The 72,089-nt window shown below is 44.4% G+C and overlaps 2 protein-coding genes across 2 annotated transcripts in view; one reads left to right on the forward strand and one right to left on the reverse strand.

Annotated features, from left to right (window-relative positions):
* The window catches only part of LOC137310320 (probable G-protein coupled receptor 139), a 9,614-nt gene extending 6,187 nt beyond the window's left edge, over window positions 1–3,427 (reverse strand). Inside the window, exon 1 of the mRNA XM_067978178.1 lies at window positions 3,373–3,427. Within this exon, the coding sequence (XP_067834279.1) occupies window positions 3,373–3,427 (55 nt within the window). The remainder of the gene's footprint in view (window positions 1–3,372) is intronic.
* Window positions 3,428–36,142: 32,715 nt separating this feature from the next.
* LOC137310321 (probable G-protein coupled receptor 139) lies at window positions 36,143–51,563 on the forward strand. The gene is made up of 2 exons (XM_067978180.1): window positions 36,143–36,305; window positions 50,665–51,563. The coding sequence occupies exons 1-2, from the start codon at window positions 36,143–36,145 to the stop codon at window positions 51,561–51,563; spliced, it is 1,062 nt and encodes a 353-aa protein (XP_067834281.1).
* The last annotated feature ends 20,526 nt before the right edge of the window (window positions 51,564–72,089 follow it).

Here is a 72,089-nt window from a genome sequence, read left to right on the forward strand (position 1 = left end):
GAAAGGTAGGGCAACTAAAGCCAGAGCTCTCTGGATGAAAAAAAGAGATAGTGAGTAAGATGAAACGGAAAAAAGGGGCGTATGACAGATGTCAGGTTTATGATACAAGTGAAAACAAGGCTGAATATTGAAAGTTCAGAGGAGAAGTGAAAAAGGAAATAAGAGGGACAAAGAGAGAGTATGAAAATAGACTGGTGACCAACATAAAAGGGAATTCTAAAGACTTCTACAGATTCGTAAACAGTAATCGGGTAGTAAGAGGGTTGAGGCCGATTCGGGAACATAAAGGAGATCTACTCATGGAGGCACAGGGGATGGCTGAAGATTTAAATGAGTAATTTGCATCTGTCTTTAAAAATGAAACAGATGCTGCTGCAGTCTGAGTAAAGGAAGATATAGTTGAGATACTGGATGGGCTAAAAATTGATAAAGAAGAGGGACTTGAAAGGCTGGCAGTAATTAAAGTAGATAAGTCATCCACTCCGGGTGGGATGCATCCGAAGTTGATGAGGGCAATAAGGGTGAGAATTGAAGAGTCACTGGCCATAATTTTCCAAAAAAAATAAAATAAGGGATGGTGCCAGAGGACTGGAGAATTGCAAATATTGCACCCATGTTCAAAAAAGGGTGTAAGTCTAAATCCAGCAACTATAGGCCAGTCAAGTCAACCTCAGTGATGGGAAACCTTTTCGAAACGATAATTCGGGAGAGAATTAACAGCGACTTGGACGAGGGTACATTGATCAGAGAAAGCTAGCACGGATTTGTTAAAGGCAAATAATGTTTAACTAACCTGTTAGAGTTTTTTAATGAGGTAACAGAGAGGGTAGATGAGGACAATGCGGTTGATGTGGTGTATATGGAGTTTCAAAAGGCGTTTGATTCAGTGTCGCACAAGATTGCAACGTTGATACAGAATTGGCAAAGGAACAGGAAGCAGAGAATACCGGTGAACGGTTGTTTTTCGGACTGGAGGGATGTGTACAGTGGTGTTCCCCAGGGGTCGGTGCTGGGACCACTGCTTTTCTTGATATATATTAATGACTTGGAGGACTTGGGTGCAGAGGGCACAATTTCCTAATTTGCAAATGACACAAAACTTGGAAGAGTAGTGAACTGTGAGGAGGATAGTGTTAGGCTTCAAGAGGACATAGACAGGCTGGTGGCATTGATAGACATGTGGCAGATGAAATTTAAGCCATAAAAATGCGAACTGATTCATTTCCGTAGGAAGAACGAGAAGAGGCAATGTAAACTGGAGGGCACAACTCTAAAAGGGATACAGGAACAGAGAGATCTGACGATATATGTGCACAAATCGTTGAAGGTTGCAGGGCAGGTTAAGAAAGTTGTTAAAAAGCATACGGGATGCTGGACTTTATAAATGGAGGCATAGAGTACAAAAGTATAGAAGTCATGATAAACATTTAGAAAACACTAGTTCCGCCACAACTGGTGTATTGCGCCCAGTTCTGGGCATTGCACTTCAGGAAAGAAGTGAGGGCCTTATAGAGGCTGCAGAAGAGATTTAGTGGAATGATTCCAGAGATGAGAGACTTTAGTTACGTGGCTAGACTGGAGAAGCTGGGGTTGTTCACCTTCGAACAGAGACGGGTGCGAGGAGAATCGATAGAGGTATTCAAAATCATGAAGGATCTAGACAGAACAGATAGAGAGAAATTGTTCCCATTGGTGAAAGTGTCATGAACCAGTGGACATAGATTTAAGGTGATCAGCAAAAGAATCAAAGGAGACATGAGGAAAAACTTTCTGACGCAGCGAGTGGTTAGGACCTGGAATGCACTGCCGGAGGGGGTGGTGGAGGCAGATTCAAATATGGCCTTCAAAGGGGAAGTGGATAAATACTTGATAGGAAAAAAATGCAGGGCTACGGGGATAGGGCGGAGGTGTGGGACCAGCTGGATTGCTCTTGCATCGAGCCAGCGCAGACTCGGTGGGCCGAGTGTTCTCTTTCCGTGCTGTAACCTTTCAATAATTCTATGGTTTGACAATTGTGAGGCTGAGAATACAGGTGAGAACCAGGCTGAATATACAAAGTTCAGTGGGCATGTGAAAAGGGAAATAAGAGGGGCAAAGAGAGAGTATGAGAATAGACTGGTGGCCAACATAAGAGGGAATCCAGAGGCTTCAATATGCATGTAAACAGCAAACTGGAAGTAAGAGGAGGAGTAGGGCCTATTAGAGACCAAAAAGGAGATGTACTCATCGAGGCATAGTGCATGGCAGAGGTATTAAATGAGTACTTTGCATCTGTCTTTACAGAAGAAGATGCTGCCAAAGGCTCGGTAAAGGGATATTTAGTTGAGATACTGGATGGATTAAAAATTGGTAGAAAGAAGTACAAGAAAGGCGAGCGGTCCTTAAGGTCGATCAGTCACCCGGTCCGGATGGGTGCATCGCTGATTGCCGAGGGAAGTAATGGTGAAAATTGCGGAAGTTTAGGCCATAATCTACCAAACATCCCTAGAGACGGAGGTGGTGCCAGACGACTGGAGAACTGAATTTTTTACACCCTGTTCAAAAAAGGTTGTGAAGATAAACCCAGCAACTATAGGCCAGTCAGTTTAACCTCGGTGGTGGGGAAACATTTAGAAACAATAATCCGGGACAAAATTAACAGTCATTTGGAGTAGCGGGGATTGATAAGGTAAAGCCAGCACGGATTTTTTAAAGGCAAATCTTTTTCAACGAACTTGATCAAGTTTTATGACGAGGTAACGGAGAGTGTAGATGAGGGCAATGCCACTGATGGAGTGTATATGGAATTTCAAAAGGCGTTTGATAAAGTTCTGCATAATAGGCTTATCATCAAGATTCAAGCCCATAGAATACATGGGTCAGTAGCTGCATGGATAGAGAATTGGCGAAGTAATAGGACGCAGAGAGTACTGGTGAACGGCTGTTATTCGGACTGGAGGGAGGTGAACAGTGATGTTCCCCAGGGGTCGGTGCTGGGACCACTACTTTTCCTGATCTATATTAATGACATGGAGGACTTGGGTGGACAGGGCATAATTTCCTAATTTGCAAATGAAACAAAACCTGGAAGTGTATTGAACAGTGAGGAGGATAACGATAGACTTCAAGAGGACATAGACAGGTTGGTGGCATGGGCCCACCCGTGGAAGATGAAATTTAATGCAGAAAAATGCGAAGTGATACATTTTGATAGGAAGAATGAGGATATTCAATAAAACCGAAAGGGAACAACTATAACAGTGGTGCCGAAACAGTGAGACCTGAGGGTATAAGTGCATAAATCGTTGAAGGTAGCAGGGCAGCTTGAGAAAGCAATTAAGAAAAATCGTACGGGATCCTAGGCTTTGTAAATGGAGGCGAAGAGTACAAAAGCAAGGAGGACATGATGAACCTTTACAAAACTCTGGTTCGGCCACAACTGGTGCATTGTGTCCAGTTCTGGGCACCGCACTTTAGGAAAGAAGTGAAGGCCTGAGAAAAGGTGCAGAAGAAATTTAATAGAATGATTCCAGGGAGGAGGGACTTTAGACCCTGGATAGACTGGAGAAGCTGGGGTTGTTCTCCTTGAAACAGAGACGATTGATACGAGATTTGATAGTCGTATTCAAAATCATGAAGGGTCTAGACAGAATAGATAGAGAGAACTGTTCTCATTCGAGGAAGGGTCAATAACCAGAGGACGTGGATTTCAGGTGACTGGCAAAAGAACCAAAATTGACATGGGGACAAACTTTTTTACACATCCAGTGGTTCGGATCTGGAATGCACTCTCCGAGATGGTGGTGAAGGCAGTTTCAATCATGGCCTTCAAAGGGAAATGGATAAGTAATTGAAATCAAAAAGAAATGCAGGACTACGGGGATAGGGCGTGGGAGTGGGACCAGCTGGATTGCTTTTGCACTGAGCTGGCATGGATTTATGGGCCGAATGGCCTGCTTCCGTGCTGTCAGCTTTCTGTGGTTCTATGAATACACGTGATTTTTACCAAGGGACCATAAACTAATCTTTCAATTAAAAAATAAATAAATGTTAAATAAAAAATGCATAAAATTAAAAATTATTAATTAATCAATGACTATTTTGAAATTAAGCTAAATTCATTTACTAAATATCATCTAGATCTCAAGTGACTCTATTGGTCGTAAAAATAAACGACTGATTAAATAAATAAAAAACTCTATATTGCATTACAGGCTTTGTGTCGGCATTGTTATATGTGGGAGCTTGTGGACAGTGAGACTATCCCGGATTGCCACATCTGCAGTAAATGTCTCTGCCTTGAGACACTCCGGCTCAGAGCCTTTGAACTGGACTCTGAGGTAAAGATACTTTGTCACATAAGTGAGGGGGATGCAGGGGAGGAGGACACGCAGAAACTGATCCTATCCAACAGGTGCGAGGCACTTGATATCTGTGAGAATAAGGATGAAGGCCACAGGGACGACGCCCAGGCTGACCATGGAGCAATTGACCCTCCAAGCGGGGTTGGAGAGGCTCAGAATAGAAAGGTTCTAGTCATCGGGGGTTCAATAATCGGGGGCTAGATATTCGCAATTAAGACTACAGGGGGCTGTGTTGCCTACTTGGTGAAAAGGCAAAGGATATCTCGGAGCAACTGGAGAGCAACTTAGAAAGGGAAGGAGAGGGTCAAGTTTTCTTGGTCCACGTCAGCAACAATGACATAAGGAAAAACAAGGAGGATTTCGTGCTAGGAGAATATCAGACGCCAGGAACTAAATTAAAAAGGAGAACCTCACGGTTGTAATCTTAGGTTCACTATCCAAGCCACGTGCTAATTGGCATAGCGATAGGTAGATCAACCAGGTTAATGCGTAGCTGAAAGGCTGATGTCGGAGGGAAAGGGTTCCATTTCATGGGAAACTGACACCAGTGTTTGGAGAGGAAGGAGCTGTACCTTTGGAACGGGATCCATTTGAACCGGAATGGGACCAGTGTCCGAGTGGAATGGATAAATAGAGCGGTGGATAAGGCTTTGAACTAGCAAGATTGGGGGGAGGGATCTGGTAGCATAACACAGCCTAAGGATAACTGAAGCAGGAGATGAGTGTAATGGTCAGACCAGTGTTGGAATAAAGGTAACATAAACGGTCAAGTAACAAATACAATCAGAAAACAGAAATATAAAAAGACTGTTAATAATAAAGTAAAAGGAACAACTATTAACAATGAATTAAACTGCCTGGAGAGCACTTCAAACAGCGTCAAAAATAAAACTGGGAAACTGTAGGCAATAATCCATAGTAAGGATCCGGATGTAATAAATGAAACATGGCTAAATAAAGAGCAGGACTGGCAACTAAATATTGCAGGCTATAACATAACCAGAAAGAATAAGTGAGGGAAGAAGATGATGGGAGGTGGAGGGAGCTGTAACAGCTGTACCAATTAGGGATGACATAATTGCAAGGGAAAAACGGACATAACGAACAGAAGGACAGAAACAGAATCCGTCTGGATTGAATTAAAGATAAACATTTACATACAGCTAGATTTATACATAAATAGCAAACGCGTTGTCAAAGGAAGTGTGGGACCTGTTATGGACAGAAAAGATCTTCTTCTGGAGGCGGAGGGAATTGCTGAGGTTCTAAATGAATACTTTGCATCGAACTTCATTGAAGAACAGGATACTGTCTTTGTAGCAGTAAAGGAGGAGATAGTAGCGATATTGGACAGGATAGAAATGGATAAAGAGGATGTACTTAAAAGATTGGCAGTACTCAAAGTAGCAAAGTCACCCGGTCCAAATGGGATGCATCGTAGTTTACTGAGGGAAGTAAGGGTGGAAATTGCGAAAGCTCTGGACACAATCTTCCACTCCTCCTTAGATATGGGATGGTGCCGGAGGACTGGAGGATTGCAAAATGTTACACCCCTGTTCAAATAAAGGGGCGAGGGATAAACCCGGCAATTACAGGCCAGTCACCCGAACGTCAGTGGTGGGGAAACGTTTAGAGACAATAATCCGGGACAAAATTAATTGGTACTTGGAAAGTATGGGCTAATAAATGAAAGTCTGCATGGATTTGTTAAAGAAAAATCGTGTTTGACTAGCTTGATTGAGTTCGTTGATGAAGTAATGGAGAGGGTTGATGAGGGTAGTGTGGTTGATGTTGTGTATATGGACTTGAAAAAGACAAGTGATGAAGTTCTTCATAATAGAGTTGTTGGCAAAAATGAAGCCAATGAAATTAATGGGACAGTGTCAGCGTGCAAACCAAACTGGCTGAGGGACATATATATTAATGAACTGGACTTGGGTGGAGAAGGCATTATTTCAGAGTTTGCAGATGAGACGAAACTCAGAAATGTACTAAATAATGTGGAGGATAGTAACATACTTCAGGACGACATAGACAGACTGGTGAAATGGGCAGAGACATGGCAGATGAAATTTTACGCAGAGAAGTGTGAAGTGATGCATTTTGGTAGGAAGAATGAGGACAGACATTATAAACTAAATGGTACAATTTTAAAAGGGGTGGAGGAACAGAGAGACCTGGGCGTGCACTCAGACAAATCTTTGAAGGTGGCAGGACAAGTGGAGAAGGCTGTTAAAAAGCAAATGTGATCCTGGGTTTTATTAATACGGGCGAAGATTACAAAAACTTGGAAGTTATGCTAAACCTTTATAAAACAATGGTTAGGACCCAGCTAGAGTGTTGTGTTAAATTCTGGGCACCAAACTTTAGGAAGGATGTCAAGGCCTTAGAGAGGATGCAGAAAACATTTACGAGAATGGTGCCAGGGATGAGAGACATGATTTATGTGGAGACACTGGAGAAGCTGTGCTTGTTCGATATGGAACATAGAAGGTTAAGAGGAGATTTGAAAGAGCTGTTCAAAATCATGAACGGTTTCGACAGAGTAAGTAAGGAGAAACTGTTTTCAGTGGCAGAAGGGTCGGTAACCAAAGGACACAGATATACGGTGATGCGCAAAAGAGCCAGAGGCGACATAAGGAAACATTTATTTAACGCAGCGAATGTAATGATCTGGAATGCACTGCTTGACAGTGCGGTGGAAGCAGATTCAATGGTAACTTTCAAAGGGATTTATCTAAATACTTGAAGGGATAAAATACAGGTGTATGGGGAAAGAGTAGGGGACTGGGGCTCTTTGGATAGTTCTTTCAAAGAGCTGGCACAGTTATTTTGCGCCAAATCGCCTCAGATTTAAAAGAAACATTTCTACTAAGCTGAATTCTCCTTGGCTGCAGTAATGGCGGGGCGGGGGGGGGGGGGGGGTGCGGAGGGGGGTGGAATGTTCGTGACCCACACTCAGTACAATTCTTCAATGACTGATATACTCCTAGTAATACAGAGAACTATAGAATCATAGAATTGTTAAAGCACAGAAGGAGTTAATTCGGCCCATCGAGACCGTGCCCACTCTTTGTAAGAGCAATCCAGTTCGTTCCGTTCCCCAGCTTTTTCCCGGAAGAGCTGCAAAAATTTACTTACAAGCATTTATCCAATTTCTTTTTTGAATGCCACGATTGAATCTGCTTCCACAAGGCAGCGCCTTCCAGATCATAATCACTCGCTGCATAAAAAAAAACTTTCCCTGACGTTGTCTTTGGTTCTTTTGCCAATCACCTTAAATCTGTGCCCTCTGAATATCGACTCTTCCGCCGATGGGAATAGTTTCCCTTTATTTACTTTATCTGAACATTTCATGATTTTGAACACTTCTATCAAACTTCTCCACTCCAGTCTATCCACACAACTGACGTCTCTCATCCCTGGAACCATTCGAGTAAATCTTGTCCTCACCGGCTCTGAGGCCTTCACATCCTTCCTAAAGTGCGGTGCCTAGAATTGAACACAATACTCCAGTTGTGGCCGAAACAGTGTTTTATAAAGGTTCAACTTAACTTCCTTGCTTTCGTGCTCTGTGCCTCTATTTATAAAGCCCGGGATCCCGTATCCTTTTTAGTCGCTTTCTGAACTAATTCTGCCACCTTCAAAGATTTGTGCACATACTATCCCAGTTTTCTCTTTTCCTGCACCTCCTTTACAATTGTACCATTGAGTTCCTGTGGCCTCCCCTCGTTCTTCCTTCCAAAATGTATCACTTCGCACTTCTCTGCATTAAATTTCATCTCCCATGTGTCCGCACATTCCACCAGCCTGTCTATGTCCTCCTCAACTCTATCACTATCCTCCTCAACATTTAGTACACTTCCAAGTTTTGTGTCATCCGCAAATTTGGAAATTGTGCCCTGTATTCAAGAAAGACCAACTCATTAATATATATCAAAAAAGCAGCGGTTCTAGTACTGACCGCTGGGGAACATCACTCTCCACCTCCCTCCTGTCCGAAAAACAATCGTTCACCAAAACTCTCTCTTCCCTGCCACTTAGCCAGTTTCGTATCCATGCTGCCACTGCCCCTTTTAGTCCATGGTCTTCAATATTGCTGACAAGCCTATTATGGGGCACTTTATCAAAAGCCTTTTGAAAGTCCATATACGCAACATCAACCGCATTGCTCTCATCAACTGTCTGTTACTTCATTAAAAAAACTCAATCATGTTTGTTAAACGTGATTTGCCTTTAACAAATCAGTGCTGTCTTTCCTTTATTGATCCCTTTGTCTCTGTTGTCAGATGTGCCACTCCGGTCACAACCCACAGTCAGTACAATTCTACATTGACAGATAATTCTAGTAGTACCTGGTTTCTGTTGTCAGGCCTATCACTCCACTGAGTGACCTACACTCGAAACAATTCTACAATGATAAATACTTCCTGTAATGCACGGACACTGCTGCCAGGTGTTCTTCTCCGGTTAATGAACCACATTCAGTACAATTCTACATTGACACCTACTCCCAGCGATACGTGGCCTCGGGAGTCAGGTGATCGACTGTGGCTAATCACCACATTCAGTATAATTCCACAGTGACAGATATTCCCAGTAATCCATGAACACTGGGGTCAGGTGTTCCAATCCAGCTAGTGACCCACACTCTGTACAATTCTACAATGATAGTAATTCCCAGTAATATATGACCACTGGGATGAGGTTTTGTACTCCAGATAGTGATCCACACTCGGTACAATTCTACAGTGAAATACATTCCCAGTAATACATGACCACTGGGATGAGGTGTTATACTCCAGATAGTGATCCACACTCGGTACAATTCAACAGTGAAAGACATTCACAGTAATACATAACCACTGGGATGAGGTGTTATACTCTGGTTAGGGAAGCACACATGATAACATTATGCAATGACAGATCCTTCCAGTAATACATGGACAATGGATTTAGCTGTTCCGCTCCGGTTGATGACCTGCACTCAGTGCAGTTCTGCAGAGACAGATACAGTGGCGGAAGCGTCGATAACCAGAGGACACAGATTTAAAGTGATCGGCAAAAGAGCCGGGGAACACAAGAGGAAACATTTTTTTAATGCAGCGAGTTGCAATGATTTGAAATGCATTACCTCAAATGGTGGTAGAAGCAGATTGAATCTTAACATTCAAAAGGGAATTCGATAAAAAACTAGAAGGGAAAAATACAGGGACAATGGGAAAGAGCAGGGTAATGGGGTTTATTAGATTTTTTCTTTAAAAAAGCAGGCAGTGTCCTCCTTCTGTGCTGTCGCTGTCCTATGATTCTACGATTCTTTGAAAGAGCCGGCAGAGGCACGATGGGCCGAACGGCCTCCTCCTGTAACTACGTGGATATTATGATACTCCCAGTAAAAATGACCGCTGGAGTGAGGTGTTGCACTCCGATGAATGAACCACATTCATTATAATTCCACACTGACAGATACTCCCAGTTTGAAATACAACCGGACCGTTGTTAGCACTGAATGCAGGAGCAAGATTCCACAAGCTTCCGCTAAAGGTAATAATTTTATAACTTAACTTGGCCATGAGACTAAAACTGAAATATAGATTTAGATAAGACAAGGATCCTGAACTTTCATTCTTGATTGAAATTATCTCACTGATCCGTTGACGGTATAACTTTCACAACTCGATCAAGATATAACATTATCCGTCAAAGGGCAAAACCAGAAAGCAGCTCACACATGGTTTTACACAACTTAAATGGTTACAGTCACTTACCAGGAACACCAATGACGGCAAGGATAAGGTAGAATATTTTCTCGAAACTGTAATATGTCGCAAGCATTTTCTATGTTAAGCAAATTGTCACTTCGTGCTGCAGACAATCTCTCTGAATGCAAGTCTGAGGTGATACACATCCTTTAATTTATAGCTGTGGGATCTCCATGTAAACATTGAGAATGCGACATCGTTCAAATTAGTTTTGTATGTTTGAACAAGCAGATTACGACATTCAGTCTCTATTGTGATAGAATATATTTGGTGCTGAGATTGCATTTGAAAACCCCAAGGACTGGACAATTCGAATATCATTAATTAACGAATGAAAATTCGAAGATGTATTGTCCGAGCAATGATGTTGATCCTTCAAACACTATCAGAGCCACTTTTATTTTTTTTATTCGTTCATGGGATGTGGGCGTCGCTCGCCAAGCCAGCATCTGTTGACCATCCCTAATTGCCCTTGAAAAGGTGGTGGTGAGCCGCCTTCTTGAACCGCTGCAGTCCGTTTGGTGAAGGTTATCCCACATTTCTGTTAGGTAGGGTGTTCCAGGATTTTGTACTACCAGACCTATAGATCTCATATTGTTTTGTTGATATTCTTCACTCTGCTGTGTTCATTCAGTAAATACATTCCAAATGTTAGTCTCCCTCTCAGAGGTGGTCTACTGCACTCTGGGATGTGGCTGCCCTCTTTCACTGTGGCCATTCGGTTTTCCAATTATATCAACTTACATTGCGTTCCATTGAGTTAACTGCAAAGAAACAGACCATTCGGCCCAAGAGGTCCATGCTGGTGTTCATGCTCCACACGAGCCTTCTCTCTCCTTACGTCATCTAACCCTATTAGCATTCCTTCTTTTCATTTCTCCTTCATGTGCTTATCGAACTTCGCCTTCAATGCATCTATGCTACTTGCCCCAACTATTCCCTGTAGTAACATGTTCCACATTCTTACCACTCTCTGGGTAAAGAAGTTTCGCCTGAATTCCCTGTTAGATTTATGAGTGGCTATCTTATATTTATTGCCTCCAGTTTTGGACTACTCCGCAAGTGGAAACATTTTCTCTACGTTTACCCTATCAAAGCCATTCATAATCTTAAAGACCGCTATCAGGTCACCCCTCAGCCTTCTCTTTTCTTGAGAAAATAACCCCAAGCTGTTCAGCCTTTCCTGATAAGTAATCATTTCAGATCTGGTATCATACTTGTCAATCCAATTAATCTGGGCAATTTGTAACTATGGTTCGGAAAATTTGGACTTTTGCTTTTTGTCACACAATTGGGTAGCTTGAAGTTAGGGTATTATTTACCATACATTATTTTTGTATTAAGTCGGTTTGCTATTAAAATCTGCATGATGTCTTTTTAATATCAGCAATTGGCAAGGGAACATTGTTGCTGAATGAATTAATAGACATAAAAACGGTTTGAATGAAGCATCTCACACTAATATAAATACATGAAGGAATACTGAAGCATTAAACTAAACTAATCATTTCTGCAACCACCCTGCCGTGTTGCCTCCATGGTGCAAATGTAAAGGACATCACTGAGAGGGTGCAGAACATTCTGCGGAGTGAGGGGAACAGACAGAAGTTGTTGGGAGCGAATGATATAGGAAGGGACAGGGTCGAGGTCCTGCAGTCAGAGTTTCAGGTGGTAGGAAGGGAGTTAAAAAGTAAGACCTGAAAGGCAGAAATCTCTGGATTACTCCCAGTGCCACTCGCTATAGGAATAGTTGGATAAGAGAGGTTAATGCGTGGCTGGGGAAATGGTGCAGGAGGGAGGGCTTCAGAGTCCTGGTGCATTGGTTCCGGTTCTGGGGCAGGAGGGATCAGTTCAAGATGGGCGGGTTGCACCTCAACAGAGCTCGGACCAATGTCCTCGCGCTTAGTTTAAACAGTGCTGTGGGTGAGGGTATAAATTAATTTGGCAGGAGATGGGGATCAGGACGAAACAGAGGACTGGGAGGAACAGATAGCACGAGAGTAAAGGATAGTTCAGAAATAGGATTGATCAGACAGGGGGTAAATACGAGGCAGACGAAGATGGGATTGGAGTGCATGTGCTTAAACGCACGTAGCATGGTCAATATGGTTAGTGAGCTGCAGGCTCAATGATACAGAAGCAATAACCTAGACCTGGCTCAAAGAAGTGGACGATTGGATACATAATGTTCCTGGCTACAATGTATTCATGAAAACTAGGAAGGAAAGGACGGTGGAGGTGACAGTATGAATCAAAGAATCTATTATAGGATTGGGAAGGTATAATGCAGCTGAGGGGTCAAAGACAGAATCTATTTAGTTAGAATTAAGGAACAATAGAGGAGCTATTACACTGCTGGATGTATACTGTAGGTCACCAAATATTGGGAAGTAAACAGAGGAGCAGATGTTCAGGAAAATTACAGAAAGTTTCAAGAACTATAGTGCAGTAATAATGCACGACTTGGATTATCCCTAAAATAGACTGGTACAGTAAGAGTGTAAATGGCAAACAGGTGAGCAATCCTTTAAATTCATACAAGGGAACTTTCCAGAACAGTGTCTTTCTAGCCCAATCAGGAAGGAAACAATGCTTGATCTATTTCTGGAGAATGATGTGGTGCAGGTGGATCATGTTACAGTGGGGGAGCATTTGGGGAACTGTGATCATACTAACAATAGGTTTAGAATAGTTATAGTGAAGGACAAGGAAAAATCAAATGTGAAAATGCTTAACTGGATGAGAGTCAATTTCATTGATATAAAAATGGATCTTACCTGGTGGTTTGGAATCGAAAATTGGAGCCCTAGTAAAAATGAAGTCAATGGGAATCAGGGGGAAAACTCTCCAGGAGCTAGACTCATACCTAGCACAAAGGAAAATGGCAGTGGTTGTTGGAGGCCAATCACCTAAGCACAAGGACATTGCTGCGGTAGTTCCTCATGGCAGCATCCTAAGCCCCACTAACTTCAGCTGCTTCATCAATGACCTTCCCTCCATCATAAGGTCAGCAATGGTGATGTTCGCTGAACATTTCACAGTGTTCAGTTCCATTCGCAACCCCTCAGATAATGAAGCAGTCCGTGCCCGTATGCAGCAAGATCTGGACAACATCCAGGCTTGGGCCGATAAGGGACAAGTAACGTTCGCGCCAGACAAGTGCCAGGCAATCACCATCTCCAACAAGAAGGAGTCTAACTACTTCCTCCTGACATTCAACGGCATTGCCCTCGATGACTCGCCCACCATCAACATTCTGGAGGTCACCATTGACCAGAAACTTAACTGGACCAGCCACATAAATACTGTGGCTATAAGAGCACGTCAGAGCTTGAGTCTTGTGCGGTCAATGACACACCTCCTGAGTCCCCCACGGATTTCCACGACCTAAAAGGCACAAGTCAGGAGTGTGATAGAATGCACTCCACTTGCCTGGATGAATGCAGCTCCCACAACACTCAAGAAGCTTGACACCGTCCAACAGAAAGCAGCCCGCTTGATTGTCAGCCCATCCACCACCATAAACATTCACTCACTTCACCACCAGTGCACCGTGGCTGCAGTGTGTACGATCCATAGGATGCACTACAGCAACTCGCCAAAGCTTCTTCGACAGCACCTCCCAAACCAGTGACCTCTACCACTTAGAAAGACAAGAGCAGCAGGCACATGGTATCAACATTACCTGCACGTTCCCCTCCAAGTCACACACCATCAAGACTTGGAAATATATCGCTGTTCCTTCGTCGTCGCTGGGCCAAATGCCTGGAACTCCCCACCTAACAGCATTTTGGGAGAACCTTCACCACACAGACAACAGCGGTTCATGAACGCGGTTGATCACCACCTTCTCAAGGGCAATTAGGGATGGGCAACAAATGCTGGTTTCGGCAGCGACGCCCACATCCCATGAACGAATAAATAAAAAATTGCAGGGGCTCAGGCCACAATCTTCCAATCCTCCTTAGATATGTGGACGGTGCCGGTGGACTGAAGCTTTGCAAATGTTGCACAACTGTTCAAAACAGGGGAGAGGACCAAACCCTGCAATTTCAGGCCAATCAACTTATCATCGTTGGTGGGAAAACATTTGGAGACAATAATCCAGGACAAAATTAGTTTGCACTTTGAAAAGAATGGGCTAATAAATGAAAGTCAGCATGGATTTGTTGAAGGAAAATTGTGTTTGAACTTGATTGAGTTCTTTGATGAAGTAATGGAGGGGTTTTGAGAGGGTAGTACGGTTGATGTCTAATTGGACTTTCGAAAAGCATTGATGAAGTACCACAAAATAGGCTGTCGGAATATGGTTTAAAACAAGAATAGAAGAAAAGAGGGCAAAGGTCGGACAGAAAGAGCGCGGAGGCATTGTAACAGTGAAAACAGTAAGATTCAAGAGACAAGTTGACCTCACCTAGTTTAAACATACTAAGACCTGATAATGGGAAAAGGCCACTTAAACACCAAGACATTAAACAATTCTTGGTGGTTTCTGAGAGTCAGCAAAGTAGGAAGAGGAGATAAGACCAGCAGTGCTTACGTACAGAACAACACAGCCGAATAGTACAAAAATAGAGCTTGCTCCCTTCAAAAGGTTAGAGCTCTCAAGACTGGTTGGACGGTCGCACATTTCCACAGGCAGTCCACAAAGACTAAATCTGCACAACTTCTGTTTATTGAACGGATCGGTTTGTATTGTTTGCTTGGCATTAATCTAATCTGTGGACTGTTGTACAATATCTATAATACTATTGAAAATAATATTGAAGACAGCAGTAGAGCAATTCTGTTTTAAGTCAATCTATTAAATTTGTCATATTATAAACACTCGGGCTAGAATCAAGCGGATGTTATTGTTGATGGATAAACAACACATGGTTGTGAATTTAACGGGACCATAAGACCATAAAGAAAAGGAGCAGGAGTATGCATTCGGCCCCTCGAGCCTGCTCCGCAATTCAATGAGATCATGACTGGTCCGATTTTTACCTCAACTCTACTTTCCCGCCTTTTCCCCATATCCTTTGACTCCCTTGTTGATCAAAATTTTGTATAACTCGTCCCTCAATGTATTCAATGATTGAGCCTTCACAGATTTTTGGGGTAAAGAATTTCAAAGATTCACGACCCTCTGGGACAAGAAATTCCTCCTCATTTCCGTCTTAAACGGGCGAACCCTTATTCTGAGACTATGCCTCCGAGTTTTAGATTCCCCCAAGAGGGATAACATCCTCTCAGCATATTCCCAACCGAGTCCCCTCAGAATCTTATATGTTTCAATAAGATCTATTCTCATTTTTCTAAACTCCAATGAGTATAGACCCGACCTGTTCAATCTTTCCTCATAAGACAACCCTTCCATACCCCGAATCAACCTAGTGAATCTTGTCTGAACTGCCTCCAATTCAAGTATGTCCTTACTTAAATAAGGGAACCAGAACTGTACGCAGTACTCCAGGTGTGGTCTCACCAGCACCCTGTGAAGTTGTAGCATGACTTCCCTTCTTTTATACTCCATCCCCCTTATAATGAAGGCCAATATTCCGTTTGCCTTCCAGATTACGTGCTGCACCTGTATTTTGACTTTTTGTGTTCATGTATGAGGACACACAGATCCCTCTGTACCGCAACATTTTGTAGTATTTCTTCCTTCAAATAATATTTCGTTTTTTAATTTATCCTCCCAAAGTGGATGACTTCACATTTTCCCACATTATGATCCATCTGCCATTTTTTACCTATTCGCTTCACCTGTTAATATCCCGAAGCGATAGTCCCGAAGGTGGTGTTGCCTACCCGGTGCCAGGGTTAAGGACATTTCCTCAGGGCTGGAGAGAAACTTGGGGTGGGAGGGCGAGGATCCATTTGTCGTGGTCCACGTAGGCACTAAGGACATAGGTAGGACAAAGAAAGAGGTTCTGCTGAGGGAGTTTGAGCAGCTAGGAACTAAATTAAAAAGCAGAACCACAAAGGTGATAATCTCCGGATTATTACCTGAGCCACGAGCAAATTAGCACAGGATAAATCACATCAGAGAAATGAATGCGTGGCTCGAAGTTTGGTGTGGGTGAAGAGGGTTTCGATTCACCGGCCAATAGCAACATTACTGGGGAACGAGGGAGCTGTTCCGTTGGGACAGTGTTCACCTGAACCATGCTGGGACCAGTGTTTTGGCAAACCGAATAACAAGGGCGGTAGATAAGGCTTTAAACTAAATAAAAGTGGGGAGGGCTGAGGTGGGGCGAAGTTTAGATTGATAAAGAGAAAAGACAAGGCAGTTGTACAGGAAAGTGATGTGGGGAATGATAAAAATAAAATGTCAGGAGCGACAGAGCGTACAAATATAAGAGTGCTCTGGCAAATGGGGCCGGGGTAGGAAAGAATGGTAAATAGACAAAATTAAATGTTCTTTACCTGAATGTGCATAGCATTCGTAATAAGATAAATTAATTGACGGCACAAATAGAAACAAATCGGTATGATCTGGTGGACATTACAGAGATGTGGTTGCAAGGTGAACAAGGTTCGGAGCTAAATATTCAGGGTTATTTATCATTTCGGACGGATAGGGAAAAAGGTAAAGTTGCGGGGGGGGGGAGGGGGGAGCTCTGTTAATAAAGGATGAAATTGATATAATAGTGAGAAATGATCTTGGCTCAGAAGATCAAAATGTTGAAACAATTTGAGTGGAGGTAAGAAATAGCAAGGGAAAGAAATCACTGGTGGGAGTAATATCTTTGCCACCTAACAGAAGCTACACTTTAGGGAAAATGTTAATCAGGAAATAAGGGGGGCTTGTAAAAAAGGTAATGCAATAATCATGGGAGATTTTAACTTTCACATAGATCGGACAAATCAAATCAGCAAAGATAGCCCTGAGGAGGAGTTCACAGAGTATATTAGGGACTGTTTCTTAGACAAATATGTCGTGGAAGCAACCAGGGAACAGGCCATTTTGGATCTGGTAATGGGTAACGAAACAGGATTAATTAATGATCTCAATGTAAAGGTTGTATTCACTAGAGTTTAGAAGGTTAAGGAGTGATCTGATCGAAGTTGATAAGATATCAGGGGAACGGATAGGGTGGATAGAGAGAAACTATTTCCGCTGGTTAGGGATTCTAGGAGTAGGGGTCACAGTCAAAAAAATTAAGACAGACCTTTCAGGAGTGAGATTAGAAAACATTTCTCCACACAAAGTGTGGTAGAAGTTTGGAACTCTCTTCCGCAAATAGCAATTGATACTAGCTCAATTGCTAAATTTAAATATGAGATAGATAGCTTTTTGGCAACCAAACCTATCAAGAGATATGGGCCAAAGGCAGGTATATGGAGCGAGATGACAGATCAGCAATGATCTTATCAAATGGCGGAGCAGGCACGAGGGGCTGAATGGCGTACTACTGTTCCTATGTTCCTATGTTCCTATGATCCCTTTGGAAGCAGTGATCAAAACACGATAAAATTTCACATCCAGTTTGAGAGCGAGGATCTTGGGTCTGAAATTACTGCATTAAATTAAAATAAGGGCAATTATAGAGGAATGAGGGGCACGGTATCATAGTTGCTATGTTACTGGACTAGTAATCCAGATGCCCGGTCTCATAATCCGGAGTCATGAGTTCAAAACCCGCCACAGCAGCTGGGGAATTTAAATTCAATTAATTAAATAAAATCTGGAATTAAAATACTAGTATCAGTAATGGTGGCCATGAAACTATACCGGATTGTCGTAAAAACCCATCTGGTTCACGAATGTCCTTTAGGGAAGGAAACCTGCCGTCCTTACCTCGTCTGGCCTTTATGTGACTCCAGACCCACAGCAAAGTGGTTGTTTCTTAATTGACCTCTGAAATGGCTTAACAAGCCACTCAGTTGTACAATCTCGCCAAATAAGTCATAAGATGAATAAAACCGGACGGACCACCCGGCATCGGACCACTAGGCACCGGACACGACAACGGCAGACTAAGCCCAGTGCACCCTGCAAAGTCCTCCTCACTAACATCTGGGGACGTGTGCCAAAATTAGGAGGGCTGTCCCACACACTAGTCAAAAAAACAGCCTGACATAGACATACTCACAGAATCATATCTTTCAGCCAACGACCCAGACTCTTCCATCACCAACCCTGGGTATGTCCTGTCCCACCGGCAGGACAGACCCACCAGAGGTGGCGGGACAGTGATATACAGTCAGGAGGCAGTGGCCCTGGGAGTCCTCAAGATTGACTCTGGACCCCAAGAAATCGCATTGCATCAGGTCAAACATGGGCAAGGAAAGCTCCTGCTGATTACCAACTACCGCCCTCCCTCAGCTGATGAATCAGACCTCCTCCATGTTGAACACCACTTGGAGGAAGCACTGAGGATAGCAAGGGCACAGAATATACTCTGGTTGGAGGACTTCAATGTCCATCACCAAGAGTGGATCGGTAGCACCACTACTGACCGAGCTGGCCGAGTCATGAAGAACATTGCTGCCAGACTGGGCCTGCGGCAGCTGTTGAACGAACCAACGCGGGGGAAAAACTTACTTGACCTCGTCCTCACCAATCTACCTGTGTTGGGGGGAGTGACCACCGCACAGTCCTCGTGGAGACGAGGTCCTGTCTTCGCACTGAGGACACCATCCAACGTGTTTTGCGGAACTAACACAGTGTTAAAAGGCGTACATTCAGAACAGATCTAGCAGTTGAAAACTGGACATCCATGAGGCGCTGTGGACCATCAGCAGCAGAATTGTATTCCAGCACAATCAGTATTCTCATGGCACTGCATATTCCTCGCTCTACCATTAGCAACAAGCAAGGGGATCAACCCTGGTTCAATGAGGGGTGCAGAAGAGCATGCCAGGAGCAGCACCAGATGGACCAAAAAATGAGCTGCCAACCTGGTGAAGCTACAACTCAGCACTACATGCATGCTAAACAACGAAACAATAGGCTACAGACAGAGCTAAGCGATTCCACAATGAACGGATCAAATAAAAGCTCTGCAGTCATGCCACGTCCAGTCGTGAATGGTGCTGGACAATTAAATAACTGACGGGTGGAGGAGGCTCTGTATACATTCCCATCCTCAATGATGGCAGAGTCCAGCACGTGAGTTGCAAAAGACAAGGCTAAAGCGTTTGGAACCATCTTTAGCCACAAGTGCCGAGTGGATGATCCATCATGGCCACCTCCCGATATCCCCACCATCAAAGAAGGCAGTCTTCAGCCAATTCGATTAAACCCACGTGATATCAAGAAACGGCTGAATGCACTGGATAAAGCAAAGGCTATGGGCCCCGACAACATCTCGGCTGTAGTGCTGAAGTCTTGTGCTCCAGAACTAGCTGCGCCTCTTGCCAAGCTGCTCCAGTACAGCTACAAGACTGGCATCTACCCACTATGTGGAAAGTTGCCCAGGTATGTCCTGTCCACAAAAAGCAGGACAAATCCAATCTGGACAATTACCGCCCCATCAGTCTATTCTGAATCATCAACAAAGTGATGGAAGGGGTCGTCGACAGTGCTATCAAGCGGCACTTCCTCACCAATGCTCATCGATGCTCAGTCTGGGTTCCGCCAGGACCACTCGGCTCCAGACCTCATTACAGCCTTGGTCCAAACATGGACAAACGAGATGAATTCAAGAGGTGAGGTGAGAGTGACTGCTCTTTAAATCAAGGCAACATTTGACTAACTGTGTGGCACCAAGGAGCCCTAGTAAAATTGAAGTCAATGGGAATCAAGGGGAAAACTCTCCATTGGCTACAGTCATGATTAGCACAAAGGAAGATGTTAATGGTTGTTGGAGGACAATCATCTCAGCCCCAGGACATTGCTGTCGGAGTTCCTCAGGGCAGTGTCCGAGGCCCAACCATCTTCAGCTGCTTCATCAATGACCTTCTCTCCATCATAAGGTCAGAAATGGGCGTGTTCGCTGATGATTGCACAGTGTTCAATTTCATTCGCAATCCCTCAAATAATGAAGCAGTCCGAGCCCGCATGCAGCAAGACCTGGACAACATCCAGGCTTGGGCTCATAAGTGGCAAGTAACATTCGCACCAAACAAGTACCAGGCAATGACCATCTCCAACAAGAGAGAGCCTAACTACCTCCCCTTGACATTCAACAGCATTACCATCGCCGAATTTCCCAACATCAACATCCTGGGGGTTATGCACTGAACAGAAACTTAAATGGACCAGCCATATAAATACTGTTCCTCCAAAAGCAGGTCAGAGGTTGGGTATTTGGCGGCGAGTGACTCACCTCCTGACTCCCCAAAGCCTTTCCACCATCGACAAGGCACAAGTCAGGAGTGTGATGGAATACTCTCCACTTGCTTGGATGAGTGCAGCTCCAACAACACTCAAGAAGCTCGACACCATCCAGGACAAAGCAGCCCGCTTGATTGGCACCACATACACCACCCTAAACATTCCCTCCCTTCACCACCGGTGCATAGTGCCTGCAGTGTGTACCATCCACAGGATGCACTGCAGCAACTCGCCAAGGTTTCTTCGATAGCACCTCCCAAACCCGCCACCTCTACCACCTAGAAGGACAAGAACAGCAGGTACATTGGAACAACACCACCTGCACGTTCCCCTCCAAGTCACACACCATCCCGACTTGGAAATATTCCGCCGTTCCTTCGTCGTCGCCTGGTCAAAATCCTGGAACTCCCTTCCTAACAGCACTGTGGGAGAACCTTCACCACACGGACTGCAGCGGTTCAAATAGGCGGCTCACCACTACATTCTCAAGGGCAATTAGCGATGGGCAGTAAATGCCGGCCTCGCTAGCCATGCCCACATTCCATGATCAAATAAAAAAAACTGAAAACGAGGATTACAGGACACGTTTCCACAGGTAAGGGCCTCTCACGTTAAAATTCATTCCAGCAGAGTGCGACAGGTGATTAAAGAGACCGGGCTCCATCGGCGCAATCGATCAGTGTGTGCTCTTCATGTCGGGTTGGCAAATGCCGAGGTTGTTAGTTCGAGTGTCACCTGAAGCAACCACTCCTTGTCGCTTTGAACATTTCGTCCAGAGTTGAATTGGTCTGTTCCAAGATCCATCTCCTTTTTAGTGTTGCCCTGTGGTTCCTCCTGACTAACGTGTAAAAATAGCAACTGAGAGGTTTGAAGAAGCACTTTAGTACGACTTGTTTACAGGAGCGAGACTCCGGTTTTGGAGCCACAGGCTATGATTTTGATCCGTCCACGAATTGTTGGATGTAACTGGAGCGTTAAACTAGTGCCCTGCACCACTCAGACACGATACTTTCCATCCTACACTTCAGGAGCTATTTTTACAGGAATCGAATTGCTGCAAGCAAGAATTCTACGCCTAAAACATCAATTCTCGCACGGCAGAGGGCTGCATGTGTTCAGTTGGAATCCTGCCTGAAGAAACATTTTCAGGTTGGTTAGATGTAACAGGGATCAATGCTGGGGCCTCAACGATTTACAATTTATATCAATGACTTGGATGAAGGGACCGAATGTATGGTTGCTAAATTTGCTGATGACACAAAGGTAGATAAAAAAATAAGTTGTGAAGAGGACATAAGGAATATGCAAAGGAATATAGATAGGTTGAGTGAGTGGGCAGAAAATGGCAGATGGATTCAAGTGGGAACGTGTGAACTTGTCCATTTTGGCAGGAGGAATAGAAAAGCAGTATATTATTAAAATGAAGAGAGATTGCAGAATTCTAAGGTACAGAGGGATCTGGGTGTCCTCGTCCATGAATCACAACATGTTAGTATAAAGTTACAGCAAGTGATTGTGAAGGCAAATTAAATTTTGTCATTTATTGCAAGGGGAATGGAACACAAAAGAAACGTTTTGCTACAGTTTAACAGGGCATTGTTGAGACCACATCTAGAATACTGTGTGCAGTTTTGGTCTCCTTATATAAGAAAGGACATAATTGCTTTTGAGGCGGTTCAGAGAAGGTTCACAGGACTGATTCCTGGGGTGAGGGGTTTATCATTTGAGAAAAGGTTGGACAAGTTGGGCCTGTATACACTGGCATTTAGAAGAATGAGATGTGACCTTATTGAAACAAATAAGATCCTGAGGGAACATGAAGGGGTAGATTCTGAAAGGATGTATCCCCTTGTGGGAGAGACTAGAACTTGGGGCTACAGATTTAAAATAAGGGTTCTCCCATTTAAGACGAAGATGAGGAGATTTTTCTTCGCTCATAGGGTTCTGAGTCTGTGGACTCCGTTCTCCAGAAAGCGGTGGAGGCAGGGTCATTGAATATTTTTAAGGCTGCGTTGGATCGATACCCGATAAACAAGGGAGTTAAGGGTTATCGTGGGTAGACGGGAAAGTAGGGTTGAGGTCACAATCAGATCAGCCATGATCTTATCAAATGGCGGAGCAGGCCCGAGGGGCCGCATGGCCTACTCCTTCTCATAATTCGTATGTTCGTACGTGTGTAACATGCAGTCTGGCAGATCTGGAAGTCCAGCAGATTAACTTTTGCGCAGAGCAAATTATGAGCGTCCATCTTGAGAGTTTTTCGCCAATCCAGCTCTGAGTGGATTAAGCATCATGAATTCGGGTGGGGCTGGAGCCACTTGTATAACAGGAAGTATTGGGGGCCACACACTGCTTTGATAATAAGAGTCTAAATGACGTAATGGAGACGGACGTTGCGATACAGATATACAAATGACGAAATGTAGCGATACAGGTTAATAAAGGCAAAAAAGCAAACCAGTCACCGGAGTTCATTTCTCGGGGAATAGAATTGAAAAGCAGAGAAGTTATGTTAAATATGTATATAACTTTGTTTAGACCACACTTGGAGTACTGTGAACATTTCTGGTCTTCATATTATAAAAAATGATATAGAGGCACTGGAAAAGATGCAAATAAGTATTTAATAGCATCATACCAGAACTGAAATGGGAAGACTGAGGGATCATCTGATAGACGTCTTCAAGATTATGAAAGAGTAGATGTGGAGAAGATGTTTCCACTTGCCAGGGAGAAGAGAACTCCGGGCCACAAATATAAGATTTAAGATAATTAATTCAACAGGGAATTCTGGAGAAATTTCTTTACCCAGAGAGTGGTTGGAATGTGAAACTCGCTACCACAAGATATACTTGAGCCAACTAGCATTGATGCATTTAAGGGGAAGCTAGATAAACACATGCGTGAGAAAGGAATGGAATGATATGCTGATTGGGTTAGATGAAGGAGAGGGAGGAGGCTCGTGTGCAGCTTCTGAAACACTTGCATGGATCATGGACCTGTTGGGTCGAATGGCCTGTTTTCTGTGCTGTACATTTTATGTAATTTAATGGGCAGCTTCCTTTCCTTAAAATGTATTATCGATCAAGTTGAGGTAGTGAGAAGTTATTTCCTCTGGTGGGAGAGAGCAGAACAAGAGGCCATAACCTTATAATTAGATCTATGCCGTTCAGGGGTGAAGTCAGGAAGCACTTTTCACATAAAAGGTAGAGTAAATCTGGGACTCTCCTCCACCCCAACAAAAGAAAATTTCAAAACTGAGATTGATAGATTTTTGTTCGGTAAGGTTATGGAAACACGGCGGGTCGATGAAGTTAAGATACAGATCGACCATGATCGAATTAAATGGCGGAACAGGCTCGAGGGCCTGAATAGCCTCCTCGTGTTCCTATGTTCTAATGAATGAAACAATAATTCAAGCAGAGAGACCGTCATGTGTCAGGATGTGTGAGTGAATAATGTTTTCTGCTTGAAGTACTGATTTCATTTATTGACTGTCTTCAGTCTTCCAGTTCAGTGCAGTCCAGTCAAGACAGCTTCTCGCAAAAAGTTGCATTTTCTGTGATGTTTTGGGTGAGTGGACTGCGGGAGGTGTCTGTGTCAGATTTTGGTGCAGGGAACTGTATCAGACTTTGGGAGGAACGGGAGATATGTCAAGTTTTGTTGGAAGGGACTGCCATATTTTGGGGGAGGGGAACTCTGTCAGATTTTGAGGGAGGGTGATGGTGTCAGATTATGCGGGACCGGGAGCAGTGTCAGAATTTAAGGCGAGGGAAGTGTGTCAGATTTTGTGGGGAGGGGGCTGTGTTAGATTTTGAAGTGGGTGACTGTGTCAGATTTTCGGGGCGGAGTCTGTGTCAGATTTGGGGGAAGCGACTGAGTCAGATTTTGGGGAGGGAGAGATCTGTCAGATTTTGGGCAAGAGATCGGTGTGAGATATTGGGGGAGTTGACTGTGACAGATTTTGGTGCGAGGGGTAATTGTGTCAGATTTTTGGGGGAAGGGACAATGTCAGATTTTGCGGGAGGGGAACACTGTCAGATTTTGAGGAAGAGTAACCCTGTGAGATTATTGTGGAGGGGACAGTGTACGATTTTGGGGAGTGGACTGTTTCGGAAATTGGACTGAGTCAGATTTTGAGCGGAGGTGGAGTTGTGTCAGGCTTTGTGGGAAGGAACTGAGTCAGATTTTGACGGAAAGCACTGTCAGATTTGGGGTGAATGAACAATATCAGAGTTTGGGGTAGGGGACTGTGACAGATATTGGGGGGAGCGGGAGATATGATAGATTTTGGGGAAGTGACTGCCAGATTTTGGGTGAGTTGAACTCTGTCAGATTTTGAGTGAGGGGACTGTGTCAGATTTTGGGGTAAGGGACTGTGTCAGATTATGTGGGACTGGACTGAGTCAGATATTGGGCAAGGGGACTAGGTCAGATTTTGAGGGAGGGAGACTTGTGTCAGATTTTGAGTGGTGGGGATTGTGCCCGAATTTGTTAAAAGGGGACTGTGCCAGAATTTGAGGGGACGGGCAGCTGTGTCAGATATTAACGGATGGCACTGGTTCAGATTTTGTTGCAGGGGAACACTGTCAGATTTTCGGGAAGGATAACGGTGTCAGATTATTGTGGAGGGAACAGTGCCTGATTTTGGCCAGAGGACTGTGTCAGAAATTGAAGAAAGGGACTGTGTGAGATTTTATGGGAGGGGACTGAGTCAGATTTTGAGGGGAGGGGGAGTTGTGACAGATTTTAGGGAAGGGACTGATTCAGATTTTGGGTGAGCGGAATTTCAGATTTCGGGGCAGTGAAATATCTCAGATTTTGGTGGAGGGCACCGTGTCGGATTTAGGTTGAGGGGTCTGTGTCAGATTTTCATTGATGGGAACTTCGTCAGATTTTGGGCAAGGAGACTGTCTCAGATTTTGGAAGGAAGGGGACCGAGCGATATTTTGGGTGAGGGGACTGCGTTAGATGTGGTGGGGGTGGCGCTAGGTCAGATTTTTGGAGAAATCGACTGTGTCAGATTGTGTGTGGAGGAGAGCTGTGTCAGATTTTGTGGAGTTTTCTTTGCCAGATTTTGCGGAGGGGACAGTATGAGAATTTGGGGAGGTGACTGAGTCAGATTTTGTTTGCAGGGGCTGTGTCAGATTTTGGTTGAGTGGAATTTCAGATTCAAGGGAAGTGGACTATGTCAGATTTTGGGGGAGGGGGCTGTGACAGATTTTGGAGGAGGAAACTGTGTCTGATTTTGGGGGAGGGGACTGTGACAGATTTTGGAGGAGGAAACTGTGTCGGATTTTGGGGGAGGGTACTGTGACAGATTTTGGGGGAGGAGACTGTCGGATTTGGGTTGAGGGCATTGTGTCACATGTTGTTTGAGAGGAGCTTTTTCAGAACGGACTGTATCAGGTTTTCAAGGAGTTGACTGTGTCAGATTTTGTGGAGAGGAGAGTTGTTTCAGATTTTGGGGGAGGGGGCAGAGCTTGATTAAGGGGAGGTTGCTGTATCTGATTTTGGGGGCGAGCACTGTGCGAGAATTTGGGGTAGGGGACTGAGTCAGATTTTGGTTGCGGGTACTATCAAAACTTGGGGGAAGGGGACTGTGTCAGATATTGGACAAAGAGACTGTTTCCGATTTTGAGGGAAGGGCAGCTGTGTCAGATGTTGGGGTTGGAGACTGTCAAGTTTTGGTGGGAGTGCAATGTTTCAGATTTTGAGGGAATGGGGAGCTGTTTCAGATTTTGTGGAACGATACTGTGTCAGTTTTTTGAAGGGGACCTCGTCATATTTTGCGGAAGGGGACTGTATCAGATTTTGGTTGAGGGGACTGTGTCTGATTTTGTGTTCAGGGGACTTCGTCAAATATTGGAAAAGAGACTGGGTAAGTTTTTAATGGAGGAGGCCATGTGTCAGATTTTGGGTAGTTGGATTGTGTCAGCTTTTGTTAGAAGGCGACTGTGCCCGAATTTAATTGGACAGGGAGCTGTGTTATATTTTAAAGGAGGGAACAGTTTCAGATATTGGCTGAATGGACGGCATCAGATTTTGGGGGAGTGGGAGCTGTGTCAGAATTTTGGTGGAAGGGATGTTCCAGATATTGTGGGCGGAGGGCGAGCTGTGTCAGATTTTCGTGGAGGGATTGAGTCGGATTTTGGGGGCGGGGACGACCAGGTTTCGGCTGAGTGGACTGTGTCAGGTTTTTGGATTGCGTACTATGTCAGATTTAGTGGGAGGGATCTGTTTCAGATTTTGTGATGGGGACTGTGTCCGGCTGTGGTGGGGAGCGTGAGCTTTGTCAGATTTTGGGGGAAAGGATTGTCAGGTTTTGGCGGATGAACTCTGTCATATTTTGTGGGAGGGTAACGATGTGAGATTTTGGGGGAAAGTGACTGTGTCAGATTTTGGTGAAGGGAACTGTATCAGATTTTGAGGGCGGGAACTATGTCAGATTTTGAGGGGAGTGGTCTGTGTCTAATTTTGTGGTGAGGGGTCTGTTTCAGATTTTGTGGAAGAGGAGTGTGTCGGATTTTCGGCGAGAGGGGACTGTGTCAGATTTTGGTGAAGGGTACTGTGTCAGATGTTGTGGGGAGGGGACTGTCAGATTTAGGTTTGAGGGGGGACTCTGTCAGATTTAGGGGGCGGTGACATTTTGATAAATTTGAGGCTGCAGTGTCAGTGTTTGGTTGGACGAGACGTGTCTTATTTTGGGCAGACCTGATTGTGATAGTCGGAGTTGTGTCAGATTTTGTCGGAGGGGACTGTGTCAGACTTTGGGGGAGGGGGCTGTGTCAGATTTTGAGAAGAGGGACTGTGTCTGATTTTGTGCTGTGCGGTCTGTGTCTGTTTTTTGGGGGGGTCTGTTTCAGATTTTGTTGCGGATTACTGTGTCAGATTTTGGAGGGAGTGGACTGTGTCGGATTATGGGGGAGGAGACTGTGTCAGATTTTTGGTGAGGGTACTGTGTCGGGTTTTGTGGGAGGGCATTGTGAAAGATTTTTTAGGAGGAGACTGTAGGATTTTGGTTGAGGGAATTTTGTTAGATTTTGTTTGAGAGGAGGTTTGTCAGGTTTTGAATGATGGAAGCGTTGTCAGATATTGGGAGAAGGGACTGCGTCAGATTTTGGGGGAGAAACGCTCTGTCAGATTTTTCAGGGAGTGGACTGTGTCAGATTTTGGGGAGGTTACTCTATCTGATTTTTGGGGAGGGCACTGTGTGAGAATTTGGGGGAGGGGCTGAGTCAGATTTTGGACAAAGGGACAGTTTCCGATTTTGAGGGAAGGGGAGCTGTGTCAGATTTTGGGTTTGGGGACTAGGTCAGGATTTGGTGGGAGTGGAATGTGTCAGATTTTGAGAGAACGGGGAGCTGTTTCAGATTTTGTTCAAGGTTAGTGTGTCAGATTTTTTGGAATGGGCCCCGTCAGATTTTGGGGAAGTGCGCTGCGTCAGATTTTGTTTGAGGGGACTGTGTTTGATTTTGTGGGGAGGGGACTGTGTCAGATATTGGAAAAAAGGGTCTGGGTCAGATTTTGAGGGAGGAGGCACTGGGCTCTATTTTCGCAGCCGCGATCGGGTGCGTTGGTGGCGGGAGAGCTGCGAAAATCCGGGATTCCTGGGGCGGGTCCTGAGCCCGGCTCGAACCCTCCCAATTTCCTGGTTCCCCAGTGACGCGCTCACATGCGCGCGCAGCCCCCGCATGTGGGACTCCCGCCGGCAATTAAAGCCGGGGGGTGCCACTTAAAGTACTTGAACAGGTGTTTCAGGTTGTTTACAGACCTGATTGACCTGATATTTTAGGAGGGATCGGATTTTGCAATTAACTTCGACTGTTTCCCGTACTGGGGGAAACACTCCCAGTTCAAATGGCCGTGTTGCAGCCACCAAGATGTGGCAGCTGCAAAGGTCCATTTGACAGGTGGGGGAGGGGAGACCCTCACTCATTGCAGGAGGTCACTTTGTCACTTTGGACAAAGTTTGGCCTCCACCACCTTCCTGCTAACGATCAAATGCATAAATTTGCACACTTACCCCGGTGTCCAGACACATTTAACTACCTTGCGGACCCGGTCAAACTACCGGATGCGGGCCGCCGTAGATGCAGGCTTGACCTCCTCGGAGGGTGAACAGCATCACCAGACTCGCCGGCCACGCCGTCCACCTCTGACACGTGGAGCCCCACAAAACACTGATGCGACACATCCACCTGCAGGGCAGGAGGTAGGGCAACCGCAGAGAGAGATGCATCACAGACGGCACAACTCACGCAATAGGGTCTACAGACCGAGGCTCAGCTTCCCACACCTCTCTGAGCTGCAGTGCACACAGAGGCTCAGAGTCACTCTACATGCAGTCGTGGACATCTGCAGCCCCCTTCATGCCGATCTGCAGCCGGCTGGCCTGAGCACCATATTTTTACCTGTCGCTGTCAAAGTCACCACTGCCCTCAACAACTTCTCCTCTGCATCCTTCCAGGGTGCCACCGGGGCCATCGCTGGCGTCTCAGTCGTCCGCACAAAAGAGCCCTGCAAATACATCTCCACCACTCTGAAGTGACACAATGGGTGGCATCAAGTGTGAGTGTTCATGGTGAACCCCATGAAAGGGACCTTTTCCACGAGCCAGTCAAGAATGGGCAAGACGTGGGAGTAGTGTTGATAATAATAATATTTATTTTGCATGTGAAACAAAACAAAAGAAATGAAAAACATGACAAATCGTGAGACACCCTTGTGCATACCCTCTGAGCTCACAAAACTTTCGCCGTGCATTTCCGGGAACCCCTACGTTTTGCTACTCCTGTTGCTTCAGCAGAGGTAGTGGCAAGTTGCTCTTCTCCATGCCCTGACCGATGAGATGCTTTGGGTTGACCCTCTCTGGGTTTGGGTGCCCGTGAGGGCCTCTCCAAAGACTGCTCCATCTGCATCTGTGCAGGGACAGACTCGGCCACCGAGAGAGAGGGGGCAGCATTGCCGGTACTGTTTGAGAGGGCGGCAACGGGTGAGACGTGGGAGAGCTTTGAGTGGCGTCCCCACTTCCATGTGCCCTTTCACCATCATCCCTCTCGTGGCCCAGGCCCAAATCACTCCTTACACCCTGCTGGACGGCAGTTTGGAGGACTTGTGTGAGACCTTGGAATCGACTTGTAAAGTATCTGTCAGCCTGTTCAAGGCAGCAGAATGTTGCTCACCCTGAATCTGAACTGCCTTGTCAGGACCTGAATGGACTCATTGTTGAGCCGTGCTTGAAGCTCGATGGAGGATAGCCTTTCCTCCACCGCAGACATTCACGCAACGACCCGCGACACTATCTCAGAGATGCCTTCACGTCCCTGCGACACTATCTCGGAGTTACCCTCCTGTACCTGTGCCACCATTGCCCTCATGCAGGAGTTGGACTCCTCCATCCTCTGCGCGATTGTGGAGAGTGTGCGTGGCACCTGTTCCAGCACCTCGGCAATGTGCTGCTGCCCCTCGATGACTCTCCTTTTCATGTCTGGCCCCCAGGGTTCAGCATCTGGATCCAGCTGAGGAGAGCCTGGAGAAGAGTGCTCCGACCGCCGCGGACTCTGCACGGCTGCCCCTGCCACTAGGGTCTGCTCGTGCTCACATGTGCGTGGTGACTCAACATGTGCAAGCCCACCTAAGTGAGGACGGGGACCCACCGAGGTGTATGTATCTGCGCTGGTGGATGCATGGCTCAGATGCGACGATGGACCCTCAGAGACCGGCAGGTCCTCTAAGGAATCGCCCTCCACACTCATGGCGCTCGCAGATGGCCCTGCAAGCGAACAGAAAGCAATATTATGCACGTGGACAGATATTGAGGTGCAGCTGATGCCAAGTGATGCTAAGATCATGCGCTACCTTGAGTGCTGAGTGTTAGCTTTCTGTGACCGGCCGTTTGTGCAATCCTAGCCTCGGCATCCGCCACGGACAGGCGCTCCAGCGTGCGGCTGATGTCGAACGCCTGATGCTCCGCGTCCGTTAGGACCACCTGGTGTGGCGGGCCCCCTCAGGTCCATGCCCTCTCCCGGAAGTTCTGGTATCTCTTCTCCTATCAAGGCAAAACACAAAGACGTGATTGAGTGAAGCTTGCATGGTGAGCCGCTGCATGCATTGGTGTGGGTGGGGTTGAGAGTGAGGGAGATGCATGGGATAGTCAGTGTGCAACATCGCCATGATATTGTATGAGGATTGAGTTGCGTGGTAGTGTTCGAATTAGGACAGGGGCGGTGAGTACGTGCAGGCAAGATGAGGATGATAGTTGAGTGGATGTGAGGAGTGATGCGAGAGCGTTGTGGTGGCAGTGCAGAATGAGTTGTGTGGTGGTGGGAGTGATGTGGGAGACGGAGTGAGGGAGAATGCGTAAGTATACTCACTTTGCCAACCCGGTTAAATCATTAAATCTCATCTGTCACTGTACCCAGGTTCGTGTCACATTACCGCTGCTGCTGACCTCCTCGGCCACCTCCAGCCATGCCTTCTTCGTGGTGGAGGGAGGGCACTTCCTCCCATCAGACGGGAAAAATATTTCCCTCCTCCTCCTCACCCCATCCAGCAGCAGCTGGAGTGAGGAGTCTGAAAATCTTGGGCCTGCCTTCCCTCTGGCGTGCTCGATGGTGCAGCATTGGTTGTTTGCTGCAGTCGGAGCATTGGTGTGAGAATCCCTACGTGGTCAGTTTTCGGTAAAATATTAAAATGCCTACGTGGCAAAGAAGCAGAATGCAAAATGGTTAGAAAGGGTTAATTAGTTAGTAACTGAGATTGATACAAGTGGCCTGGCCCTCCTGCTGGGCCATATGTTTGCTTAGTCAGCAGGCCTGCATTGTCTTATCAATGATAGGTCTTTGATGTGAGTCAAGGACTGGTCTGAATGTCTCCATGTTTATGGCAGATCAATATAGGGAACGAGCTTAGCCAAAGTTGAAAGACATTCCAGGTTGGGAGATAAGGAACAGAAGGAACAGGGAAGAACATTCTAAGTTGGAAAGTGAGGAAGTTATCCCCTTTGATGTCTAACAGCAGCATGATCAGCACATGGACGATTTATGATTGGTCGGAAATAATGTAACCTCGCATGGCAACCTGTGCCCGGCTTATGATTGGTGTTGACCCTCGTTAAGTATGTTCCAACCCTATTGATTTGTATAAAAACGTGTGGACTTCTGTATGTTGTTGTTCTTGCTCTGCCAGCATAGAGGGACTCTATCAGGAGTCCAAATCAATGCTGCAGACTAAGAACCCTGCTATTAAAGATGTGTTGGACTTTAAAATGTATTCGACTTCAGTTATTACTGAACCAGACTGAGGGGAAAGAATCCGGATCGTCAGGTGGACTGCCCCTTTAAATAGATCTCCTCCAGCTGACAGACCATACTGCGCATGCGCAGTCCGCACGCCGCGCAGCTGACCGGCGGGAAACCCACAGGCAAAGGTAAGTGGCTCCAATTACCCTTTAATTGCGTGCGGAGCACACTGATTTCAACGGTCACATTACCCACGCGCCCAGTCGACCCCCTGCTGAGAACCCACTGCCCTGCAAAGATCGACCCCACTGTGTCAGATTTTGGGTGGTGGGGATCGTGTCCGATTTTGTTAGAAGGGGATTGTGCCAGAATTTAAGGGGACAGGGAGCTGTTTTACATTTTAAGGGAGGGAACAGTATCAGAAATTGGGTGAGTGGACTGCAACAGATTTTGGGGGAGTGGGAGCTGTGTCAGATTTTGGGGGGAGGGGCTGATTCAGATTTTGAGGGTGGGGCTGTGTCGTATTTTGACGAGGGGACTGTGTCAGTTTCTGGTTGAGGGGAGTTGTGTCAGATTTTGGGGGGACGGGAGTGTCAGATTTTGAGGGGAGGGGGAGTTTAGTCAGATTTTCGTGAAGGGATTGAGTCAGATTTTGGGTGAGGGGGCTGTCAGATTTGAGTTGAGTGGACTCTGTCTGGTTTTGGGGTTGGGTACTATGTCAGATTTTGTGGGGTGATCTGTGTCAGATTTTGGCATAGGGCACTGCGTCCTGCTGTGGGGGGAGCGGGAGCTGAGTTAGATTTTGGGGGGAAGGGACTAACAGATTTTGGGGGAGGATCTCTCTCATATTTTGGGGGAAGGTAACGGTGTGAGATTTTGGGGGAACGGACTTGTGTCAGATTTTGTGGCAGGGGTCTGTGTGAGATTTTGGTGAAGGGAACTGTTTCAGACTTTGGTGGATTGGACTGTGCCAGATTTTGAGGAAGGGCAATCTGTCTGATTTTGTGGGGAGTGATCTGTGTCTGATTTTGTGCGGAGTGGTCTATTACAGCTTTTGTGGGAGGGGACTGTGTCAGATTTTGGTAAAGGGAACTGGGCCAGATTTTGGTGGAGGTGGAGCTGTCTCATTTTTGGGGGAAGGACTGTGTCAGATTTTATCGGGAGTAGTCTGTGTCTGTTTTTGTGGGGAGGGGTCTGTTTTTAGGTTTTGTGGGGGAAGAGTGTGTCAGATTTTGGAGGGAGGAGACTGTTTCAGATTTTAGTGAAGGGAACTGTGTCAGATTTTGTGGGAGGGTCCGTTTCAGATTTGAGGGGAGCGTAAACTGTGTCAGATTTTCGGGGAAGAGACTGTATCAGATTTGGTGGGAGGGGAACTCTTTCAGATTTTGTGGGATGGGGAGCTGTCTCAGATTTTGGAAGGAGGGGTGTGTATCAGATTTTGGTGGAGGGGACATTTGTGTGAATTTGTGGGGGCAGTGTCAGAGTTTGGTTGGAGGGGAGCCGTGTCAAACTTGGAGTATTTGGGGGCCGAGGACTGTCTCGGATTTTAGAGCAAGTGGCGCTGTGTCACATTTTGGGGGAAGGGAGTGTGTCAGATTTTGGAGGAGGGGAACTCTGTCAGAATTTAGGGAAGAGCGACGGTTTCAGAGTTTTGGGGAGGGGGAGCTGAGTCAGAATTTGGGAGAGAGGATTGTGTCAGATTTTGGGGGAGGCAATTGTGTCAGATTTTGTGGAGGAGACGGTATCAAATGTTATGGGGATTGTGTGTTGTGTCAGATTTTGGGGAGGGGACTGTGTCAGATACTGGGGGAGTGGGTGTTGTGTCAGATACTGGGGGAGTGGGTGTTGTGTCAGATTTTGAGGGAAGGGGACTGTGTCAGATTTTGTGGGGAGGGGACTCTGACCTATTTTGTTGGAAGTTCTGTGTCAGATTTTGGGAATGGGTGAACAGTGACTGCTTTTGGGGGAGAGGACTGTTTTAGAGTTTGGTGCGACATTTACAGGGATATGAAGGACTGTCGATATTCAGATTTCCCCCAGACTTTGCCTGTGTGAACAGGGGTCTGTGGGAGTGAGTCACAATATATTAGGGTGCCAAGGTCCCAGCGGATTCAAAGGTAGCAAATATAAACCCGCAATTCAAGAAAGGATGGAGAGAGAAAAGAGGGAACTACAGATCAGTTAGACATCAGTCTTCCGGAAAATGCTGGAATCCATTGTTAATGGTGTGGTACCAGGGCACTTGAAAATCAGAGTATGATTCGGCAGAGTCAACATGGTTTCATCAAAGGGAAATCGTGTTTGACAAATCTACTCGAGATATTGCTGATGTAACTAGCAGGGTGGATGAAGGGGAACCAGTGGAAGTATTATATTTGGATTTTCAAAAGGCATTCGTTAAGGTGAAACATAAAAGGTTATTACCGAAGATAAGGACTCATGGGGTTGGGGGTAATATAGTAGCATGGGTGGAGGATTGGTTAATGGATAGAAAACAGAGTGTAGGGATAAACGGGTCATTTTCAGGTTGGTAATGTGGTGCCGCAAGGATCAGTGCTTGGGCCTCAGCTATTTACAAACTATATTAATGAATTAGATGAAGGGACCAAGTTAAATGTACCCAAGTTTGCTGACAATACAAAGCTCGGTGGCAAAGTAAACTGTGAGGCGGACACAACAACTATGCAAAGGAATATAGACAGGTTAAGTGAATGGGCAAGAAGCTAGCAAATCGAGTATAATGTGGGGAAATGTGAGGTAATTCACTTTGGTTGGAAGAATAGGAAAACAGAATATTTTTTAAATGGAGAGAAACTATTAAATGTTGGTGTTCAGAGAGACTTTGGTGTCTCCGTACAAGAAATTTAAAAAAAAATAGCATACATGTGCAGCAAGTAATTCGGAAGACAAATGTCATGTTGGCCTTCATTGCAAGGAGTTGGAGTACAAGAGTAAGGAAGTCTTATTACAATTGTACAGGGCTTTGGTGAGACCACACCTGGAATACTGTGTACAGTTTTGGTCTTCTTATCTAAAGAAGCATAAACTTCCCTTAGAGACAGTGCACCGAAGGTTCAATAGACTGGCTCCTGGGATGAGAGGGTTGTCCTATGAGGAGAGATTAAGTAGAATGGCCCTAAACTCTCTGGAGTTTAGAAGAATAAGGAGTGATCTCATTGAAACATAAAAGATTCTGAGGGGGATTGACAGGGTAAATGCTGAGAGGTGGTTTCCCATGGCTGGAGAGTCCAGAACTAGGAGGAAAAATCTCAGGATAAGGGGTCGGCCTATTAAGACTGAGATGCGGAGAAATGTCTTCACTCAGAGGGTTGTGAATCTTTGAAATTCTCTGCTGCAGAGGGCTGTGGATGCTCAGTCGTTGAGTATTTTCAAGGCTGCGATCGATATATTCTTGGACTCCAGGGGAATCAAGGGATATGGAGATCGGGAGGGAAAGTGGAGTTGAGGTCGAAGATCAGCCATAATCTTATTGAATGGTGGAGCAGGCTCAAGGGGCCAAATAGCCTACTCCTGCTCCCGTTTCTTATGTTCTAAGGACCGTAGACATTCAGCCTTTCCATAAATTTGTCAGAATTTATAGGGGTCTGCGAGAGTGAATCAATACATAAAGGGATAGCAAGGATTATACCCAGACAATATTAGTGTTTACAGGGGTCTGTGGGAGTGGTTCAATATTTACAGCGTTACGAGGCAGTGTGCACATTCAGACAGTCCACAGACTGTGTCAAAAAGTCCTGAAGCGGATCAATATTTTTGAAGTATATGGAGTCGTTATCATCGTCTGTAGGAATATTTGCAGGAAATCCATAGACTGTCCGAATAATTACATTACAATCCAGAGACTGTGCCATTATCTACAGTTGATCCAGAGACTGCCCTAATATTTACAAGAGGATCCATAAACTTGCCAATACTGACGGGGTATTCAGAGATTGCACCAATATTCTCAGGGTGGTCTCCAAACTGACCAGTTGAATGGTTCAGTTTCCATCTCTGAATGTGAACCCAACCCATGAGAAGTGGGTAGAAACTGTCTGAAATTAAAGGATTTCACTCAGAAATAATCTGCAATCTGTAAATGAAACTGCTCTCCCTTCACATTAGTGTTGTTAGACTGCGGGTCTCATAGTTTCTGTTCGTCCAAATATTTATTAAAATAATGTACTGGACTTTGAGATTTCTATCTGTGTAATATTTGGAAAAGTATATGTTGTGATACAAAAATTGTTGGGTTTAAAGTTGTTAACTGAATCTGTTTGTTCAGTAACTGTAATTAATATCAGTCTCCATGGACCATAATTGTGTCACTGGAGTGTTTCTCTCTGTTATAAATAAGCATCTACTTTCAACATGCTATTCCATAGTGTCAATGGGAGCATCACCTCCCGCATTAACAGTGCTCATCGGCTCTACAGAAGGGAAAGAATAGATCTGAGAGCAATAGTTTGGAATTTTACAACGGTGGATCATAATTTGAGAACAAAATATTTTAATGTTACAACAATGGGTCGTAATCTGAGAACAATGGATTGGAACAGCCCATTCTGGACTTTTGAATATCTCTATGTATATTATGATTCACTGCCATTAGAGGATCGGATATATTATGCGCTCTTTGGTTCTCAAGTAATTTACTATCCACTGCTCGCTGCTGTTGGAATCTTTGGTAAGTATATCCAACTGTTAATTCTATAAACCATGTTTCGCTGTATTAATCTTCTTGTCATTCCCCGTCCCACATTCGCTGCTGTTGGTGTTACAGGTAAGACTCTATCTTCAGCTATTAATTCAATAAATCATATTTAACTGTGTTACTGTTCTTGTCGTTCCCTGTTCCACGCTGGCTGCTGTTGATGTCCCAGGTAAATCTCAATATTCAGCTATTAATTCTATAAACCATGTTTGACTGTATTACTATTCTTCTCGTTCTCTGTCCCACATTCGCTGCAGGTCGTTTTCATGGTAAGTCCCAAAATCCAGCTCAAAAATGAAAGGGGGGCATCCGTGGTGGAAGATAAATTGATGCGGGTAGAGGGTAGGGAGATATATTTACGGGGATTCATGGGTGTGAGATTTAATGCACAATGGGTCCCTGGAAGGGAGCCTTTATTTCAGGGTCCCTGAGCGTGCATCAGTTTTACAGTGTTCTTGGGCTGTCAGTAATTGAAAGGGCCCCAGACACGGTATTAATATACAGAGGATGCAGAGACGGTGATAATATACAGGGGATCCAAAGTCGTTGCTAAAATACAGAGGATCCAGAGACGGTGATAATATTAAGAGTGGCATACAGAAATCATACTAATAGTTACAGGGGATAAAGAGATTGTACTAACATTACAGGGGATCAAGAGAAAGTACTATTTACAGAGAGATTCAGAAATGGTAATAATAATTACAGGGGACCCAGGGACGGTACAAATATTTACAGTGGAGCCAGATAGGATATTAATATTTCCAGGTGATCCAGAGATGGTGTTAATATTTACAGAGGGTTAAAGAGGCGGTATTGATGTATAGAGAAGGATCCAGGAAGGGTAATAATATTTAGAGAGGGATCCAGTGACGGTACTAATATTAGCAGGAGTTCCAGAGACGGTAATAATATTTACAGGGAATCTACGGTACTAATATTTACAAGGGATCCTGAGACTGTACTAATATTTACAGGAGATCTAGGGATCGTGCAAATATTTATAGGGAATTCAGAGACGGTACGAATATTTAAATGGAATCCATAGACGTTACTAATATTTACAAGAGATCCAGAGATGGTAGTAATATTTACAGGTGATCCAGAGAACCTACCAATATTTATAGGGGTTCCAGAGACAGTACTAATATTTACAGGGACTCCAGAGACGGATTTCATATTTACATGGATCTTGAGAAGGCACCAATATTTATAAGGGAACCGGAAACGTTACTATTATTTACAAAAGATCCATAGACGGTACTAATATTTGCATGGGTTCCAGAAACGGTACGAATATTTGGAGGAGATCCTCAGACGTATTAATATTTGGAGTGGATCGAGAGACGGCAGTAATATTTACAGCGGATCCAGAGACGGTACTGATATTTACGGTGGACCAAGAGAATGTACTAATATTTACAGTGTATCCAGAGTTCCTGCAATATTTATACGGGGTCCAGAAGCGGTACTAATATTTAGAGGAATATCCTTAAATTGTACTAATAACAGGGTGGGGTGCAGAGACGGAACTAATATTTACAGGGGATCCAGAAAAGATGCGAATATTTACACGGGATCCAGTGATGGTACTAATATTTTCAAGGGATCCAGAGATGATACTGATATTTACAGGGCATCCAGCTATAGCTGCAATAGTTACAGGTTATCCAGAGACGGACGGATTTCATATTTACAGGGGTCCAAAGACGATAGTACTATTTACAATGCTTCCAGAGAGAGTGCTAATGTTTACATAGAATCCAGAGACGTCACTAATATTTGTAGGGGGTCCAAAGATGGTACTAATGTTTACAGTGGATGCTGAGGCGGTGCTAATATTTATGGGGATCCAGAGTAGGTACTAACATTTACAGTGGATCCAGAAAAAGTACTAATATTTACTGTATATCCGGAGACGATACCATTATTTACAGGGAATCCTGAAGCGGTTATAATAATTACAAGTATTTCAGAGATCGTGCAAATATTTACAGGGGATCCAGAGGCGATACTAATATTTTCACAGGATCCAGAGACGGTAACAATATTTACAAGGGATCCTGAGATCGTTCTAATATTTGGAATGGATCCAGAGACGCACAAATATTTAAAGGGGATCAAGAGAGAGATCCCATAATTACAGGAGGTTCACAGACGGTACTAATATTTACAGGGGATCCAGAGGGAGTACTAATGTTTACAATGGATCCAGAGATGCTGCTAATATTCACTGGGATTCCACTGATGCGACTAATATTTATGGGGATCCGGAGACTGTACGAATAGATATAGCAGATGCTGAGGCGGTGCTAATGTTTACGGGATCTGGAGTAGTTACCAATATTTACAGTGGATCCAGAAATGGTACTAATATTTCCAGGGGAACCAGTGAGGTATCAATATTTAGAGCGGTTCCAGTGACGGTGCTAATATTACAAGGAATGCTTAGTTGATACTAATATTTGTAGGGGTTTCAGAGATCGTGTTAATATTTAAAGGGGGCAAAGCGACATTTATAATATCCAGCGATGGTGCTAATATTTACATGGGGTCCATAGTCGATATTAATATTTACAAGGGATCCAGGAAAGGTACTAATATTTATAGGGAATCCAGAGATGCGACTAAAATTTAGTGGGGATCCAGTGACGGTATTTATATTTACATTTTATTCAGATACGGAAGTAATATTTACGGGGATCCAGAATAGGTACTAATAATTACAATGGGTCCAGAAACCGTACCAATATTTACAGGTTGTCCATAAATTGTGCTAATATTTAAAGGGGGTAAAGGGACGGTAGTAATATTTAAGAACATAAGAACGTAAGAAATAGGAGCAAGAGGAGGCCAATCGGCCCTTCGAGCCTGCTCCGCCATTTAATAAGATCGTGGCTGATCTGATCGCAACCTCAAATATAAATTCATGTCCAATTTCCTGCCCGCTCCCCGTAATCCCTAAGTCCCACTACTTCGAGGAAACTGTCTATTTTTGTTTTAAATTCATTCAATGATGTAGCTTCCAAGGCTTCCTGGGGCAGCAAATTCCACAGACCTAACACCCTCTGAGTGTAGAAGTTTCCCCTCATCTCAGTTTTGAAAGAGCAGCCCCTTATTCTATGATTATGCACCCTAGTTCTAGTTTCACCCAACCTTGGGAACATCCTCACCGCATCCACCCGATCAAGCCCCTTCACAATCTTATATGTTTCAATAAGATCGCCTCTCATTCTTCTGAACTCCAATGAGTAGAGGCCCAATCTACTGAACCCCTCCTCATATGTCCGCCCCCTCATCCCCGGGATTAACCGAGTGAACCTTCTTTGTACTGCCTCGAGAGCAAGTATGTATTTTCTTAAGTATGGACACCAAAACTGTATGCAGTATTCCAGGTGCGGTCTAACCAATTCCTTATATAACTGCAGCAATACCTCGCTGTTTTTATATTCTATCCCCCTAGCAATAAACGTCAACATTCTGTTGGCCTTCTTGATCACCTGCTGCACCTGCATACTAACGTTTTGATTTTCTTGCACTACGACCCCCAGATCCCTTTATACTGCAGTACTTTCCAGTTGCTGCCATTAAGATAACAACTTGCTCTCTGATGTTTCCTGCCAAAGTGCATAACCTGACATTTTCCAATATTGTATTGCATCTGCCAATTCTCCGCCCACTCACCCAGCCTGTCTATATTCCCTTGTAAGTTTTTTATGTCCTCCTCACTCTCTACTTTCCCTCCCATCTTTGTATCATCTGACAACTTTGATATGTTACACTCGGTCCCCTCCTCCAAATCGTTAATATAGCTTGTAAAGAGTTGGGGACCCAGCACCGACCTCTGCGGAACACCACTGGTTATTGTTTGCCAGTCCGAAAATGAACCATTTTTCCCAACTCTCTGCTTCCTGTTAGCTAACCAATCCTCCACCCATGCTGGAATGTTACCACCAATCCAGTGATTCTTTATCTTGAGCAATAATATTTTATGTGGCACCTTGTCGAATGCCTTCTGGAAATCTAAATACACTACGTTCACTGGTTCCCCTTTATCCACCCTGTACGTTATGTCCTCAAAGAACTGAAGCAAATTTGTCAGACATGACTTCCCCTTCGAAAAGCCATGCTGACTTTGTCCTATTAAATTATGTTTATCCAAATGTTCCGCTACTGTCTCCTTAATAATAGACTCCAAAATTTTACCCACCACAGATGTTAGTCTAACTCGTCCATAATTTCCAGCCTTCTGCCTACTACCCTTTTTAAATAAGGGTGTTACATTAGCAGTTTTCCAATCTGCCGGAACGTTTGCTGAGTCCAGAGAATTTCGGAAAATTATTGCCAGAGCATCCACAATCCCTGCTGCCACTTCCCTCAAGACCCTAGGATGTAAGCCATCAGTTCCAGGGGATTTATACGCCTTGAGTCCCATTAATTTTCTGAGTACCAATGCCTTCGTGATTTCAATGGTATTTCGCTCCTCTCCGCCTCGAGCCCCCTGTTTGTCCAGTGTTGGGATATTCTTAGTGTCCTCTACCGTAAAGACTGAAACAAAATATTTGTTCAGCATTTTTGCATCTCCATGTTTCCCACCATTAATTTCCCGTTCTCATCCTCGAAGGGACCTACGTTTGCCTTAGCCACCCTTTTTCTTTTTATATAACTGTAGAAACTCTTGCTATCTGTTTTTTATATTTTTTGCTAATTTATTTTCATCATCTATCTTCCCTTTCTTAATCAATCCTTTGGTTACTTTTTGCTGTCTTTTGAAGGCTTCCCAATCTTCTATCTTCCCACTAAGTTTGGCGACCTGATATGTCCTTGTTTTTAGTCGGATACTATCCTTAACTTCGTTACTTAGCCACGGATGGCTGTCATTACATTTACACCCTTTTTTCCTCAGTGGAAATTTTTTTTTTTTAAATTTTAAAATAACTCCTTAAATGAACACCACTGCTGATGTACCGTCTTACCCTTTAATCTATTTTCCCAGTCCACTTTGATCAATTCCGCTCTCATACCATCATAGTCTCCTTTATTCAAGCTCAGGACGCTCGTTTGAAATCCAACCTTCTCACCCTGTAATTTTATATGGAATGTAACCATGTTATGGGCACTCATTCCAAGGGGATCCTTAACTAGGACATTGTTAATTAATCCTCTCTCATTACACAGGACCATGTCCAAGGTTGCTTGCCCCCTTGTCGGATCAGTTACATACTGCTCAAGAAATCCATCCCCAATGCACACAATAAACTCGTCCTCAAGGCTGCCCTGCCCAATTTGATTTGTCCAGTTAATATGATAGTTAAAATCCCCCATAATTATAGCTGTTCCCTTTTTACATGCCCCGACTATTTCCTGGTTAATACTTCTTCCAGCAGAGTTGCAACTATTAGGAGACCTATATACTCCGCCCAATAGTGTTTTTTCCCCTTATTATTCCTTGTCTCTGCACAAACTGTTTCCTTATCCTGATCCTTTGTCCCAATATCATTTCTCTGTATTACAGTGATTCCTTCCTTTATTAACATAGCCACCCCACCTCCCCTTCCTTCCTGCCTGTCCTTCCAGATTGTTAAATACCCTGGTATATTTAAGTCGTTGTCACCCTGCAGCCATGTTTCTGTAATGGCCATAAGATCATACCCATACGTAGTTATTTACGGGGGATACAGAGATGGTACTAATATGTACAGACGATCCAAAGACGCTACTATTATTTATGGAGGATCCTGTGATGGTTCTAATATTTACAGGGGATCAAGAGATGGTTGCAATATTTACAGGGGATACAGAGACACTGCTAATATTTACAGGGGATCCGGAGTCGAATTTCATATCTGCAGGGATTCCGAGACGGTGCAAATGTTTACTGGTGATCCAAAGGCAGTACTAATATTTGTGGGGGATCCAGAGACCGTGCTAATATTTACTGGGGATCCAAGACTGTACTAATGTTTACAGTGGAACCAAAGGGAGTACTAATATTTGCAGAGGATCCAGAGAGAGCGCTAATGTTTACGAGGGATCCCGAGGCAATATTAATATTTGCAGGGGATCCAGAGACAACACTAATATTTACATCGGATCCAGTGACGGTACTGATATTTACACAGCATACTGAGATGGTATTAATATTTACAGGGGTATCCAGAGCTGTGCTAATATTTACAGGAGATCCATAGAGAGAGTTAATGTTTACAGGAGATCAAGAGATCACTCAAATGTTTGCAAAGGATCCAGAGATAATAATATTATTTTCTGTGTCCCAGAGATTTTAATTATATTTACAGGGGGTCCAGAGTCCGAATTAATATTCACAGGGAATGCAGAAACGGTGCTAATATTTACAGGGAATCCAGATTGTGTGCTAACATTTACAGGAGATCCAGTGATCGTACTGCTATTAACAGGGGATCCTGAGATGGCCCTAATATTTATAGCGGATGCAGAGAATATAATAATGCTCGCAGGGGCCCAGAGACGGTGATAATATTTACAGGGGATCCAGAGAGGTAATAATGCTAACAGGGGTTCCAGAGAAAGTTCTAATGTTAACAGGAGATCCAGAGTTTGTGCTAACATTTACAGGGGATCCATATACGGTACTAATATTCATAGGGGATCCAGAGACCTTATTAATATTTACAGGTGACGTAGAGGTCGTCACAATATTCACAGGCGATCCAGAGACGTTAATTAAATTTACACGTGATCCAGAGATCACAATAATATTTACAGGTTATCCAGAAATCATCCCAATATTTACGGGCGATTCAGACACGTTATTTAAATTTACAGGAGATCTAGAAATCATAATAATATTTACAGGGGACCCAGAGATATTAATAATATTGACAGGGCATCCAGAGGTGTAATAATATTTAAAGGGGATCCAGAGGCTTTACTAATATTTACAGCGGATCCATAAACGATATTAATGCTTACAGTGGACCCCGAGATCATACTAATATTTCATGGGATCCAGAGATGTTTCTAATATTTGGTTGGGATACGGAGACGATACTAATATTTACGGTGGATCCAGAGACAATTGTAATATTTACAGGGAATCTGGAGACAGTTGTAATATCTGCAGGGGATCCAGAGATGGATTTCATATTTACAGTGGATCCAGAGACGGCACTAATATTTGTAGGGGACCAAGAGACGTTACTAATATTCATAGCGGATACATAGGCCGTGCGACTATATACAGTGGGTCTAGAGCCGGTACTAATATTTAAAGGGGACCCATGGGCAGTAATAATATTTTGAAGAGGTCCAGAGGCGGTATTAATTTTTTAGATGGTCCACGGGCGGTACTAATAATTCAAAAAGGTCCCAGAGAACGCACGAATATTCACAGGGGATCCAGAGATCATACTAATATTTACAGTGGACCCAGAAATGGTTATAATATATATGGGGGATCCAGAGACGGTACTGATACTTGCAGCGGATACAAAGACGGTACTAATATTTACAGGGGATCCAGAAACGTTACTAATATTTATAGGGATGCCGTGTCGGTAATTCTACTTACAGGGGTCCGTAGAGTGGACTAATATTTCGAGGGGATCCAGGGATTTTACTAATATTTACGTGGGTCCAAAAAAGGTGCCAATATTTAAAGGGGTCGAGAGATTTTACTAATTATTAAGGGGGTCCATTGACGGTGCTAACCTTTATAGGGGTCCAGAGACTTTACTAATATTTCGAGGGGATCCAGAAGCGGTAATGAAATTTACAGGTGACTGACAAACTGTGCTCATACTTACGGGTGATCTGTAGAGGTGTTACTCGTTACAGGGCATCCAGAAACGGAACTAATATTTATCTGGAATCGAGGGACCGTACTAATATTGATATGGGATCCAGAGATGGTACTTGTAATCCAGAGCTTGTACTGTCCAGATCCACTGTAAATGTTAGTACCGTCTCTGCATTCCACGTTAATATTATGAGAGTCTCAGGATTGCCTGCCAAATATTAACATCATCCCTGGACGCTGTGAAAATGTTAGCACAAACTCCGAATACCCTGCAAATATTAGTGTGCTCTCTGTCAAATGTAAATATTACTATGGTCTCTGAATTCCCTGTAAATTTTAATACTGATTCTTGATCCCCTTTAAATATTAGTGCGATCTCTGGATTATGTGTAAATTTTAATAACGTCTCAGGATCGTCTGTGAATATTTCTACCTTCTCTGGATCCATTGTAAATAATGGTAATATATGTGGATAACCTGTGAATATTTGTACCATCCCTGGATTCCCTGTAAATAATGGTACTATATGTGGATAACCTGTGAATATTTGTACCATCCCTGGATTCCCTGTAAATATTATTACCGAATCTGGATCTCCTGCAAGAGATCCAGAGTAATATTTAAATTTGACCCAGAGAACACACTAATATTTACAGGGTATCCGGAGTTTGTGCTAACATTTGCATAGCGTCCAGGAATGATGTTAATATTTGGCAGGCAATCCTGAGACTAATAATATTAACAGGGAATGCAGAGACGGTACTAATATTTACAGTGGATCTAGATACGGTACTTAGACTTTCAGTGGATCTAAAGAAGGTACTAATTACTACAGGTACTGCAGGAGATCCAGAGATGGTACTAATTTTTACAGCGGTCCAGGAAGCTTTCTAGTATTTACAGTGGACCCAGGGATGTTACGAATATTTACAGGGGATCCAGGAAGAGTGCAAATATTTACAGGGAATCCAGTGACGGTACTAAAATTAAAGGGGATACAGGAAAGGTACCAATAGTTACAGGGGATCGCCAGAAGATCCTACTACTCACCAGGGGATCCAGAGTTCGTGCGAATATTGACAGGTAATCCAGAGAAGGTACTAACATTTAATGGGGATCGAAAGGCAGTACTAATATTTACAAGATGTCCAGAGACTGAACGAATATACAGATGAGATCCACAGATGATACCATCAATTATATTGGATCCAGAGTTCATGTTAATATTACAGGTGATCGAGAGACTGCACTTATATATACAGGGGATCCAGGTACTTCACTAATATTTACAGAGTATCCAGTGACGTTAATAATATTTCAGGGGATCCAGAGACAGTGCTAATATTTATAGGAGAACTAGGGACGGTGGTAATATTTTTAGGGAATCCTGAGACTTTACTAATCTTGACAGCGGATCCAGTGGCAGTATTAATATTTTACGGGGGTGCATGATGGTACTAATAATTACAGGTGAACCAGAGATCGTGCCAATATTGACAGGGGAACCAGAGGTTATAAGAATATTTATAATGTATCAGGTGACGGTAATAATATTAATAGGTGAACTATAGAATCATAGAATCATACAAAAATTATGGCACAGAAGGAGGACATTCGGCCCATCGTTTCCGCGCCGGCCGAAAATGAGCCACTCAGCCTAATCCCACTTTCCAGCTCTTGGTTCGTAACCTTGTAGGTTACGGCACTTCAGGTGCACATCCAGGTACTTCTTAAACGATTTGACGGTTTCTGCCTCGACCACCCTTTCAGGCAGTGAGATCCAGATCCTCACCACCCGCTGGGTGAAAAAGAAATTCTCAGCTCCCCTCTAATCCTTCTACCAATCACTTCAAATCTATGCCCCCTGGTTATTGACCTATTTAATAAGGGAAATAGGTCCTTCCTATCCACGCTATCTAGTCTCCTCATAATTTTGTACACCTCAATTAAATCACCCCTCAGCCTCCTCTGTTCCAAAGAGAACAGCCCCAGCCTATCCAATTTTTCCTTACAGCTAAAATTCTCCCGTCCTGGCAATATCCTCGTAAATCTCCTTTGTACCCTGTCTCGTGCAATTATATCCTTCCTGTAATGTGGTGACCAGAACTGTACACAGATCGAGAGACTATACTAATACTTACAGGGTATCAACAGACGAAATTATATTTTACAGGGGAATCCCGAGATCACAGTAATATTTACAAGGTGTCTAGAGATGGTTCTAATATCTAAATGGGATCCAGGGACGATATTAAAATTTACAAGGGTTGCAGAGAGAGTAATAATATATGATGTGGAGATGCTGGTGATTGACTGGGGTGGACAAATGTAAGGAGTCTTACAACACCAGGTTATAGTCCAACAGCTTTATTTAAAATCGCATGCTTTCAGAGGCTTTCTCCTTCGTCAGGTGAGTGTGGGATTCGATAAAGGTACAGCATATATAGTCAGAGAACAATGCCTGGTGATTACAGATAATCTTTCTAACTGCCAGTTATCAATGCAATCAAAGGAGTTGAATAGTGTTCAGACAGAGAAACATTACATACAAGGCTACTGCATACATTAACAGTCAGAACATAAAGACAGCGAGAGAGAGAAACATCCGAAAAGCAGAGAAAGAGAGAGAATGACCAGTTGTATTAAAAACAGATAACTTTTTTTCGCTGGTGGGGTTACATGTAGCGTGACATGTACCCAAGATCCCGGTTGAGGCCGCCCTCATGGGTGCGGAACTTGGCTATCAATTTCTGCTCGACGTTTTTGCGTTGTCGTGTGTTTTGAAGGCCGCCTTGGAGAACCCTTACCCGAAGTTTGGGGAATACTTCAGCAGTCAAGGACATTCAGCCTCCGATCTTCGGGTAAGTGTTCTCCAAGGCGGCCCTCGAGACACACGACAACGCAAAATCGTCGAGCAGAAATTGATAGCCAAGTTCCGCACCCATGAGGACGGCCTCAACCGGGATCTTGGGTTGATGCCACGCTACATGTAACACCACCAGCGAAAAAAAATTATCTGTTTTTATACAACTGTTCATTCTCTCTCCTTCTCTGCCTTTCGAATGTTTCTCTCTCTCTCTCTCTGTCTTTATGTTCTGACTGTTAGTGTATTCAGTAACCTTGTATGTAATATTTATCTGTCTGAACACTATTCCACTCCTTTGATTGCATTGATAACTGGCAGTTAGAAAGATTATCTGAAATCACCAGGCATTGTTCTCTGACTATATATGCTGTACCTTTATGGAATCCCACACTCACCTGACGAAGGAGGAAACCTCCGAAAGCTTGTGATTTTAAATAAAGCTGTTGGACTATAACCTGGTTTTGTAAGACTCCTTACAGTAATAATATATACAGGGGATCCGCAGACGATACTAATATTTGCAGTGGATGCAGGAATCGTACTACTATTTGTCGGGAATCCAGAGACTGAAAGAATATTTACAGGGGATCCCAAGATGGTACTAAAATTTAGAGAATCTAGAGATAGTACTAATATTTACAGTCGAATCCAATGTCGGTATTTCTATTTAAAGGGGTCCAGAGACGGTATTAATATTTACAGGGGATCCAGGGACGGTAATAATATTTACAGGGGATCCACAGATGATACCAGTATTTACAGGGGCATCCAGATATCTTGCTAATATCTTTAGGGGATCCAGAGACGGTAATAACATTTACAGGGGATCCAGAGATTGTACTTATATTTACAGCGGATCCAGAAACTTTACTCATATTTACAGTGGATCCAGATATTGTACCAATATTTACAGGGGTCCAGAGACGGCACTAATATTTACAGGGGATCCAGAAATGTTACCAATATTTAGAGGATATCCAGAGTCTGGTGTAATATTTACAGGGGATCCACAGATATCGCACCAATATTTACAGGGGATCCACAGATTTAACTAATATTTATTGGGGGACCAGAAAATGTACCAATATTTCCAGGATATGCAGAGACGATAGTAATTTTTACGGGGATCCACAGCTGATAATAATATTTACAGGGACATCGAAAGGTCGTGCTAATATCTTCAGGGGATCAAGAGATTTTACGAATATTTGAAGGGGATCGAAAGAGGGTACCAATATTTACAGGTGGATCCACAGATGTTATTAATAGTTACAGGGGGATCCTGGGACGGTACTAATATTTTCAGGAGATCCAGAGTGGGTACTAATATATACAGGGGAATCCAGAGAAGGTACTAATATTCATAGAGGGGTCCCGAGACGATACTAATATTTACAGAGAATCCAGAGATGGTATTAATATTTACAGGGGATCCGGAAGTTGTACTAATATTTACAGTGGATCTGGAGATCGTACTAATATTTACAGAGGATCCACAGATCATATTAATAATTACAGTTGATCTGGATACGGTACTAATATTACAGGGGTTACAAAGACGGTATTAATATTTGAAAGGGATCCATAAACGATACTAATGTTTGCAAGGGATGTACAGATGCTATTAATATTTGCAGTGGAGCCAGAGACAGTACTAATATTTACAGCGGATCCGGAGAAGCTATTAATATTTGAAAGGATATTTAAAGAAAAGGCATTAATATTTACCTAGAATCTAGAGATGGTACTAAAATTTACTTCCAATCCAGGGACGGTACTCATGTTTACAGGTGATCCAGAGAAGGACCAATATTTACAGGGGATCCAGAAACAGTATTAATATGTACAGGAACATAGAGATGGTATTCATCTTAAGAGTGGAACCAGAGTCGGAACTAATACTTCCAGAGGATGGAGAGATTGTGCAAATATTTACAGGGTTGCTAAGATCATGCTAATATTTACAGGTAATCCAGAGGCGGTGCTAATATTTACGGAGGATCCAAAGATGGTATTAATATTTACAGTGGACCCAGAGATGGTACTAATATTTACATGCAATCCAGGGACGATACGAATATTTAAAGGAGATCCAGAAAAGGTACTACTATTTGCAGGGGATCCACATGTGTTACTTCTATTTACAGCGGATCCAGTAATGGTACCAATAGTTACGGGGGATCCAGAGAATGTAATAATATTTGTAGGGGTCCAAACAATGTAATAAAATTGCAGAGGATCAAGAGATGTTACTAATAACTATAGGGAATCCAGAGACGGTATTAATATCTCCAGGGGATCCAGACACTGTGCAAATATTTACTGGGGATCCAGAGATGTTACAGATATTGACAGGGGATCCAGAGATGGCACTAATATTTACAGGAGGCCCCGGGACCGTAACAATATTTACAGGGGATCCCGACACGGTACTCATATATACAGGAGATGAAGGGATGGCACTAATATTTACAGGCGATTCGGAGTCATTACTAATATTTAAAGGGGATCCAGATATGGTAATAATATTTACGGTGGCCCAGAGACGGTAATAATACTCACAGGGATCCAGAGTCAATACTAATTGGTAAAGTGGATTCAGAGATCACTCCAATATTTACAGGGGATCGAGAGATTGTACTTTTATTTACAGGTGATCTACAGACTGTACTAATATTTCCATGGGATACAGAGTTCGTGCTAATATTTAGAGGTGATCCAGAGACGGTACTAATATATAGAGGGGAGCCAGTGATATACTAATATTTACAGGGGATCCAGAGAAAGTGCTAATGCTTATAGGGAATCCAGGGACGGTACGAATATTTAGAGGGGACCCGGAAGTCGTACTAATATTTAAAGGGGATCCACAGTTTATACGAATATTCATATGGCGTTCCAGAGGACGTACTAATATTTACCGGGGTCCAGAGACGATATTAATATTTACAGGGGATCCAGAGTCGATACGAATATTTATAGGGTAACCAATAATCACACCAACATTTACAAGGAATCCAGAGATCGTACACATGTTTACAGGTGACTCACAGACGTTACTGATATTTACATGGGATACAGAGTTCTTGCTAATAATTAGAGGTGATCCAGGTACGGTGCTAATATTGTCAGAGAATCCAAAGACGCTACTAATGTTTACAGGGGATCCAGAGATCGCCCTATTGTTAACAGGCGATCCGCGGATAGTATTAATATTGACAGGCGATCCATAGTCGGTACTAATATTTACAGCGGATCCAGAGAAGGTGCTAATATTTTAGGGAATCCAGAGATGGTACTAATATTTACAGGGGACCCAGAAATGTTAAAAATATTTAGAGTGGATCCAGTGACGGTGCTAATATTTACAGGAGACCCAGAGATGCTACTATTAATTACAGGGTATCTAGAGACAGCAGTAATATTAGAAAGGGAGCTAAGTATTAATATTTACAGGGGATCCAGAGATCGCCCTATTGTTAACAGGCTATCCGCCGATAGTATTAATATTTACAGGCGATCCATAGTCGGTACTAATATTTACAGCGGATCCTGAAACGGTACTAATATCTACAGGGAAGCCAGAGCCAGTACTCATATTTACAGGGGATCCAGAGACGGAGCTAATATTTACATTGTGTCCCAGCCTGATGTATAATTTCCTTGTTTACTTCCCTTCCTTGCAGTGAACTTATTAACGATTATGATCCTCTCTCGGGGAAAGTGCGGTCTCTCCAAATGTGTCACTCGGTACCTATTGGCCATGGCAGTGGGCGATCTACTGGTCGTTATCACTGATCTGATACTCAGGCAGATTCCGATTGCTTATCAGGTTCATTTTCAGTTCCTGGATTCAATCCCCGTGTGTAATATCCACGCCGTCCTGCTTTTCGCGGCCACAGACTGTTCTGTCTGGTTCACCGTTACTTTCACATTTGATCGTTTTGTGGCCATTTGTTGTGAGAAGCTGAAAAGTAAATATTGCACCGAGAAAACGGCAGCTGTGGTTCTGGGAACAGTGAGTGTGCTGGGCTGTTTGAAGAATATGTTCTGGTACTTTATGTTCAGGCAGCAGTATTTACTTTCCAATCAACCCTGGTTTTGTGAGACAACAAACAATGTTTTAGAATCACGTGTGTGGGCAGCAATCGAACTACTTCATTACATCCTCACCCCGTGTGTCCCATTCGTTCTGATTCTGCTGCTCAATGCTTTCACCGTCAGACACATTTTAGTGGCCAGCAGCGCCCGCAGGAGACTCCGGACTCACAGCAGCAGGGAGAGCCCCAGAGACCCAGAGATGGAGAGCCGAAGGAAATCCATAATTTTACTGTTCGTTATATCAGGGAACTTTATCCTGTTGTGGGCAGTGTTTACTCTGACTTGTATATGGAGCCGGATGTTGTTTTTGGGGTATGGGTCTGTGATTGCACCTGACTTTGTACAAGAACTGGGATTCATGCTCCAGCTCCTGAGTTGCTGCACAAACACATGTATTTATGCCGTCTCACAGACTAAATTCAGAGAGCAGTTGAAGAATGTGGTGACATATCCCTTTACTGCATGTGTTAAATTCCTGAAATAATGAGACGATCAGAAGAGTTCTCTCTCATACTGTATCTGATTCTCTCTCCACCAGGCTCCTAACACTGTCTGTTCTGCAATCACTGAAACACTATAAACCAGAGGCAATTTATCAAATCATTTAAAGCGCTTGTCCAAATTCATATCTCAAGCAGTATAAGTTGTAAAATAATATGTCGCAAATAATTGCACCAAATGTTTCACCATGTCGGAGAATTTAAATGTAATAAAATAAACAACAATACAAGGTGCCGGTGACAGGTGTGTTAAAGGGGCGGGACGCAGAGGAGATATCAGGACTGTCCACATTCTCAAACCAATGAACCCCAGGAGAGCAGTGAGTAGTAAAGTCCACACTCTCTCCCACACATACACACTTGCGGAGAGCAGTGAGTAGTAAAGTCCACATTCTCTCCCACACATACACACTTGGGGAGAGCAGTGAGTCGTAAAGTCCACACTCTCTCCCCACACACACACTTGGGGAGAGCAGTGAGTGTAAAGTCCACACTCTCTCCCACACATACACACTTGCGGAGAGTAGTGTGTAGTAAAGCCCACACTCTCTCCCACACATACACACTTGGGGAGAGCAGTGAGTCGTAAAGTCCACACTCTCTCCCACACATGCACACTTGCGGAGAGCAGTGAGTACTAAAGTCCACACTCTCTCCCACACATGCACACATGCGGAGAGCAGTGAGTAGTAAAGTCCACACTCTCTCCCCATCACACTCCTGGGGTGCAGTGAGTAATATAGTTCACACTCTCCCCCTACACATCCCTGGGGAGAGCAGTGAATTGTAAAATCGAAACACTCCCCCAAAAGATCAAGTGCAGCAGTGATTAGTTAAGTCCACACTCTCAAACCATCACACGCCTAGAAAGCAGTCAGCAGTCAAATCCACCCACTTTCACCCCAAAAACCCCTGGAGAATGCAGTCAATAGTCAAAACCACATTCTCTATCCCCCACACACCCAGGGGGAGAGCAGTGAGTAGTAAAGTCCACACTCTCTCCCCCACACTCCCATGGGGAGAGCTGTCAGCAGTCAAATACACACAGCACCCCCCTCCAAAAATCTCTGGAGAAAGCATTGACCAGGCAAGTCCACATTCTCCGCGCCCCACACACCCATGGGGAGAGCAGCCAATAATAGTGATTCATTCAAGGGAGAGATTGTGAGGGTTCAGAACAAACATGTCCCCACAAAGAAAAAGGGTGCGACGCCAAATCAAGAGCCCCCTGGATGACAAGCAGGATACAGGATAGGATACAACAATAAAGGCAATCTTACGCCAGTTAAGGAGAGCTCAATACTGCAGAAAGCACAGAGGTGTATCGAAAGCGCAGGGGTGAAATTTAAAAAAGGAAATTGGGAAAGCAAAGAGAGGGCATGAAAAAGGACTGGCAAGTAAATACAAGGAATAACCAAAGCTATTTTATAAATACATAAAGAGCAAGAGTATAACGAAGGAAAGAGTGGGGTCTATTGGAAACCAAAGAGGTAACCTATTTGTGGAGGTGGAAGATGTGGGCACGGTTCTCAATGAAAACTTTGCGTCTATCTTCACAAAAGAGGGGTACGTGTAGAGATTGTAGTTAAGGAGGAGGAGTGTTAAATATTGGATGGGATAAACATAGTGAGAGATGAAGTGTTAAAGTTTTTAGCATCTTTGAAAGTAGACAAATAACCAGACCTGCATGAAGTGTATCCCAGGCTGTTAAGAGAAATAAGTGAGGAAATAGCTGCGGCGCTGACCATCATTTTCGAGCGTAACCTCGGTGGTGGGCAAATTATTAGAATTGATTCTGAGGGACAGCATATACCGTCATTTAGAAAGGTACGGGTTAATCAAGGACAGTCAGCATGGATTTATTAAGGGAATGGAGTTTCTGACTAACTTGATTTTTTTTTGAGCAAGTAACAAGGAGGGTCGATGAGGGTAATGTGTTTGATATAGTCTACATGAATTTTAGCAAGGGTTTTGACAAGGACCTGCTTGGCAGACTGGTCAGAAAAGTAAGAGCCCATGGTACCCAAGGGAAAGTGGCAAGTTGGATCCAAAATTGGGTCGTTGGCAGGAATAAAAGGGGAGTGTTCGGCGGGTGTTTTTGCGACGGAAAATGTGTTTCCAGTCGGGTCCCGCAAAGCTCAATAAGATTGGATCGGCTGTGGCTGATTTCTTTGGATCATAGGAGGCTGAGGGGAGATTTAATAGAGGTATATAAAATTATGACAGGACTAGATAGACTGGATAAGGAGGACATAATTCCCTTAGCAGAGGGATCAGTGACCAGGGGACATTGATTTAAAGTCATTGGGAGAAGGATTAGAGCGGAGCTGGGGGGAGATTGTTTCAACCAGAGGGTGGTGGGGGTCTGGAACTCACAGCCTGAAAGGGTGGTAAAGGCAGAAACCCTCAACTCACTTAAAAAGTACTTGGATGTGCACCTGAAGTGCCGTAACCTAAAACCTAAAGGGCTATGAACCAAATGCTGGAAAGTGGGATTAAGCCAGATTCTTTTGGCCGGCACCGAAACGGTGGGCCGAATGGCCTCCTGTTGTGCAGTATTTTTTTCTGTCTCTCTGACTATAAACCAACTCCACAATCACTGACACCAATCTCCTCCTTTCTGATATAAACCAACCCCAAAATCGCTGACAATAATCTCCTTCTGTCTAATATAAGCAAACCCCACAGTTACTGACACCAATTTCCTCCAGTCTGATATAAACCAACACCACAGTTACTGACACCAATCTCGTCCTGTCTGATAAAATCCAAGACCGCAGTCGCTGAAATCAATCTCCTCCAATCTGATATATAAATCCACAGTGACAGACACCAATCTTCCACTCAGATTCTGGCTCAGCGGCAGGAAACAAAGGGTAATGGTCGACGGGTGTTTTTGTGACTGGAAGGCTGTTTCCAGTGGGGTGCCGCAGGGCTCAGTAGTAGGTCCCTTGCATTTTGTGGTATATATTAATGATTTGGACTTAAATTTAGGAGGCATGATTAAGAAGTTTGCAGATGATCCAAAAATTGACCATGTGCTTGATAGTGAGGAGGAAAGCTGTAGACTGCGGGAAGATATCAATAGACTGGACAGGTAGGCAGGGAAGTGGCAAATGGAATTCGATCCGGAGAAGTGTGAGGCAATGCATTTGCGGAGGGCAAACATGGCAAGGGAATACACAATAAATGGGAAGATATTGAAAGGTGTAAAGGAAGTGAGGGACCTTGGAGCACGTGTCCACATATCCCTGAAGTTAGCAGGACAGGTCGGTAAGGTGGTTAAGAAGGCATATGGAATACTTTCCTTTATTAGCTGAGGCATAGAATTTAAGAGCAAAGAGGTTCTTCTGGAACTGTATAAAACAAAGGTTAGGCCACAGCTTGAGTGCTGTGTACAGTTATGGTCACTGCTTTACAGCAGGATGTAATTGCACGAGAGAGGGTACAGAGGAGATTTACGAGGATGTTGTCAGGACTGGAGAATTTGAGCTATGGGGAAAGATTGGATCAGCTGGGGTTGTTCTCTTTGCAACAGAGGAGGCTGAGGGGTGATTTAATTGAGGTGTACAAAATTATGAGTGGCCTAGAGTGGATCGGAAGGACGTATTTCCCTTAGTGGAGATGTCGATAACCATGGGACATAGATTTAAAGTGATTGGTAGAAGGATTAGAGGGAAGCTGAGGGAAACAATTTTCACCCAGAGGGTGGTGGGGGGCTGGATATCACTGTCTGAAAGGGTGGTAGAGGCAGAAACCCTCAACTTATTTTAAAAAGTACCTGGATGAGCACCTGAAGTGCCATGAGATACAAGGCTCCGAACTAAGTGCTGGAAAGTGGGATTAAGCTGAGTGGCTCTTTTTCGGCCTGCGAGGACACAATGGGCCGAATGTCCTCCTTCCGTGCTGTAAATTTTCTATGATTCTATGATTGTATAATTGGGGCAGTGGCAGCATGGATACGGAATTAGCTAAGGAACAGGAAACAGAGAGTAATGGTGAACGGTTGTTTTTCGGACCGGAGGGAGGTGTACATTGGTGTTTCCGAGGGGTCGGTACTAGGACCACTGCTTTAATTAATATATATTGGACTTGGGTGTACAGGGCACAATTTCCAAATTTGCAGATGACACAAAACTTGAAATTGTAGTGAACAGTGAGAAGGATAGTGATAGACTTCAAGAGGATATAGACAGGCTGGTGTACTGGGCCGACACGTGGCAAATGAAATTTAACGCAGAGGAGTGCAAAGTGATACATTTTGGAAGAAAAAGAGAGGAGAGGCAATATAACCGTAACGTTACAATTCTGAAGGGGGAGCAGGAACAGAGAAATCTGGGGGAATACGTGCAAACATCATTGAAGGTGGCAGGGCAGGTTGAGAAAACGGTTAAAAAATCATACGGGATCCTGGGCTTTATAAATAGATGTATAGAGTACAAAAGGAAGGAAGTTATGATGTAACTCTATAAAACACTAGTTCAGCCACAACTGGAGTATTGTGTCCAATTCTGGCCACCGCACTTTAGAAAATATATGAAGGCCAAAGAGAGGGTGCAGGAGAGATTTACTGGAATGATTCCAGGGATGAGGGACTTTAGTTACGTGGATAGTCTGGAGAAGCTGGGGTTGTTCTCCTTCGAGGAGAGAAGGTTGCGAGGAGATTTGATAATGGCATTCAAAAGCATGAAGGGTCTCGACAGATCAGATAGACAGTAACTGTTCCCATTGGTGGAAGGGTCAAGAACCAAAGGACATAAATTTAAAGTGATCGGTAAAAGAAACAAAGGTGACATGATGAAGAACTTTTTTTATACAGCGATTGGTTTAGGATCTGGAATGCACTGCCCGAGGGGGTGGTGGAGGCAGATTCAATCATGGCCTTCAAGGGGGAACTGGATAAGTACATGAAGGGAAAAATGCAGGGCTACGGAGGAAGGGCGGGCGAGTGGAATGAGCTGGATTGCTCTTGCAGAGAGCCGGCACGGACTCGATGGGCCAAATGGCCTCCTTCCGTGCTATAACATTTCTATGATTCTATGATTTAGCTTTTATTAACCTGTTTCCTTCTGCCCTTTCCTCTAGTTTATGTCTGTCTCGCTATCGGGTGAACATTTGATTTGAAGCATTTGTCATAAACTGATGGCTTTTCCACATTTCGGGGCGGTCAGACACGCTCTGTCGGTCTGTTAGTGCTTCTGACCATTTTTGGGAACAGGCCGTGAGTGAAAAGTTTACCAGCAAAGTAACAGGGAGTTAACACACCGGGAATAAAACTCGTTGCCTCACATTGTTAGACACTGAGTGACACATGTTGTAATGTGTCAAGGAAGAAAGAAAAATAAAGGGCAGGTGTGTTTCTCCGCCCCAGGGGCAAAGATATATCAAACATTGTAGTGGATTGTATTCAAAATAACATTGCCAATGACTTTTTCTGTAGATATATTTGTTTTTAAAGTCTGGATTTTAAAATTTACTTCAACCCCAAAAACAAAAAAAACGCTAATAGTCCGTATGGGGATTTAACCAGCGACCTCGTCGTTGAAGGACCACGCTTTAACCAACTGAACTAACTGATTATAAATATGCCTCACGGTCATGGGTTCGAGCCCCGTGTTGGACGGTCTATGTTTTACTTCTCACACCAGCTGACAGTGTTATTGCAGAAACATTGAACAAACCACATCCCTTAAACATTGTGATCTGTTTCTATATAACATGGTGGGGTGTGAATCGAAATTAACAAATAAAGTGCACATTAATGTATCAGACTTAATTCTGATGATAATTATTTTACAAACAGTGGACAGCCCATCGTGAAAACATTGTCCCGATATAAAATCAGTCGGCAGGACCCTGAGCCGCTGTGAAAATGCTGTGACCGCAACGTAATTCAAACACACAGCCTTCGGATTTGGACTCAAACGCTACCGTTACGCCACGAGTTCCACAGCAAGCGGGTGGAGACGGATCCAGAGGAGGGAGATTGGTACCGACCGCTACCTGGGCTCTCAGAGTACGGGAGGCCGAAACAGCAGCAGCCAGACCGGCTCAACACAAGCGTAGGATCCCCTCTCTCAAATCAAGCCGCTGCGGAGGAGAGCTGCTGATTCCGGCCTGAGCCCTGAGCCCTGCCTTCGGTCTCTCTTTACTGAACGGGGCTGATGCAGTTTCAGCCCACACATCGGCTCAGGAATCCCACTCCTCCGAGATTCACTGATGTAAATCTTGTTTAGATTTTGTGAATTAAGATTTAATTCAATCCTCATCTGCCCTCCGCTCTGTCAGTTCAGAACTTTATTTAAATCGATATTTGGAGCTCTGTTTTACAAGGTGCCGGTTGTTTAAGTATTTCTCAGTCCCACTATTCCCATTAATTACACTTTTTGCTGCTAATTTCTGCTAATCACCAAGTGCCCAGGAATTAGGGAATTTCTCCCGGGGACTGGGGAACTGACTCGGATTTGGCTCAACCCACAAATACTCAAAAGTTATTGTCACTGCCGTTGCACAGGATTAAAGGAAGGTACCGATCCAGAAGCGGTTTTATATCATTACTGACAAATCAGTGTAAAAGGCAAAGGACACATTCTGCTTTTCTGCAGGGCTGAGTCCCTGCCAGCTTCTCCGACTTTCTGTCTCCCTGTCCATCCGTCTGTTTGCTTCTCTGCCTTATTCTACGGCTTCTTGTTTGCTGGCTGCAGGCCTCAATCCCCGACTGATTAAATATCGGAGTCTGTGTCGGAATGAATGACTGTGACTGAGCGTCTGCCCACTTATGGACCTGAATGGCAACATTTCTGAGTTCCTGCCTTCGCTCAGTATCACGGGCCTGTCTCTGTCCCTCAGGATGACAATACACCCACAAGCTTTCCGACTGAACACAGGTTTGGTCAGTCAGTTCACGCAGCTCATTCTGGAGTTTAATGATTTTGAAATGAATTTTATTTCCTGGGTGAGTTGTGAAGTTTTGATCAGTGAAATGTTTGTGAAAGAGAACGGAGGAGAAATTTGAGAGCGTTTAGATTGGTACAGAAGTGATGTTGTTTAACGGAGAAGCAACGCGTTTCCAATCAGTGCAGAGAGAGATGATTCAGCGGTTCACGTTCTGTGTAAACACATCCTCTGACTTGCGGCTGATACACTGAGCCAAGGTTTCCGAGGTGCTGTGGTTATCGCATTTACCTCACATGTGAAAAATCCCCGGTTCGATCCTGGGCGGAAATGTTAATTGGGAATTTGATGCACATGAGCCTCCAGGCGTAAACTTCTTCTCTGAAGAAGGGCGATAATTGTTTGTTCCTAATAATTTAACAACGGCTGTACCAGATTCCTGGTGTCATAAACAATCAACATTTTTTAACCAGATTGTTAAATTACAGTCTGGAAAATGAGAATGGGTGGAAATTCATCACATACAAAGCACAATAATTTATTTCAAATGTCACTATCACTCGGCAACCATGTTCATATTTCCGTGAGTCTGCAGCAGAAAGATATCGGTTGACCAATAGCGATTACAAGAATTCTTCATCTTTCATTTATTAACTTAACACCATTCATTAGTCGCAGAACCCTCAAGCTTTTGCTCAGCAAAATAACATTTTTTGCCGTTAATTTTCGAAGATTCTTCTATAATTCTATGACTGTTCGTTTAGTTTGCATCACACTGGAGGGGATTGGTGTCAGTGACTGTGACGTTGATTTATGTCAGGCAGGAGGAGATTGGTGACAGTGACTGTGACGTTGATTTATGTCAGACAGGAGGAGATTGGTGAAAGTGATTGTGGGCATGGTTTATATCAGACAGGAAGAGATTTGTCTCAGTAACAGTGGCGATGGTTTATATCAGACTGGAGGCGATTGGTGTCAGTGACTGTGGGTATGGTTAACATCGGACAGGAGGAGATTGGCCTCCGACTCTCATTCTTTATATCACCGAATACTCTCATCTCTCCGTTCTTTTCATCTGCTGGTTGCAGATATTCTTGTGGTTAAATATGAATAATAAACAACATCTACTATAGGTCAAAACTTTAAAAGGAATAAAGGAACAGAGAAATCTGGGGGTATATGTGCACAAATCAATGAAGGTGGCAGGGCACCAGAAAACAGTTTAAAAAAAGATAGGGAATCCTGGACTTAATAAATAGAGGCATGGAGTACAAAAGTATGGGGAGTCATGATGAACCTTTACAAAACACTGCTTCGGCCACAACTGTAATATTGTGTCCATTTCTGGCCACCGCACTTTAGGAAAGATGTGAAGGCCAAAGAGAGGGTGCAGAAGAGATTTACGAGAAGGATTCCAGGGATGAGAAGAACAGCGTCCACGACACCACACAACCCTGCCACGGTAACCTCTGCAAGACATGCCAGATCATCGACACAGATACCACCATCACACGAGAGGACACAACCCACCAGGTGCACGGTTCATACTCCTGTGACTCGGCCAACGTTGTCTACCTCATACGTTGCAGGAAAGGATGCCCCAGAGCATGGTACATTGGCGAGACCATGCAGACGCTGCGATAACGGATGAACGGACACCGCGCAACAATCGCCAAACAGGAGGGTTCTCTCCCTGTCGGGGAACACTTCAGCAGTCATGGACATTCAGCCACCGACCTTCGGGTAAGCATACTCCAAGGCGGCCTTCGAGACACACGACAACGCAAAATCTTCGAGCAGAAATTGATAGCCAAGTTCCGCACCCATGAAGACGGCCTCAACCGGGATCTTGGGTTCATGTCACACTACACGTAACCCCACCAGCGAACAAATGTTATCTGTTTTTAATATAACGGGTCATTGACTGTCTTCCTTCTCTCCCTCTCTCTTTTTTTGGGGGTTTGTATATTCGGTGGCCTTTTTAGGTGACACCTTTCTGTCTGCTCACTGTGATTGCCTTGGCAACGGGCAGTAATCACCAGGCATTGTTCTGTGATTTTAAAATGCGAATGATTGGAAAATGTCATTTCCACACCACATGAGGAAGGAGGAAGCCTCCGAAAGCTTGTGGGATGAAAAATAAAATTGTTGGACTATGACTTGGTGTTGTAAAATTGTTTACAATTGGAACAGAGATGGTTGCGAGGAGATTTGATAGAGGTATTCAAAATTATGAAGGGTCCAGACAGAGTAGTTAGAGATAAACTGTTCACATTGTTGCAAAGGTCAAGAATCAGAGTGCATAGATTTATGCTGATTGGCAAAAGAACCAAAGGTGACATGAGGAAAAACCTTTTTACACAGAGACTGGTTACGAACTGGAATATACTGCCCGAGGGGATGATGGAGGCAGATTCAATCATGACATTGAAAAGGGAACTGGATAAGTACTTGAAAGGAAAAAAATGCAGGGCTTCGGGAATAGGTCGGGGGAGTGCGACTGCTGGATTGCTCATGCATAGAGCCAGCAGGGACTCGATGGGCCGATTGGCCTCCATCCTTGCTCTAACCTTTGTATGTTTCAATGATTCTATGATCTCACAGCCCCGGTATATTTGTTCTTTCCCTGAACAATCTTATACAAAATCAAACTGTACACAGATACCGACAATGTTTCCCTCATCCCGACAGAAGCAGCAGGAAATGTCACTTTAAACTGGCAGTTGCTTCAAATGATTCACGATAGACCTGCGTTGTCTCTCAACTGTTCCAGGAGTTGCATTGATTCAGTGCGTGAATTTTGGAAAAGGAAACATGTCCATCAGCAGCTTGTGGCAGTCTTTTACCTCACTGTCCATTTCATGCACATGCCGACTTGCACTTGGTGGTATCCTGCCCTGAACATGGCCTTCTGTCGCGATAGGTGTTCGATAAGAAAATGCCATTTTGTGCGAGCAGCTTGTCTGGCACGAAAATTACCTGAATTACAAAGGGGCAAGTAGGAAAGGCCGCGTTGGGCAACTTGCTGGCAGCAAAGAATTTTCAGCGGAACATGTGGATTTTTTTTTGTTATTCGTTCATGGAATGTGGGCGTCGCTATCGAGGCCGGCATGTATTGCCCATCCCTAATTGCCCTTGAGAAGGTGATGGTGAGCCGCCTTCTGAAACCGCTGCAGTCCGTTTGATGACGGTTCTCCCAAATTGCTGTTAGGAAGGGAGTTCCAGGATTTTGAATCCGCGACCATGAAGGAAAGGCGATATATTTCCAAGTCGGGATGGTGTGTGACTTGAGGCGAAATTGCAATTGGTGTTGTACCCATGTGCCTGCTGCTCTTGTCCTTCTAGGTGCTAGAGGTCGCGGGTTTGGGAGGTGCTGTCGAAGAAGCCTTGGCGAGTTGCTGCAGTGCATCCTGTTGATGGTAAACACTGCAGCCACTGTGCGCCGGTGGTGAAGGGAGTGAATGTTCAGGGTGGTGGATGGTGTACCAATCAAGCGGGCTGCTTTATCTTGGATGATGTCGAGCTTCTTGAGTGTTGTTGGAGCTGAAATCATCCAAGCAAGCGGAGAGTATTCCATCACACTCCTGACTTGTGCCTTATAGATGGTGGATAGGCTTTGGGGAGTCAGGAGGTGAGTCACTCGCCGCAGAATACCCAGCCGCTGACCTGCTTTTGTAGCCACAGTGTTAATATGGCTGGTCCAGTTAAGTTTCTGGTCAATGGTGACCCCCAGGATGTTGATGGTGGGGGATTCGGCGATGGCAATGCCGTTGAATGTCAAGGGGACATGGTTAGACTCTCTCTTTTTGGAGATGGTCATTGCCTGGCACTTATCTGGCGCGAATGTTACTTGCCACTTATGAGCCCAAGCCTGGATGTTGTTCAGGTCTTGCTGCGTGCGGGCACGGACTGCTTCATTATTTGAGGGGTTGCGAATGGAACTGAACACTGTGTAATCATCAGCGAACATCCCTATTTTCTGGCCTTATGATGGAGGGAAGGTCATTGATGAAGCAGCTGAAGATGGTTGGGCCGAGGACACTGCCCTGAGGAACTCCTGTAGCAATGACCTGGGGCTGAGATGATTGGCTTCCAACAACCACGACCATCTTCCTTTGTGCAAGGTATGAATCCAGCCACTGGAGAGTTTTCCCCTTGATTCCCATTGACTTCAGTTTTACTGGGGCTCCTTGGTGCCATACTCGGTGAAATGCTGCCTTGATGTCAAGGGCAGTTACTCTCATCTCACCTCTGGAATTCGGCTCTTTTGTCCACGTTTGGACCAATGCTGTAATGAGGTCTGGAGCTGAGTGGTCCTGCCGGAAGCCAAACTGAGCATCGGTGAGCAGGTTATTGGCGAGTAAGTGCCGCTTGATAGCACTGTCCACGACACCTTCCATCATTTGCTGATGACTGAGATTAGAATGATGAGGCGGTAATTGGCCGGATTGTATTTGTCCTGCTTTTTGGGGACAGGACATACCTGGGCAATTTTCCACATTGTCTAATAGATGCTAGTTTTGTAGCAGTACTGGAAGAGCTTGGCTAGAGGCGCAGCTAATTCTGGAGCACAAGCCTTCAGCACTGCAGCTGGGATGTTGTCGGGACCATTGCCTTTGCTGTATCCAGTGCACTCAGCCGTTTCTTGATATCACGTGGAGTGAATCGAATTGGCTGAAGACTGGCTTCTGAGATGGTTGGGATATCGGGAGAAGGCCGAGATGGATCATCCACTTGGCACTTCTGGCTGAAGATGGTTGCAAACGTTTCCGCCTTGTCTTTTGCACTCACGTGCTCACGTGCTGGACTCCGCCATTATTGAGGCTGGGGATGTTTGCAGAGCCTCCTCCTCCCGTTAGTTGTTCAATTGTCAACCACCATTCACGATTGGATGTGTCAGGACTACAGAGCTTTGATCTGATCCGTTGGTTGTGGAATCGCTTAGCTCTGTCTATAGCATGTTGTTTCCACTGTTTAGCATTCATGTAGTCCTGAGTTGTCGCTTCGCCAGGTTAGCACCTTATTTACGCCTGGTGCTGCCCCTGGCTTGTTGCTAGTGGTAGAGTGAGGAATATGCCGGGCCATGAGGTTACAGATTGTGCTGGAATACAATTCTGCTGCTGCTGATGGCCCACAGTGCCTCATGGATGACCAGTTTTGAGCTGCTTTATGTGTTCTGAATCTATCCCTTTCGGCTCGTACATTTGGACCGATATATTCTGCATTTATGCTTCATTTAACTTCATAGATTTCTGGAAGACGAGACAGGAAAAGAGAGGAGGATGTGGACTGAGTAGAATTTCAATTCTGTCGGAGTTGGTGCGAGAGTGAGTGCAGTCAAACTCTACACGCAGCTTTGAATTTAGTCACTCAGACACCGCAGGAATGCAGTGCAGAGAGCCCAGGTGACATTCTTGGAATGAGCTTTGTGGTGGTCATGGACAACTATGATGGGAGGAGGAAGTTACAAAGGGACATGGGCAGAATGAAGGAGAGGGCAAAACCACGGATGATGGCGTAGTAATCTCAGGATTGCTGCCAGTGCCACATGCTAGTCAGCGTAGAAATAGGAGGATATTTCAAATGAATACGTGGCTAGAGGAATGGTGCAAGGGGGAGGGATTCAAATTCCTGGGACACTGGAAACGGTTCTGGGGGAGGTGGGACCAGTACAAACCGGATGGTCTGCACCTGGGCAGGGCCGGGACCGCTGTCCTAGGAGGAGTGTTTGCTAGTGCTGTTGGGGAGGGTTTAAACTAAAGTGGCAGGGGGTTGGGAACCTGAGCAGGGAGAGAGAGGAAAGCATAACAGGAAGGGACAGAAGGTATGGAGTAATAGGTAAAGTGTTAAAAAAGGAAAAAGCAGGAACTAAGCGTCACAAAACAGATTTGAAAGTTCTTTATCTGAATGCACGTAGCATTCGTAATAAAATGGACGAGTGAACGGCACAAATAACTACGTATGGGTATGATCTTGTGGCCATTACAGAAACATGGCTGCAGGGTGACAACGACTGGGAATTAAATATGCCAGGGTATTTAACAATCAGGAAGGACAGGCAGGAAGGAAGGGGAGGTGGGGTGGCTATGTTAATAAAGGAAGGAATCACTGTAATACAGAGAAATGATATTGGGACAAAGCATCAAGATAATGAAACAGTTTGGGTGGAGATAAGGAATAATAAGGGAAAAAAAAACATTAGTGGGCGTAGTATATAGGCCTCCTAATAGTTGCAACTCTGCTGGAAGAAGTATTAATCAGCAGATAGTCGGGGCATGTAATAAGGGAACAGCCATAATTATGGGGGATTTTAATTATCATATTAACTGGACAAATCAAATTGGGCAGAGCAGCCTTGAGGACGAGTTCATTGAGTGCATCAGGGATGGATTTCTTGAGCAGTATGTAACTGATCCTACAAGGGGGCAGGCAACCTTGGACCTGGTCCTGTGTAATGAGTCAGGATTAATTAATAATGTCCTAGTTAAGGATCCCCTTGGAACGAGCGACCACAACATGGTTGAATTCCATATCCAATTAGAGGGTGAGAAGGTTGATTCTCAAACAAGCGTACTGAGCTTGAATAAAGGAGACTATGATGGTATCAGAGCGGAATTGATTAAAGTGGACTGGGAAAATAGATTAAAGGGTAAGACGGTACATGAGCAGTGGTGTTCATTTAGGGAGTTATTTTACAACTTTCAAAATAAATATATTCCACTGAGGAAAAAAGGGTGTAAAAGAAATGACAGCCATCCGTGGCTAAGTAAAGAAATCAAGGATAGTATCCGACTAAAAACAAGGACATATAAGGTAGCCAAACTTAGTGGGAGGATAGAAGATTGGGAATTCTTCAAAAGACAGCAAAAAGTAACTAAAGGATTGATTAAGAAAGGGAAGTTAGATTATGAAAAGAAATTAGCAAAAAATATAAAAACAGATAGCAAGAGTTTCTATAGTTATATAAAAAGAAAAAGGGTGGCTAAGGCAAACATAGGTCCCTTAGAGGATGAGACCGGGAAATTAATGGTGGGAAACATGGAGATGGCAAAAATGCTGAACAAATATTTTGTTTCAGTCTTTACAGTAGAGGGCACTAAGAATATCCCAACACTGGACAAACAGGGGACTCTCGGGGGGGAGGAGCTAAATACGATTAAAATCACTCAGGAGATGGTACTCAGTAAAATAATGGGACTCAAGGCGGATAAATCCCCTGGACCTGATGGCTTCCATCCTAGGGTCTTGAGGGAAGTGGCAGTAGGGATTGTGGATGCTTTGGTGATAGTTTTCCAAAATTCCCTGGACTCAGGAGAGGTCCCGGCAGATTGGAAAACTGCTAATTTAACACCGTTATTTAAAAAGGGTAGGAGGCAGAAGGCTGGAAATTATAGGCCAGTTAGCTTAACATCTGTGGTGGGTAAAATTTTGGAGTCTATTATTAAGGAGACAGTAACGGAACATTTAGATAAGCATAATTTAATAGGACAAAGTCAGCATGGCTTTATGAAGGGGAAGTCATGTCTGACAAATTTGCTTGAGTTCTTCGAGGATATAACGTATAGGGTGGATAAAGGGGAACCAGTGGACGTTGTGTATTTAGACTTCCAGAAGGCATTCGACAAGGTGCCACATAAAAGATTATTACTTAAGATAAAAAATCACGGGATTGGGTGTAATATTCTGGCATGGGTGGAGAATTGGTTATCGAACAGGAAGCAGAGAGTTGGGATAAATGGTTCATTTTCGGACTGGCAACCAGTAACCAGTGGTGTTCCACAGGGGTCGGTGCTGGGTCCCCAACTCTTTACAATCTATATTAACGATTTGGAGGAGGGGACCGAGTGCAACATATCAAAATTTGCAGATGATACAAAGATGGGAGGGAAAGTAGAGAGTGAGGAGGACATAAAAAACCTGCAAGGGGATATAGACAGGCTGGGTGAGTGGGCGGAGATTTGGCAGATGCAATATAATATTGGAAAATGTGAGGTTATGCACTTTGGCAGGAAAAATCAGAGAGCAAGTTATTTTCTTGATGGCGAGAGACTGGAAAGTACTGCAGTACAAAGGGATCTGGGGGTCCTAGTGCAAGAAAATCAAAAAGTTGGTATGCAGGTGCAGCAGGTGATCAAGAAAGCCAACGGAATGTTGGCTTTTATTGCTAGGGGGATAGAATATAAAAACAAGGAGGTATTGCTGCAGTTATATAAGGTATTGGTGAGACCGCACCTGGAATACTGCATACAGTTTTGGTCTCCATACTTAAGAAAAGACATACTTGCTCTCGAGGCAGTACAAAGAAGGTTCACTCGGTTAATCCCGGGGATGAGGGGGCGGACATATGAGGAGAGGTTGAGTAGATTGGGACTCTACTCATTGGAGTTCAGAAGAATGAGAGGCGATCTTATTGAAACATATAAGATTGTGAAGGGTCTTGATCGGGTGGATGCAGTAAGGATGTTCCCAAAGATGGGTGAAACTAGAACTAGGGGGCATAATCTTAGAATAAGGGGCTGCTCTTTCAAAACTGAGATTAGGAGAAACTTCTTCACTCAGAGGGTGGTAGGTCTCTGGAATTTGCTGCCCCAGGAAGCTGTGGAAGCTACATCATTAGATAAATTTAAAACAGAAATAGACAGTTTCCGAGAAGTGAAGGGAATTAGGGGTTATGGGGAGCGGGCAGGAAATTGGACATGAAGCTGAGTTCGGATCGGTCAATGCCCTGTGGGTGGCGGAGAGGGCCCAGGGGCTATGTGGCCGGGTCCTGCTCCGACTTCTTGTGTTCTTTAGATTTGTGGTTGGGATCAGATCAGCCATGATCTTATTGAATGGCGGAGCAGGCTCCAGGGGCCGATTGGCCTACTCCTGCTCCAATTTCTTATGTTCTTATGTTCTAATAGAGTCATAGAGTCATAGAGTTATACAGCACGGATAGATGCCCTTCGGCCCATCGTGTCCGCGCCGGCCATCAGCCCTGTCTACTCTAATCCCATATTCCAGCATTTGGTCCGTAGCCTTGTATGCTATGGCATTTCAAGTGCTCATCCAAATGCTTCTTGAATGTTGTGAGGGTTCCTGCCACCACAACCCTTTCAGACAGTGAGTTCCGGACTCCAACCACCCTCTGGGTGAAAATGTTCTTTCTAAAATCCACTCTAAACCTCCCGCCTTTTACCTTGAATCTATGTCCCCTTGTTATAGAACCCTCAAGGAACGGAAAAAGCTCCTTAGTATCCATCCTATCTGTGCCCCTCATAATGTTGTACACCTCAATCATGTCCCCCCTCAGCCTCCTCTGCTCCAAGGAAAACAAATCCAATCTTCCCAGTCTCTCTTCATAGCTGAAGCGCTCCAGCCCTGGTAACATCCTGGTGAATCTCCACTGCACCCTCTCCAAAGCGATCACATTCTTCCTGTAGTGTGGCGTCCAGAACTGCACACAGTACTCCAGCTGTGGCCTAACCAGTGTTTTATACAGCTCCATCATAACCTCCTTGCTCTTGTGAGGCAAAGGAGGAGATTGCGGGGGCTCTGACACATATATTCAGAACCTCTCTGGCCACAGGGGATGTGCCAGAGGACTGGCGAACCGCTAATGTAATACCATTATTCAAGAAGGGGAGTAGGGAAAAACCCGGGAACTACAGGCCAGTGAGTCTAACATCAGTGGTCGGAAAATTATTGGAAAAAATTCTGAAGGACAAAATTAGTCTCCACTTGGAGAAGCAAGGATTAATCAGGGATAGTCAACATGGCTTTGTCAAGGGAAGATCATGTCTGACTAATTTGATTGAATTTTTTGAGGGGGTGTCAAGGCGTGTGGATGAGGGTAACGCAGTGGATGTGGTATACATGGATTTCTGTAAGGCCTTCGATAAATTCCCCCACAGGAGACTGGTCAAGAAGGTACGAGCCCATGGAATCCAGGGTGCCTTGGCACTTTGGATACAAAACTGGCTTAGTGGCAGAAGGCAGAGGGTGATGGTCGAAGGTTGTTTTTGTCACTGGAAGCCTGTGGCCAGTGTGGTACCACAGGGATCGGTGCTGGGTCCCTTGCTGTTTGTGGTCTACATTAATGACTTGGATATGAATGTAAAAGGTATGATCAGTAAGTTCGCTGATGATACAAAAATTGGTAGGGTGGTAAATAGCGAGGAGGATAGCCTCAGTCTTCAGGACGATATCGATGGGTTGGTCAGATGGGCGGAACAGTGGCAAATGGAATTTAACCCGGAAAAGTGCGAGGTGATGCACTTTGGAGGGACTAAAAAAGCAAGGAAAACACAATGAATGGGAGGACCCAAGGCAAGACAGAGTGTCAGTGGGATCTTGGTGTGTAAGTTTACAGATCCCTGAAGGCGCCGGCCATCAAGCCCTGTCTACTCTAATCTCATATTCCAGTATTTGGTCCGTAGCCTTGTATGCTATGGCATTTCAAGTGCTAATCCAAATGCTTCTTGAATGTTGTGAGGGTTCCTGCCTCCACAACCCTTTCAGGCAGTGAGTTCCAGACTCCAACCACCCTCTGGGTGAAAAAGTTATTTCTCAAATCCCCTCAAAACCTCCTGCCTTTTAACTTGAATCTATGTCCCCTTGTTATAGAACCCTCAACGAAGGGAAAAAGCTCTTTAGTATCCATCCTATTTGTGCCCCTCATAATTTTGTACACCTCAATCATGTCCCCCCTCAGCCTCCTCTGCTCCAAGGAAAACAAACCCAATCTTCACAGTCTCTCTTCATAGCTGAAGCGCTCCAGCCCTGGTAACATCCTGGTGAATCTCCAGTGCACCCTCTCGAAAGCGATCACATCCTTCCTGTAGTGTGGCGACCAGAACTGCACACAGTACTCCAGCTGTGGCCTAACCAGTGTTTTATACAGCTCCATCATAACCTCCTTGCTCTTATATTCTATGCCTCGGCTAATAAAGGCAAGTATCCCATATGCCTTCTTTACGACCTTATCTACCTGTTCCGCCGCCTTCAGGGATCTGTGAACTTGCACACCAAGATCCCTCTGACCCTCTGTATTGCCTAGGGTCCTCCCATTCATTGTGTATTCCCTTGCCTTGTTAGTCCCTCCAAAGTGCATCACCTCGCACTTTTCTGGGTTAAATTCCATTTGCCACTGTTCCGCCCATCTGACCAACCCATCGATATCGTCCTGCAGACTGAGGCTATCCTCCTCGCTATTTACCACCCTACCAATCTTTGTATCATCAGCGAACTTACTGATCATACCTTTTACATTCATATCCAAGTCATTAATGTAGACCACAAACAGCAAGGGACCCAGCACGGATCCCTGTGTTACCCCACTGGCCTCAGGCTTTCAGTCACAAAAACAACCTTCGACCATCACCCTCTGCCTTCTGCCACTAAGCCAGTTTTGTATCCAAAGTGCCAAGGCACCCTGGATTCCATGGGCTCGTACCTTCTTGACCAGTCTCCTGTGGGGGACTTTATCGAAGGCCTTACTGAAATCCATGTATACCACATCCACTGCGTTACCCTCATCCACACGCCGAGTCAACCCCTCAAAAAATTCAATCAAATTAGTCAGACATGACCTTCCCTTGACAAAGCCATGTTGACTATCCCTGATTAATCCTTGCTTCTCCAAGTGGAGACTAATTTTGTCTTTCAGAATGTTTTCCAATAATTTTCCTACCACTGATGTTAGGCTCACTGGCCTGCAGTTCCCCGGTTTTTCCCTACTCCCCTTCTTGAATAATGGTATTACATTAGCGGTTCTCCAGTCCTCTGGCACATCCCCTGTGGCCAGAGAGGTTCTGAATATATCTGTCAGAGCCCCCGCAATCTCCTCCTTTGCCTCACATAGTAGCCTGGGATACATTTCGTCCGGGCCTGGGGATTTATCCATTTTTAGGCCTGCTAAAACCGCCAATACCTCCTCCCGCTCGATGTTAATATGTTCGAGTATATCACAGTCCCCCTGCCGTATTTCTATGTCCACATCGTCCTTCTCCATAGTGAAAACAGATGCAAAAAATTCATTTAGAACCCCTCCTACATCTGCCGGCTCCACACACAGATTGCCATTTTTGTCCCTAATGGGCCCTATTTTTTCCCTAGTCATCCTCTTACCCTTAATATACTTATAAAACATCTTAGGATTTTCCTTTATTTTGCTCGCTAGTGTTATTTCATGGCCCCTCCTTGATCTCCTAATTTCTTTTTTAAGTATCCCCCTGCACTTTTTGTACTCCTCTAGGGCTTCCTCCGTCTTTAGCCTTTTGTATCTGCCAAAAGCCTTCCTTTTTTTCCTAATCCATTCTCGTATATCCCCTGACATCCAAGATTCCCTGGGGTTCTTGGAACCACCCTTGACCTTTACGGGAACATGTTGCCATTGTCTGGTCTCAATCTCCCTTCTGAAAGACTCCCATTGCTCCGATGCGGATTTTCCTACAAGCAGCTTATCCCAGTCCATTTTGGCCAGATCCTTCCTTATCCTATTAAAATCGGCCTTCCCCCAATTTAGAACCTTTATTTCCGGCCCATCCCTGTCCTTTTCCATGACCACCTTAAATCTCACCGAATTATGGTCACTGTCACCAAAGTGCTCACCTACTTGCACTTCTTCCACTTGGCCGGCCACATTCCCTAGAATTAGGTCCAGTACCGCCCCCTCTCTTGTCGGACTTTCCACATGCTGGCTCAAAAAGCTCTCCTGGATGCACGTTAAGAATTTTGTACCCTCTAAGCCTTTTACACTCTGAGTATCCCAGTTAATATTGGGGAAGTTGAAATCCCCCACTATTATTACCCTATTATTTGCACAATTTTCTGAGATTTGCCTACATATCTGTTCCTCTATCTCCCCCTGTCTGTTTGGGCGCCTATCGTACACTCCCATCAAAGTGCTTGCCCCCTTTTTGTTTTTAAGCTCCACCCACATGGCCTCATTAGAGGAACCTGCTAATATATCATCCCTCCTTATGGCAGTAATTGATTCTTTAATTAATATTGCGACCCCCCCTCCTCTTATACCTCCCCCTCTGTCTCGCCTGAAGGTTCTGTACCCCGGAATATTGAGCTGCCAGTCTTGCCCCTCCCTCAACCATGTCTCTGTGACAGCAACAATATCATACTCCCATGTGTTTATCAACACCTTCAGTTCATCCACCTTATTCGCAAGAGTCCTTGCATTAAAATAGATGCCATCCAGCCTTGCCCTCACATAATTGCCCTGTCTTCCAAGCTGACTTTTTTTTTCTCTATATTTGGCTGCACATCACCCCCTATTGTTGCTCCGCTCTGTATCCCATCCCCCTGCCAAGTTAGTTTAAACCCCCCCCCCCCCAAAAGTGCTAGCAAAACTCCCCGCAAGGATATTTGTCCCGCTCTGGTTCAGGTGCAACCCGTCCGACTTGTTGTGGAGTGTGAGATCATCCGCTTTGAGTCTCAGAAAGACAAATTCTAATATTGTCTAAATGTAAAGAGACCAGAAACTGTGGAGAAGCAAAGGGATTTAGGTTTCCAGTCAATTAAATCAATAAAAGCTAATGCAGAGGTCCAAGTGGTGGTCAAAAGGCAAATTGAATGTTGACCTTTAGCTCAAGGAGGATGACAGACAAACGGGGGGAAGTGAT

Source organism: Heptranchias perlo, unplaced genomic scaffold (genome assembly GCF_035084215.1).
Source record: "Heptranchias perlo isolate sHepPer1 unplaced genomic scaffold, sHepPer1.hap1 HAP1_SCAFFOLD_241, whole genome shotgun sequence".
Taxonomy (NCBI): Eukaryota; Metazoa; Chordata; class Chondrichthyes; order Hexanchiformes; family Hexanchidae; genus Heptranchias; species Heptranchias perlo.

Coding starts and splice junctions, on each gene's coding strand:
- LOC137310321 (XM_067978180.1), top strand. CDS start 36,143: ATGGGTCGTAATCTGAGAACAATGGATTGGAACAGCCCATTCTGGACT. Junction 36,306..50,664: donor CGCTGCTGTTGGAATCTTTG/GTAAGTATATCC, acceptor CCTTCCTTGCAG/TGAACTTATTAACGATTATG.